Source organism: Salvia splendens, chromosome 20 (genome assembly GCF_004379255.2).
Source record: "Salvia splendens isolate huo1 chromosome 20, SspV2, whole genome shotgun sequence".
NCBI lineage: Eukaryota > Viridiplantae > Streptophyta > Magnoliopsida > Lamiales > Lamiaceae > Salvia > Salvia splendens.
Window position 1 is genome coordinate 17,663,024 of NC_056051.1, and position 70,805 is coordinate 17,733,828.

The following is a 70,805-nucleotide window of genomic DNA, read 5'->3' on the forward strand; positions in this document are numbered from 1 at the left end:
AAACTCGTGACATACACATCTTTATCAATTTTTAAGGGACTAAGGGAATATTTTATAACACCGTACTTGGACGAATGTTGCATGATGGCTGTAATTCAGGTATGAATTGATCTTATAGAAATGATTGAAATCAAAAGGAGTTGTTTGGATGCTACCATATAGATATGATTAAAGTAACATTAAAATTAAAATACTAGATGAATTGCTTGAAAGGTGAAAGGTACGACATTGAAAGTGTTTGGCGCAGATATACAAGAAATTAGGGTGCAGCCATAAAATTCAACTAATCATACTATACATTTGACAAACATGAATATCCCACGGCGGATGGATGTTCGAGGGGCGTACGGGATAAGCTATCGATCTTGTAGTTGTTGAAGTTTGTTAAAATTTTTCATCCCACATCGGTGGGGATAGGATAGTTTGGGGGAGAGTTGCCTATAAAAGGAACTCTCCTGCCCCATTTGTAAACATCCTCAAAATTGTATTGTCTTCTCCGTCTAAATATAACGGGCTCTGCAGAGGGTGCTCGGAGACGTAGGCAATTTGGCCGAACTCCGTTATCAAAGTTTCGGGTGTGTTCTTTCTTTATTATTTATTTTATTCCGCATTTATTTCTGGCTTTATTTTCTGTTGGGATATTGTATTCAATATTATTTGCGGGTTTGGTAGTAGTGTTTTGTACGGTTCTTTTGGGTATTTTTATATTGTGATAAATACACCGACTGATAAATTCTGTTAGGAATCTGGTATTTAAGAGGGACAGTGTCCCCGCCAGTCTTTCCAAAGAATTTATTTGGAGAAGTAGTTTTATCGAGTAGACCCCATTGGGTTAACTCTGAAATAACTGAATCGGTTCATTTCACTATTTGAGAGAAAATTACCCGGTTTTCTCAACAAGTGGTATCAGAGCCAAGGTTCGTCCTTGGTTCTATTTGTTTGTAATATTGAATACTTTATTTTGAGTCTGTAATGGCGGGTAATGATCAAGAAAACAAGGCTAGTTCTTCGTCATCGTGGTCGAGGTTTCCACTGTCAAATATGAAATTGACGGTGGAGATATTTGACGGTACTGGCCATTTTGGTATGTGGCAGGGGGAGGTTCTAGACTCTCTTTTCCAGCAGGGTCTTGACATTGCCATTGAAGAAAAGAAACCAGAAGATATAGATGATAAAGATTGGAGTACCATAAATCGGTTAGCTTGTGGAACAATTCGATCGTGTCTATCCAGGGAGCAGAAGTATGCTGTCAAGAATGAGACTTCTGCACATAGATTGTGGATGACACTGGAGGACAAATTTCTGAAGAAGAGTGGTCAGAATAAGCTCCTTATGAAGAAAAGGTTGTTCCGATTTGAATACCGATCAGGTACCACTATGAATGAACACATTACTTTGTTTAACAAATTAGTAGCAGACCTGCTAAATTTAGATGTGAAATTTGAGGATGAGGATCTGGCATTGATGTTGTTGTCGTCTCTACCTGATGAATTTGAACATCTGAAGACCACATTACTCCACGGTAAAGCGAATGTGTCTTTAGATACTGTTTGTTCTGCTTTGTATAGTCATGAATTGCGAAAGGCAGATAAAATGAAAGGCAAAGCAGTTACAGATGAAGCATTAGTGGCAAGAGGTCGTCAACAAGGCCGATCAAAGGAGAGAAGAGGAAGGTCCAAATCGAAAAAGCGAGTTGCCAAAGATGAGTGTGCTTTCTGTTATGAGAAAGGACATTGGAAGAAAGACTGCCCAAAGTTGAAGAAGAAAGAAAAGGCTTCGCAAGATGCAAATGTTGCTGAATGCAAAAATGATGCGGAGTCAGATTGTTCTTTGACGGTTTCACCTTCAACATCGCATCCAGACGAGTGGATATTGGATTCAGGTTGCACCTATCATATGTGTCCCATCAGGGAGTGGTTCTTTGATTTCGAAGAACTCAATGGCGGACTTGTTTACATGGGGAATGACAGTCCATGTAAGACAGCCGGGATATGCTCAATCAAGATACGGAATCAGGATGGATCCACTAGAATTTTGAAGGATGTGCGGTACGTGCCCCAGTTGAAGAAGAATCTCATCTCATTGGGGGCCTTAGAATCTAAAAGCCTAGTCGTGATGATGCGAGATGGAATTCTTAAAGCAACTTCAGGAGCATTGGTGATGCTGAAAGGTGTGAGGAAGAACAATTTGTATTACTACCAAGGTAGTACAATTGTTGGGACAGTAGCAACTGCAACTTCGAGTAATAAGAAGGATGCAGAGGCGACGAAGCTTTGGCATTTGCGATTGGGACATGCTGGTGAGAGATCATTGCAAATTCTCGCCAAGCAAGGATTATTGAAAGGTACGAAGTCTTGCAAATTAGAGTTTTGCCAGCATTGTGTTCTGGGAAAACAACGAAGAGTGAAATTTGGCACTGCAATCCATAATACGAAGGGAATTCTGGATTACGTACACTCAGATGTGTGGGGACCTGCCAAGACTCCGTCACTTGGAGGTAGACACTATTTTGTCACTTTTGTTGATGATTTTTCCAGGAGAGTTTGGGTGTACACTATGAAGAGCAAAAATGAAGTCCTTGGGATTTTTCTGAAATGAAAAACTCAAGTTGAAAATCAGATGGGGAGGAAGATCAAGGTTCTCCGATCTGACAACGGTGGAGAATACAAGAGTGATCCTTTCCAAGATGCATGCCAAGAGTGTGGCATAGTTCGGCACTTCACAGTGAGAAATACACCACAGCAGAATGGAGTGTCAGAGTGTATGAATCGAACACTAGTGGAGAAAGTTCGTTGTATGCTGTCTAATGCTGGGCTAGATAGAAAATTTTGGGCTGAGGCCATCACATACGCTCAACACATTGTCAATCGTTTGCCATGTTCTGCCATTGATGGCAAGACTCCTTTAGAGGTATGGTCCGGTAAACCTGCAACTGATTATGATTCTTTGCATATTTTTGGTTCTATTGCATATTATCATGTGACTGAATCAAAGTTGGATCCACGTGCAAAGAAGGCTTTGTTTATGGGTTTCAGTGCTGGTGTTAAAGGATATCGGTTATGGTGTTTGGAGTCTAAGAAGACGATTGTAAGTAGGGATGTTACCTTTGATGAATCTTCCATGTTGAATAAGGTAAATCCAAATAGTAGTGATACTTCGCAGCAGGTGGAGTATACACCGAAGCAGGTGGAGTTCGAAGAAGCAGTTGTGATCCCAACTACGAACACCACAAATGACTCTCCTACGGAAGAAGAAGAGTCAGATGATGAAGAGGTTCCACCCCAAGAACCTTTGCAGCAATCAAAGCCAATTGCAGTTAGGCGAACGAGGCGGGAAAATAAGAAACCTGCTCGATTTGCGGATATGGTAGCATATGCGGTTCCAGTTGTTGATGATGTTCCATGTATCTTTTCGAAAGCTATTGAAAGTTCAGAAAGCGATGGTTGGAAAGGTGCTTTGGAAAAAGAGATGCAATCTCTTCATAAGAACAAGACGTGGAAGCTGATGCCATTGCCGAAAGGCAAGAAGGCAATTGGATGTAAATGGGTTTTTGCAAAGAAAGAGGGATTTCCTGACAAAGATGATGTTCGCTACAAAGCAAGATTGGTAGCTAAAGGCTACTCCCCGAAGGAGGGAATTGATTACAATGAGGTATTTTCTCCTGTTGTTAAACATTTCTCCATTAGAATTTTGTTGGCTTTGGTAGCGCAGTTGAATTTGGAGCTAGCTCAACTTGATGTGAAGACCGCGTTTTTACACGGTGATCTGAAGGAGGAAATCTATATGACCCAACCGGAGGGATTCAAGATTGCTGGTAAAGAAAATTGGGTTTGCAAGTTGAACAAATCGTTGTACGGATTGAAGCAGTCTTCAAGACAGTGGTACAAACGGTTTGACAAGTTTATGAAGGATCAGATGTACACAAGAAGCAAATACGACCACTGTGTGTATTTGCGCAGACTTCAAGATGGTTCCTACATCTACCTACTCTTATACGTTGATGATATGCTGATAGCATCAAAGAGCCAAGTTGAAATTGACAGATTGAAGGCTCAGTTGAGTAAAGAGTTCGAGATGAAGGATTTGGGGGAAGCCAAGAAGATTCTCGGCATGGAGATAACAAGAGATAGAGAAGGAGGCAAGCTTTGGCTGACACAGAAGCAGTATTTGACCAAAGTACTACAACGTTTTGGTATAAATGATGATTCCAAACCTGTAAGTACCCCACTTGCTCCTCATTTGAAACTTAGTTCTCAGATATCTCCAAATACGGAAGATGAGCGAGAATATATGGCGAAGGTTCCCTATGCTAACGCAGTTGGAAGCTTGATGTATGCAATGGTGTGTACAAGACCAGACATTTCACAGGCCGTTGGTACTGTGAGCAGATACATGCATGATCCAGGAAAGGGTCATTGGCAAGCTGTGAAATGGATTCTGCGGTATATCAAAGGTACTGTAGATATTGGTTTGTTGTTTAAGCAGGATAAATCACTTGGTCATTTTGCAGTTGGATATTGTGATTCCGACTATGCTGGTGATTTGGATAAGCGAAGATCTACTACGGGCTATTTGTTCACTTTAGCGAGTGCGACAGTTAGTTGGAAGTCTACCTTGCAGTCAACGGTAGATTTGTCTACGACAGAGGCAGAGTACATGGCCATTACTGAAGCTGTGAAGGAGGCAATTTGGCTTCATGGGTTGCTGAAAGAATTAGGTATTGGTCAGAAACAACTTGAAGTATATTCTGACAGCCAGAGTGCTATTCATTTAGCAAAGAATCAGGTCTTTCATGCAAGGACGAAGCACATTGATGTTCGCTATCATTTTGTGCGGGAAATTCTCGAAGAAGAGGAAATTGTCATCAGAAAGGTTCCAACTTTAGAGAATCCTGCAGATATGTTGACCAAGGTGGTGACGAGAGCCAAGTTTGAACATTGTTTGGACTTGGTTAATATTCTGCGATTTGGAGCTGGCGCTTGACTGCGCCAATATGAAAGCACTGTGAGTCGTCTGTTTGGGTGGAGAAGATTTGTGTTCGGTGGGATTTGAAATTTTGCCAAGGTGGAGATTTGTTGAAGTTTGTTAAAATTTTTCATCTCACATCGGTGGGGATAGGATAGTTTGGGGGAGAGTTGCCTATAAAAGGAACTCTTCTGCCCCATTTGTAAACATCCTCAAAATTGTATTCTCTTCTCCGTCTAAATATAACGGGCTCTGCAGAGGGTGCTCGGAGACGTAGGCAATTTGGCCGAACTCCGTTATCAAAGTTTCGGGTGTGTTCTTTCTTTATTATTTATTTTGTTCCGCATTTATTTCTGGCTTTATTTTCTGTTGGGATATTGTATTCAATATTATTTGCGGGTTTGGTAGTAGTGTTTTGTACGGTTCTTTTGGGTATTTTTATATTGTGATAAATACACCGACTGATAAATTCTGTTAGGAATCTGGTATTTAAGAGGGACAGTGTCCCCGCCAGTCTTTCCAAAGAATTTATTTGGAGAAGTAGTTTTATTGAGTAGACCCCATTGGGTTAACTCTGAAATTACTGAATCGGTTCATTTCACTATTTGAGAGAAAATTACCCGGTTTTCTCAACAGTAGTAATAGTTTGCAAATTACTCCAGTCATAGATAAAATAAGTGGACATTAAATTTTCATTCTGATGGATTTACATTCTGATCAAAGATAATAATAATAAAAAAGTTATTAGTAAATAATAATTGAAATGGCATAGATTTAGCTAGATAGTAGTGATATTATTTTTGTGTGGATATAAAGCACATGCATGTGTTTGTTTTAGTATTACAAACTAAAAGTGATTTTCTATCACAGTAATAAACAAGAGATATTGAATAAAAGAAAATTACTAGTAAGTGAAGTTTTGGAGAGTGCATACCAAGTTACCGAGTAAAGGTTTTTGTTGGTAATTGAGTTCTCAGGATATTTCGAGTATATATATAGGTGGCGTTCGGTTGGAAAGATAAAATAATAATGAGATTCAATATAGGATAAGATAAGATAAGTCTTGTCTTGGACTAAATTAGTATTACTAAATTTTATATTGGTGTTTGGTTGAAGAGACTATGTCCAAGATACAATATTAGTTAAAAGTTCTATTAATCAAACTAATATAAAAATTATCATTAATTAAGCTTATTTAATATAAAATTTACAATACAATTTAAATCTATTCATTATATGATACAGTAAATAAATATTAATTCATTTGTTTTTTAAATATAAAATTATTAACTAATTAAAAGTTACATGAAAAAAAAATTACAATGCAACAATCGACACTCCATCACTTCTTTTATTATATTTTTTGCTTGTACACTCAATTAAGACACGTGGATTCCATAAAAAATGACAAGTGTTATATATATGTGACAGCAGATTTAGGAAAAATAAATAAATGAAAATGGGTGGCTTCTTGTCCAACCCAGATTATAAATAAATAAATGAAAATTGGTGTCTTCTTCTCCAACCCAGATCTTCTCTCTCCTTCGAACAAAGCATTGGTTGAGAGAGGAACGACAGGCGGATAATTTAGTCGTAGGGGGTGGGCTCTGATGGATAGTCACAAGATTAAGGAGAAAAGGAGTCTGTCAAGACGGGCTGAGACGGGCCCAGATCAATAGTTGCGGGCCAAGTTTAGGTGGACAGTGGTAACCGAACATCTGATAATTTAAGAAGATAGGATTACATTATGTTTGTCCCGGAAACCGAACGGGGCCATAGTGAGTGGAAGGCCGGAAATTTACCAAGTACAAGTAAATAATTAACCAAACTCCTTGATGCCGACTAACTTGGCTGATTATTCACTAAAACTCCATACCTAGTAAATGAAAGACTATAATATTGGTTTCGAGTTGTTTGTCAAAATCATAAGCATATTTGGATCAACATTTAATTTGAACAACCCTTTTCATAAATGGTTTCGAGTTGTTTGTCAAAATCATAAGCATAATTGGATCAACATTTAATTTGAACAACCCTTTTCATAAATGCCTCGTCGACTACAACATTAGTTTGATATTGTCCTCGTCGACTGTAATATTAGTTTGATATTGTCCGTTTTGGGTTAAACCCGCACAGATTTGTTTTTGGGTCACTCTCAAATGCCTCAAACTAATTGGGGTTGGACATAAATTATATACAATGATGTTGGCCAAGACCACATCGGGAACGCAGTCGACACGAACATGGGTCGTTCGAGCCCTGGCCCCGACTCTATCTTGAGTCCTTCATGGCCCGACCCTAATTGGGGCTCATCCAGGCACAACCCAAAGCCACCTGAGCTCTGATACCACTTCTTAGGATCTGATATTGTCCGCTTTGGGTCAAGTCCGCACGAATTTATTTTTGGGTCACTTCCAACTTCCCCCCCCCCCCATCCGATATGGGATGGGTTTGTACCCAACACATATATCTTCCAAGTATCGGAAATGTATTTTAGCCGCAGTAAAATTTTCTATACTAAAGTCCGAGTTTTTGTGGTGCTCGCAGTGACAACATCGCTGGTGGGCACCAACCATGGATGTGGAGCACCATTGCTTTTGCATGTCCTAATAATCTAAACTACATTAGTAGTGTACATTTTTATTTTTTTTTACGTATTACTCTCTCTGTCCCTAAAGAATATGCACTATGAGTTCGGTACAGATTTTAATGCAAAAATAGTAAAATAAAAGAGATTATTAGTTGAAAGAAAAAAAAAGTAAATAAAGTATTATTAGTTGAAAATGTGTCTCACCTCATTAGAAAAAAAAAAGTTTCAAAATTGGAAAGTCTATATTCTGGTAAGACGAATTAAAAAGAGAGTGCATATTTTTATGGACAGGGGGAATATTTACTTTTTCTTATGTGTATAAAATGATGGGAATCACTATTCTCTATATTTTGAAATTATTTATTTTCGCGTTCTTGTCCAAATTAGAACACAAATACTATCCTTCACCTTCACCTTCACCTTCACCTTCACCTTCACCGCCCTAGCTATGTAGTTTAGCAAGATTAATTACCTATTGTTCTACTCTTCCTGTATTTATTATAACCATTAGCTCAACAATTATAGTAATCAAGAAACTCCAAAACACCAAGTAGGTATGCTTGGACTAATTATCTTCAACATTATACGCCACATCTACATTATCAATCACCGTCAAATTACATTCAACCACCCCAACTTCCTACTCCAATAAAATCCTACCCCTCACATCACTTCCAAAAATAAAATTAAAACATAAAATTGTGAAATGAATTAATAGAAAAGAACATAAAATTGCTTCACATAAACAAAACCAAATGGATACCGTAACAGCAGCGGCAACACTCATCCTCACTATCTCTTTCCTCTCCACAATCCCTTCTCTCTCCGCCGCTCCCTGCAATCCCCAATCATGCCACCCCGCCTTCGGCCCGGAGATCCGCTTCCCTTTCCACCTACTTCACCGCCAATCACCCAGCTGCGGCGGCAGATCGGGCTTCGAGCTCCGCTGCAACCGCCAAAATCAGACGATCCTAACCCTACCTCACTCCGGCGCCTTCGTGGTGGACCACATAGACTACGCCTCTCAAGCGATCTTCATCAACGATCCGAACTCGTGCCTGCCGCGCCGGATCCTCAATTTCTCGGCCGCCGGCTCCCCGTTCCGCGGCGCATACACGAGGAGCTACACCTTTCTCAATTGCTCCTCTGATTTCATGGATTACGATCCCGCTCGGTACACGCAGCTCGATTGCCTGAGCGGGAGGAACCACACCGTTCTCGCGATGAGATCGGATTCAGCGGCCGCGGCGCCGCCGGCGACGTGCAGGAGGATTAAGAGCGTGAGGGTGCCGATTGAGTGGGAGCTGTCGCAGTTCGAGTGGACACCAATGGATTTGAGGGAGGATTTGGAGCTGGTGTGGAATGATCCGCTCTGCCGGAATTGCGAAATTGGGGGCGGGATTTGCGGATTTAGCGAGGGCTCGGTATTTGCCTGCTTCCGCCATTCTGATTCCGGTCAGTGATTTTGGTTTTTTATTTTTTATTTTTTATTTTTGTTTTCGTTTCGTTACTCTTGAGTTTTCTGCAACTGCTAAACAAGAGGTTAACTTCTATCATTGAGTGATTGAGCACCGCGAAATTTACTCCTAGCATTTATTTAGCCACATACCAATGCCAAATTCAAGTCAAAACAATATATTTAGATTTTAGACTAACCTATATAGATTTCACTATTAATGGATCAAAATCTTCTAAAAACATTGCACATTATTAAAAATGTGTAGTGAAGTTTAGAAAATTGTAAACATAAAGTCTCATCGAAGATGACTCGTTTTTATTTTTATTTCAAACCTTACTCTCTATGGAAATAGGCCGAATTCCCTTTTTCGTCCATCTATGAAAAGTGAAAACCTTTCCATCTTCTCATATACTTGGAGTATCATTTATGGGTCCCATCATCCATCACTATTTCAAGTTTCAACTAGTACTTCCTATTTTTCTATTTTACTTTATTAATTACGCATTAAAACCTACTCCTTCTGTTTCATAGTAGTAGAGACATTTTGACATTTTGGTGCGTTCCATAATAGTGGAGTCATTTTCATTTTTAGTAAAAGTCAACACATTTTTCCTCTTTCTTACTTTTTTCTCTTTCTTACTTTTCTCTCTCTATCTTTTCCCCTCTCATAGTTTATTACTCCCTTCGTCCCAACTAAGTTGAGACAAAACTTTTGGGCACGTAGATTAAGAAATTGTGTTGAAAAGTAAGAGGGAGGGAAAAAGTAGTAAAGATAAACAGAGAGTAAGTAGATGGTGGAATAAAGTAAGAGTGATTGAATGTTTTATTTTTTTTTGCTAAAAAAGGATTACTCAACTTAGTTGGGACATCCCAAAGAGAAATACGACTTAACTTAATTGGGACGGAAGGAATATCTTTTTATTTATACGACTCAACTTAGTTGGGACGGAGACCTCTACTACTATAGAGCGGAGGAAATATATTATTCCTAAATAGTCTATTTCTATGAGCTTGAGGAAGTATAATTTTTAAGACCAATATCAAAGAATCTCCATCTCACAAAAGTTAGGCTTGTATTTACTTTTTGATTTAGTAACTTTAGCCTTTTAATGTACGAAAGAACCCAAAAAGAGGGGGAAAAATACTACTATTATTACTTAATCCGTTTCACAGGAATATGCATTTTTTCTTTTTTAGTCCGCCCCACAAGAATATACATTTTTTTAATTGGAAACTCTTTTTTCTCTATTGAGTTGGGACATATTCTCTATTAACAGTATTTTAATTACTTTTTCTTTCAACTAAAATTTTACTTTACTAATTGTGTACTAAAACTCGTGTCTAACTAAAATTGTATATTTTTGTGGGACTTATATAAATTGAACTATTGGAGTTGAAATATTTAATTCGTGAGCATGATATTTTCAAGAACACCTATTTGCGAATTTAATAAGTACTACTTCTAATAACCTGGGAGGTTTTCGGCACCCAAATAAATGCGAGTCTAAGCTATTTTGCTATCTAGTGAGAGTTAAATAATTTTGTTTGACTGAGTCCAAATTTTTGAAGGTGGAATTTAACTGTATGTGATCGCAAATAATCCAATGTAATAAAATCGGATTCGGCCGCGAATTAGTGTGTGGTTCTTATCTAGTCCGGTCCTGATCCAGGTATACAAATTAAAAATCATTACGAAGTTGTGCTGTTCCACACTAATGGACCGATATTATATTTTTAGTTTTTATTTAAATTTGTTTTGCGATTATAGCTGGTGTAATTATTTATTCTGGAATTTTTAATGAGAAGAGTTGGGTAGAGAAGCTTTTCTTTGTTGTCGTGTTAAATTGTGAATATGAATAATTGTGATTAGGATAATGTTTGCAAGTGGTGTGTTATATTACTAACTTTTTAGAAAGCAAATTCTGCTAACTCATCAGTATGATGACATTATAAACACATTATGTCAACAAAGCATACATTTTAATGTCATCGTGTTGACATTTATAATAATACAATGCATTGATGAGTTAGCAGAGTTAACAACTTAAGAAATTTAACAATTGATCACACCTCATGTTTGCAATTTGCATATGCTTTAAAATATAAAAACAAATGTGTAAATTAATTTTATATTTCATATGCTACAAAATTGAAAATTATTAATCTTTTGCATTATTTTTATCAAATACTAATATATATTATTATCATTTACAAAAATTTGTTCTAATATTTGAAATAATTTTATAAAAAAAATTGTAAGTATTGGACATTTGAAATTATTGATATTTATAGATTTGTTGGCATTTAGTTTTAAGATTTTCAATATAAAATATATTTCTTTATTTAATATTCTAGTGTATAATATAATTTAACTATATATATGAGTATTTTAAAGTATTTTTGCCCGATCCTTAGGTATGGTTGGTCCAACAGTTTGAACCGTGAAGTGATAGCTTCATTTATTCGCTTAACGGTTCACTCCCATTTTTAAAACATTAGGGATGAGACTGTTTGGACCATGGCAAAAATTATTATATTAAACACTGTGTGTAATAAAATTGTATGCGTTTCATTTAAATTGTACTCCCTCCGTTCCGCAGTAGTGAAGACGTTTCATTTCTGTAAGTGATTTAAGAAAAATTGTGTTAAGTGAGTTAAGTAAAGGAAGAATAAAGTAGGAAATAAAAAAGGTAGAGAGATGAACATATAATAAAGGAAGATATAGTAAAATAATAGAATAAAGGAAGAGAGAGTAAAATAAGTGAGAAGAAATATGTTGACTTTTACTAAAAAGGATATGACTCAACTATTATGGAACGTACTAAAATGGCAAAATGACTCCACTACTATGGAACCGGGGGAGTACGTGTGTTAGTTCAACACGTGATATTTTATATAATGATATGCAAGAAAACATATTTTTATATTAGAAGATCATGATAAATTATGATAAAGACAATTAATTAAGCAGTGTAAATAACTGTAATCTAAGCAATGCAGAGATATGCCCAATTATGTTTCTCTAATGATTGGCGTGCAGTTAGCATCTCAGTTATAACTATGTTATGTTTGGTATAGGTCTTCCAAGGAGTGCAAAATATGGAATCATAATTGGAGTAGGAATACCAGGATTAGTATGTCTTATAGGGCTCATATGTTACGCTTGCGGCATGATTCGAGCTCTCAACCTCCGAAGTAGCCTCAACTCCAACCTCCCGATGACAATCTCCGACCAAAGCCCTGTGATTAGGTCAGTGAGCGGCCTCGATGGGCCCACCATACAGTCGTACCCGACGACTGTGCTAGGGGAAAGTCGTAGACTTCCCAAAGCAAATGATGTTTGTTGTCCAATTTGTCTCTCTGATTACCAACCAAGAGAGACTTTAAGAAGTATTCCGGAGTGCAATCACTATTTCCACGCAGATTGCTTAGATGAGTGGCTTAAGCTCAATGGCTCTTGCCCTTTGTGCAGAAATTCGCCGGTCAGCTCAGTCGCCACCCCGTGTTTCTCATTGTCTGTCTCGTCTTCTGGTTCGTCCCCATCAACTTCACGTATTTCTTAGAATTTGCCTAGCTTTTCTCACTCCACTCATTTTTGTAATGTTTTGTGTACATAATATATATGAATTCTTTGACAAGAAAAAAATTAAATATAGTATACTCTCATATGAGTTTTTTTTTTGTTAATATTTTGCAAAATGTTTAAGCTAAAAAGACTATGAACTAACATAATACAAGTAACTTAAAATATTAGCAACAATTAAAAAAATAAGGAAACACATGTTCTATCTAATACTACTAGTATAAAAACAAGAAAATAGAAGCAAGCGAGCAATATATATAAATGCATATTTTTTTTTGTAATCCTCATCCACATATCCACCAAATAGTGGTGATATAACTGTGAAATGAAGTTTGTCTTCTTTGTTAAAGTATGTATATCTAGTTTAGGTGTTAGCTAGGAATGGAGCTCTGTAGATAGTTGTCCATAGTGAATGTTGTTGTGAGTTGTTGCTACCATAATTTTAGTGTGGATTCTTTAGTTCCATTGAAGGTCAATTTTTTATTGACTTGAAAATCCTCTTTTTATGTTGCTTTTATTGTTTCTTACAAGAATAAGTCTTGGGCTATCTATGCCATGCTTGGATTCGTATATTTTGGCATCAAAGCCAAGTTCTTGTTGTTGTAAATTTATGATTTTCTGATTTTTATTGATATTTGTCCTTTTGCCTATTTCCTTTTGTTTGGAAATAATTATTGTTGTGAGGTGCGTTGAAATTTTAACTATAGAAACTTAGATATGTTAATTGCATTCCTACAAAATGAGCATACATTCCATTGTTTGATTGGTCAATTGAATGTACGAAGTTATTGAATTTGAAGTTAAATTCAAAAATTTTCTACATTGGGGTTATTTTTCTCTATTCTAGATCCTTTAATCTTGTTGACCTTGGAAAAAACCCAGGGAAAGAGAGAAACCCAACGGATCGATCGTTGACCTCGGCCAGTGACTCCAAATCGTTCCTTCTCAATTTTATGCATTTTTTCAAATCTTTTACTAACAAACACGTCAAAATACCAAAGTATACAATATATGAATATCGGACCATAATTAATATGTTATACATTCGAAACGAGTCTAATTCAGGCCTTAGAAACATATAAATTTTGTGTTTAGTTCCAAATGGGTAGGTTCAGCCCAAACGCCCACCCAGTTAGGTGGGCTCTTGTAATTTCCTAGATTGCATGTTTTACGTCGTATTTTAGTCTTTCATGCTGTGTTTTCCTTTCTAAGAATAAATAGCCATTTATGGCGCATGCATTCTAGCTTAAACTTACTTGAAACTATCAAACGAATGCCAGATGGATCTATAGAGAGATACAAAACACGACTGGTTGCAAAAGGCTACACGCAGATTTACGGAGTTGATTACGATGAGACTTTCTCACCCGTAGCAAAAATGAATACCATTCGAGTGTTACTCTTAGTTGCTACAAACAGGAACTGGCCACTCCACCAATTTGACGTAACAAACGCATTTCTGCATGGGGACCTGAAAAGAGAAGTATACATGGAAGCAACCCCGGGATTCTCTGAGGGATTTGAAAGGGGAGAAGGGTGTCGGTTGAAGAAGACTCTCTATGGACTCAAACAGTCACCAAGGGTTTGGTTTGGGAGATTCAAAGAAGCCATGACCAAGTATGGGTTCCGGCAGAGTAACTCGGATCATACCCTGTTCTTGAAAAAGAGAGACGACAAAATCACACGCCTATCATCTATGTAGATTATATGATCATCACGGGAGACGATACAGAAGAAATAGAGAGGCTAAAAGGGAGCTTATTCCAGGAGTTCGAGATGAAAGACTTGGGGAATCTTAAATATTTCTTGGGGATAGAAGTGTTGCGCTCTGAGGGAGGAATATTCTTGAGACAGAAGAAGTATATCTTGGACATTCTGGCGGAGACAGGGTTGATTGATTGCAAACCCACCGATACACCAATTCTAGTGAACCACAGGCTACAGATCTCTGATGAAGCTGAGTTAGCGGATCAAGGCAAGTACCATCGCCTAGTGGGGAAGCTCATCTACCTTTCTCACACTAGACCAAATATTGCTTATGCAGTGGGAATAGTGAATCAATTCATGCATCGACCACAAAAATATGACTATGAAGTTGCATTGAGGATCGTGTGGTATCTCAAAGGAACTGTCGTACATGGGATAATGTTCAGAAAAAATGAACACCGAGGAATTTAAGGGTTCACCGATGCTGATTGGGCGAGTAATCCAGTCGATCGAAAATCAATAGCCGGATACTTCACGTTTGTTGAATGTAATCTGGTAACATGGAGGAGTAAGAAACAAAAGGTGGTGGCACTATCAAGCGCAGAAGCTGAATTCCGAGGGATAAGAAGTGGATTATTGGAGATCTTATGGCTAAGAAGGCTGATGGATGAAATTGGGCTCACACAAGACATGAGTCAACTAAATTGTGACAACAAGACAGCAATCTGTATATCCGATAACTCGGTACAACATGATAGAACAAAGCATATTGAAGTCGACAGACACTTCATCAAAGAGAAGTTGGAAAGTGGAGTTGTGGAGCAACCATTTGTTCGGTCCGAAGAACAGCTAGCCGATATTCTCACCAAAGCCGTCAACGCAAGAAGCCTCATGAACGTACTTGGCAAGTTGAGTTTTGGAGATCCCACCACTCAACTTGAGGGGGTGTGTTAAGAAAGGAAAAGATACCAAGGAATAATCTCAATTATGCTCCACAATTATACTCCAAGAATAGAATAGGATGATTGATATTTGATTGATATTATACCATAATTACACATGTATCAACCCTATATAAAGGGTTAGTCTCTGCAGTAATAATACATCAACGAATTATCAATTTCATTACTTCTCTCATTATTTCCTCTACTCCTAAATCATGCCTGATACACTATTCAAGGTTGACAATCTAAATAAGAAGATCTGAAGCTTGAATATGAAAGCGAATACACCTTGGATTCCGTATTTTCAAGTCTAAGTTGTCCTATAATTTTCAAAGACAAAGCGAGAGAAGTTTTCAAAATAGAAAAAAAATAAAATTAAAATGTATGGAAGAGAAGAATGTGAAGGTGTGAAGAATGAATGTATTTATAGATAAATTGTCATATTAAAAAATAAAATATTAAGCACACTACATTACACTCTGCGATTAGCCTATGAAGAGTTTGCTCATGCCTTTGAACTATCATTGAGCACGAGAAAGCATGCTCAATATAAGATGATGAAAAAATGATGTGTGTTGCCCGATTAACAAAATTATAGACTTGAGTTGCATAGCACCTTATTAAAACTTAGATATCTTCATATTGGGATAAATATAAAAATAAACTTGTAGGAAAGAAATGAATATGTATTTAAAATTTCACGTGACTCGATTATTGGCTGAATATAATTAAATTCTAATTTCTCATATCACTCGCATCTTCCAGAGAGATACAGAGAATTGTGGAAGCTATTAACGAAACTTAAACTATCCCAATTTGTCTTTTCTTTGGAAGTTAACCAATCCAATCTCCCTTCCTTTTCCACAAAACTAGGATTCAATTTACACCAATCATATCAACCGTGTTAATAATAAACCCCAGCCAATCCTCTTTAGTCTTTTCCACACACCAATTATTGAAATTCAACCTTACCCTTTTCCTTTTCCCTATTTTACACCTGTTACATAATTCAATTTACCTTTGGGGGATATGATGATCTTTACAGAGTTGAGAAATTGGAATGTGAAATTAATTTTGACTGCAAATGAAAATTATTAGTAAGTGAGTAGTAGAGGTAGTATTGTTTAGCAGTATAAGTTTTTTAGGAAAAATATAAGAAATGAAATAATTTCTTTATAACTTATTTTAGGAAAATAATAAGAAGAGGAAAAGAAGAACTTTAAAAATGAATGAGTTTTAATACAACATTAATAAAGTAAGAGAGAAAAAAAAGAAAAAAAAATAGTAAAGTGAAAGGAAAAAAATTAGTTGAATTAATGTTAATGGAATGTGGGATCTATTTTCTAAAACGGAAAGTTTCTATATTTAGGAAAACGAACAAAAAAGAAAAGAATTTATATTTTTTAAAAACGGAAGGAGTAATAGTTAGTTAAAGTGAAAAATAAGTACTCCATCCGTCGTACAATAGATCACATATTTGGGTAACGGCATGAGATTTTATGAAATGTTATTTTGTGTGTTAAATGGAGAGATAAATTAGTACTCCCTCCGTCCGCCATTAGGAGTCTAATTAATGGCGGCACGGGTTTTAAGAAATATTAAGAAAAGTGGGTAGGAAAAAGTTAGTGGAATAGGTGTCTCACTTGTATATATTAGTTTTAAATGAAATGTGAGTGGAATGAGTTAATAGAAGGTGAGACCTTATTACCATTTATGATAAAAGTGAACCGAGACTCCTATTCGCGGACGAACTAAAATGAAAAAACGGGACTCCTATTCGCGGACAGAGAGAGTATATGTATATTAATGTGGAAGAGAATTTTTCCAGAACAGGAAATGTGACATCTTTTTATGTGGCACAAACTTAAAATGAAAGCGTGACATTTATTATAAAATAGAAAAAGTAAAATAATACTACTTTCTTTGTCCTTGCAAGTTGAGCTGTTTTTCTATTATGAACATTTTTAATATAATTGAGTCATTTCTATTTTTTTACTTTATTATCTCTTTATTTTATGTTTTACTTTTTATTATTCACCTACTTTTGCATGCACAAGTTGAACATGAATATCACTTTTACTTATTATCTATTAATAGGGGTAGAAGAATAAAATAGGAGCAGACTAAAAAAAGAATAACATATTTTTAACAGGATATGGAATAGTATTAATATAGGCAAGTTGCAGTTGCCAATGGCGGTGTGTTTTGGACTGTTGTGAAATCTCTGACTTTGATACTCATTCACTTCCTCTCACCCACTTCCACTTCTCCTTCTCCCTCAATTTCGCAATCTCCACCGTTGATTCCAGCCATGGTCGGCGGATCCGAGGAGGATTTCATCCGGAGGCACCACAAGCACGACGTCGCCGACAATCAGTGCTCTTCCTCCTTGGTCAAACACATCAAAGCTCCTCTCCCCCTCGTACGATTCTACGCTGCTCAGATCTGCGATTCATTCCCCTCAGATTTGACGATCGATTTCTGATTTCTGCCGCAGGTTTGGTCGCTCGTGAGGCGCTTCGATCAGCCGCAGCGCTACAAGCCATTCGTCAGCCGGTGTATTGCGCAGGGCGATTTGCGGATCGGAACTGTGAGAGAGGTTAATGTCAAATCGGGGCTGCCTGCTACCACCAGCAAGGAGCGCCTCGAGCTGCTCGACGATGAGGAGCACATTTTCAGTGTGCGGATTGTCGGCGGAGATCACCGCCTCAAGGTATTCGCACTTTCGCTTTTCATTCAATCGCCTACATTTCCCCAATTTTGCATTCATGATCCAAATCGACGCTAATTAGGCTTCAATTTCAATTTTCTAAATCCAGATTATCGCTTATTCAATTCTCAATTGCTGGTGCCAGATTGTAGCTAACATAGCTTGAACAAAATTATGTGACAATCATGAACTTTAGTTTTTTTTTTCAATTTAGAAATACATTTTGTCTGATACATTACTTGAATATGTAATTGGCTGGTGATTTGAGAGGAGTGAACAATTTGGGTGATGGTATGAGCATGGAGTTTTTTTTCCGATTGCAGAACTACTCCTCTGTCATCACCGTCCATCCAGAGACGATTGATGGAAGGCCGGGGACAATGGTGATCGAGTCCTTCGTTGTGGATGTACCGGAAGGGAACACCAAGGACGAAACATGCTACTTCGTCGAGGCTCTGATCAAATGCAACCTAAAGTCGCTGGCTGATGTCTCGGAGCATCTAGCCGTGCAGGTCCGGACAGAGCCCCAATTGGTAGTAGAGTCCGGTGTTCAATGATGGTGATGCTCTATATACATATATCTAAGTGTGAAATTGATAGAGTGGCGTGGGCGTGGCTCCTCCTCGGCTGTCTTTCAGCCATCTCCGATCCCATTTGAAGGGCGAATGTTGCTTTAGTTTCTTACAATCTGTTTCCATGCTCGTCGGCCCAATCTCGTTGCATCCGAGACCATGGTCCGCTTTGGTATATGCTTCAAACCTTTGTTTTGTAAATATTGTAGGGTAGTAAGATGAATTACTTTGATATGTTTGGAGATGGATGAATTTGATGTTACTTTTTGTGTTGTGATTAAGTTGTGATATGTTTTTTTAGAGAATACACCCCTAATTTAGGAAGTATTGGAAATGTATCATGATTAAAAGTTGCAATTTAAACAAACATCAATCAGCCATTGTGATACGTGAATATCTCCAAGAATATCTCCAAATCTCTTTTATTTAGTTTAGTATTGATTTAGCATATCTTTTCATATTTATTAGGATTATTTTCTTGTTCCTTAAGTTAGGGTATCCACTATTATAAATAGTGGACATTGTTATTCTTTTGAATCATTCAATCAAGAAATAAATTACTTCCTCTCAATCTCTCTATTCTCCTTTTTTCTCTCGTCCAACTCTTCCCCCAAACTCTCGTTCTTGCAAAATCGTCCGGTTGAGGAACTTCTTCCTTCACAAGTGGTGCTTTCATTGAGAGCTCTTCCTCCAATTACGTCATGATGTCACGCAACTATGCCGATTATCAGTCCGGACAGCTATTTTACACATATTGGCAACAGCCATATCAATTCTACGCTGCCCAAAAGCCGCCCACTCATAACCAATACGTCGCTGCTCGCTCATGGCAGTAGAACCGTGCCTCCTTCGACCAGCGGGACAGGTACCCCCCGCAGCTAGACCCAGACCCGCCCGACTCCGTGGATTGGTGGCAGCCATACCATCCCTACAACCAGAGCACGCTCGCTGCCCGTCAGCCTCACGCGTATCAGCCGCAAACGCAGACCTTTATCACACCCTTCGGACAACAAATTTCCATCGACATGGACCTAATCGTCCACCAACGAAATCCTGACGCCGGGTATCACCAAGGTCATCCGGAGTACCAGCCCCCGCGCACTCCGTCTCATTGTTCAGATTTTTATGGACAACGTCAGACTCATCCCGAAGGATATCATCCATGGCAGCCGAGTTACCATTTGGCCGGACAGCCACGGCAAATCGACCAATCACTGAGCCACCGCAGAGCGCCACTGCCTGCCGCTGTCCCGCCATAATCCGGCTCCACACATCTGCCTCTACAGGCCAGAAAGTTTACTGATTCGGAGCAGCAACGTGATCTCCACAATATTCCTAGTCTCAAGGTTCGATCGCTCTCCCCTGCCCAAATAGCCGCCGTAAACGATTACAACGAGAAGTTACGTGTGTATAGATTGGACCAAGCCGCCCTGCTCGCCCGTGTGACCGCAATATTGATGACAAAAATCTAGCTGAGGATGTTCCCGAAAATGTTGCTCACAATGGGGGCGCTAATCTAGAGGTTCCAAAGGACGAGTCCCTAGAAGAGATCGTCAAGCCAAACGACGAGCCCCTGGAAGAGATCGTCAAAACGGACAATATGCCACCGAAAGTGATCATCGGGTCATATGATGAGAAGATTGGTGATCTTATTGTTCCAGAGCATCGGGAATTGGAAATACAAGAGGATATAGAGACTTTTGTTGAAGAGAATGTTGTCTGCTATGAGGATATCGATGTCCTAATTACTGGTCTGTTTGATAGACATATTGGAGCAACACAGATAAACTCCAAGAGTTCAAGATCCCATATTATGTTCACAGGCATAATTGAATCATGGTGCCGGTCAAGTTTGCAAAGTTCGATCCGTTATCAACAACGACGGCTCAAGTTTGATCCAGGAGGAGAAGCTTCTGTTAGCGACCATCTTCATGGCTTCGTGGTTCCCACCTTGAGGACAAGGGGGATTTTCAACCGTGGGGGAGTTGATACGTGAATATCTCCAAGAATATCTCCAAATCTCTCTTATTTAGTTTAGTATTGATTTAGCATATCTTTTCATATTTATTAGGATTATTTTCTTGTTCCTTAAGTTAGGGTATCCACTATTATAAATAGTGGACATTTTTATTCTTTTGAATCATTCAATCAAGAAATAAATTACTTCCTCTCAATCTCTCTATTCTCCTTTTTTCTCTCGTCCAACTCTTCCCCCAAACTCTCGTTCTTGCAAAATCGTCCGGTTGAGGAACTTCTTCCTTAATACATTGTTTTATAAAATGTTAGATGTAGCAATTTTTATATTACTAATTTTGTTGAATTGAAAGCTGTTACATTGTGTGCGATCTAGTTGAAGTAAACTTCCCTTAAAAGGAAAAAAAGGAAATTGGATGAGCGGTAACCAAAGCGCCCTCCAGTTTAGGTAATCCACAGACAAGTATAGCTGCCTATCCTTTTTTGAACACAATCTTGACTTCCAGCACACACCACAAAACCAGTTTTTTTAACCATTTTTATCATTTTCATCTGCTTTGGCGCTTATATAGTACCACCTCGTCTTTAAAAAATGGAGACCTTTGAAACAACATGAATTTTAATGCACAATTAGTAAAATAAAATAAAAGAATTGGTAAAGTAAGAGAGGAGAAGAAAAACGAGTAAGTAAGAGTGATGAAGAGAAAAAGTAATGGAAATATAATTAGTCGATTGTGGGGTCCACTTCTTAAAATAGAAAGTTTAGAAAGTTTCTATTGTTAAAAGATGGTCCAAAATGAAAATAATTTCTATGTTTAAGAGACGAAGATACTAACGATTTCAAGTTTTAACGTTTGGTTTTATTAGTCTAATTATAAGCAAATGTGGGTATCATGTGCTAACACATGCAACGAATCTAATGCTATAATTTCACAAAAGTAAAAATTAAATAATAATTATGGAGTATTACTTTACTATCAAATCAAAATTATTACTAATACAAGAATAATTTGTACTATCAATATTCTCCTATAATACTATTATGACTCGAGTCTTTTTAGAATGGTTTGAATTAGCCTAGATTTGTGCAACATGACCTTGGCATGAATAAAACAATGTCATTTTGATCAACAAATTATCATTTAAAATTTTATTCACTTGGATATCATGTGATTGCTACATATCGCATGAGTCTGATCAAGTTAGCTTATTCTAACAATTCTGTCCTTTCTAAACTAATTAATGAACAATATTGATAATTTGATATTTTTAATGTTGTTGGAAATCTCTTAGAGTAGTAACAATTTTTTGTAAACCATTTTCCCTTAATTTTGAATAAACTAAAAAGAGATTATGGGTGAGTATGTTCTGATTCGAATCCGATAAAAAAAATGATGTGGCATGTATATAGTAATATTAGTGAGGTACAAAAAAAAGTTGTTGGAGAGACATTATAGAAATTAGTGGAGCTTTATCTTGTCGTTCCCCTTCAGTTAGTATTATGCTTTTACTAAAGCTGTCATCCCAACTTAGAAAAGCAACTACATTGTAATCCCTCCATTCCATATTTCATGAGTCATTTCTCTATTTTGGTAAGTTTTAAATTAATTAAGTTATTTTTATTTTTAGCAAAAAGTAATTCTTACTCTTAATTTATTCTCTATTACTTTATTCTCTCTTATTTTTTTCACCATTCATTTAGCACACTATTCTTAAACTTCGTGCCGAAAAAAAATATCTCTATTAACAAGGAACGAATGGAGTATAATAATAGTGTTCCCTTCTAGCTCAAGTGATTGATTCCTTTTTTTGTCATTGTTTTGCGAAGATGATAATAAATACCTTCTTTATCCCAATAAATAATCCTTCTGTCCCATTAAATATGCAACATTTGCTTTACGGCACGAGATTTTATGTAGTGTTGTTTTGTGAGTTAATGAAGAGAGAGTAAAAAAAGAAAGAAGAAAAAGTAGAGAGAGTGTTGTTTCATAGAAACGTTTCATTTCTAATGAGACAGAGTGAGTATGAAATTTGGTTTCTGGCACGAGATTCTAAGCAATGTTATTTTGTGAGTTAATAAAGAGAGAGGGTAAGTAAGAAAGATAAAAAGTAGAGATAGTGTTGTTTCCATTTTAAAAAATGTTTCATTTTAATGGAACAAAGAGAGTAGTTAAAGTGAAGAGAAAGTAAAGTAAGAGAGAGAATAATATAGAAGAGAGTCGTATCTACATTAGTTAATGTAAATTTATGCATGGTATATAGGACTATAGGAGAGATTTTGCATCGTTTACGTATATAACACCGCTCGCACAAAAATTATTAGCGTGCATTTGATACTAGTACGAAATTGGGAAGTGAGTTTAGAATATATATGCTATCTCCGTCCATAAAGTTTGTCCCAATTTGAATTGATGAGGATAAAGAATTGTTTGACTTTGTATTAAATGGAAATATGTAATGAAATAAGGGTCACACATTGAGGAGATTGGGGGATGTGTTTAGGGTGTCCACAATAGGGTGGACATACCCAAGCCAAAGCCACAAAAACTTGGTCACCCTAATAGTGGACAAGCTCAGGCCATAAATTAATAATTTTTTTCATTCTTGGTACATTTTAATTTAACTAGAATAAAAATTATCGGACTATAATAATTTTAAAAATGCATAATTTAATAAAAAAATTAAAACCAAATCTTCGTTGTATTATAGATTGTCCGTCGATGATGGATCGGCCGAGGGACCACCGCCACCGCCGCCGCCACTTCCTCGTCAGCTTCACGTTGCACCTCTTCAACCAGTTCACGTTGATACTCATCATCGTCGGTATTCATTTTTTAAAAATAGAATTGAGATAAATTGAAAAGAGTGAAGATTAGAATGAGGCAAAAAAAATAGAGAAAAATGGGTATATAAGAAATAAGAAAATAAAAAATAAAAAAAATCGAAACTTGGGCAGAGCTGCGGCTCTCGGCCGCCACAATAGGGCGCCGCGGCTCGCGCCCAAGAGCCTCGGCCAGGCCGTCTCCGTGGCGTGCCCATGGGTGTCCCCCTCCCGCTGCGGGTCTCCCGTTCTCCAGTTATAGGGAGCCGCGGCCCAGCCAACACCTGCCCAGGAGTCGCGGCTCCCTTATTGTGGATACTCTTAATGTCTACTTTTTGTAAGATTCCAAACGTGACAAACTTTGTGGAACGAACGAAAATGGTAAAATGAGACAAACTTTATGGGACTGACGGAGTAGCATTTAATTTTAAATTTGTTGTTTGATATTACGAAAGTATTTTAGTACAGAATTAAATTTTAGTTTTAAATATTTTGAATTCTACACTTTGAATTGTATAGTGCAAAAGTAAATATTTGCAATTTTAAATAGTACTACTATAATTGGGTACATATCACATGCATACATTGCACATAAAACGCACACACAGCATACCATACACCACACTAACTCAAAAAATAAAAATATAATGCATAGTTATACAATGTATATAAATAAAATTTCAAAAATTATTCAATTAAAAATTAATGTCAAATTTTGATTGTATTTTTACTTACCAAAATGGTAAAATCATTCATCTATGTTTTCCACAACCATCTTCAGTCAGATTAACATCCCAACAAAACAAAGAGCATAATTTAGACCTCAAATGATTTCACCAACACACATTGCATAGAGAAATCTAGCCCTAATAATCGAGAACTTAATCTATTTCGCAATAAATTCTTATAATCCTAAGTTATTCCCTCCATCCCACACTAAAGAGTAAAGATGGTTCACTTTCCATTTTGAGTTGTCTCAACTAAGATACTCGTTACTAGAAACGAAAACATCAGTATCTCTACTTTATTCCATTTCTCGTACTTTACTCTCTTCATTCAACATACAAAATAAAATTGCATAAAATATCATGTCGCCCAAGGAATTAAACTCAATCCCCTATTAAAAAATTATGATTCATAAACTGCATAAAAAATTTTAGATATTAATCACTAATATCATCTCTAACCAGGGACGGAGATAGCGTTGGCCAAGCCACCGCTCACGCGGGGGCTTGGCCGGTGCCGAACTCATTACCCAGCCATGACTACCCCTTTCTGATGCCTTGTCTATTACTATGAAAGACTTAATTTTATTGTGTTTTGAGAAGAGAGAAGATGAATGAGTAAATTGCATCGGCAAAGAAGAAAGAAGAAGAAAAAAAATTGCAGATTGATTTCACAAATAGGAAGAAGATGATACGGCGGCGCGTGTTTGTTAGGTTTATATAAATTGGGTTTTTTAAATGGGTTTTGATTAATTTGATCAAATGACCCCAATTTAAATGATTTGGTTGGTCATTGAGATAGACTAATTAATTTATTTTATTTAAATAAATGTATAACGTAATTAAATTTAATTGGATTCATCTAAATTATATGATATACTTCAAACAAAAGAAGTATATATATTATATGTATATAAAATAACCTCTTTTCATAAATTACATAAATCAAATTAAGTGAGAAACAACAAAATTACAACAATTTAGATTAGTTTTGCTTCTAATACCTCTTTTCATAAATGTACCTCATTCAACTTAATAGTATTTTATTTCCTTACATCATGTTCTCAGATTTCAAACAATATTAATTTTAAATTTGATATCATATTTTTTTTGTTTTATTTAATTTTTAAAAATATAACAGAACAATGGCTCAAATTAAATAAATTGATTACATCTCTCTTTCTTTCTCTATATTTATCTATATTATAAATTACTTCTTCAATATTATTATTATTTTAAATATTTAAATATTATTATAATTTTATTAAATTTCAACACCAGTTAATTTGTATTTCTAGTTCCGTCCTGTCTGTCTGTAACATACATTTAGTACTCTTATAATTATATTATGATAGTAAAGCTTTATGTTATAAAGTAGATTGACGGTCAATAATGGATTGGTGATAATATAAGCGACAAATTTAATGAAGTGGCGTTAACAATTCACATTAATGCGACAAGCCGTGGGCACATGCAAAATTTCGGACACTAGCTAGCTATGTTGTATACTTATCAGTCACATGCACTCTTTATTTCAATACATCCAAATTTTATTGTTTTGGGATTTGGGTATGCCTGCATTTCTTTTGTTTCTCTACCAATTCTTGATTTACGTAGTTTCAAAGTGCTTAGGTTTTAGAGCATTTTAGAGTGAATGAATTTGGAATTGCACAAGTCTTGTGTCGTGACTCGTATGCAACATCATTTTACGAAAAATTAACTTTGCGTTTCGATTTTATTTGTGAGAGACAAATTTACAGCTTTCCAGATCACTAGAGTTTTGCATAATTCGGATGGTTAATTGTTGTTATTACATTTATTTATTCTCCACTCTCGAGTTGGAGTCACAAACAAACACCAGATTCTCTTTGAAAATAATTATTGTTGGAATTTAACTGATACTAAACCAAATAGTTTTATATGGAGTATTTGTTTTATATAAATTGTGAGTTAGAGGAAAGTGAGGTGTATCTACCATTTTTTCTTATTAAAGTTAATCGGGATTCCTAATGGCAGACATACTAAAATGGTATTCCGAGACTTCTAATGACATACGGAGGGAGTACTTCCTTTGTCCCATCTTAGTTGGGATATTTGGTTATCAGTGCAGAAACTAATAAACTAGTGTTTAGATGTAATGTGTAGAAAGAATAAAGTATGAAAGATAATAAAGTAATACTAGAACGAAAGAAATACGCCTACTAATTTGAGAAAATAAAGTTTTTACTATAGAAAATTATTCAAATAACTTGATACATCCAAAATGAAATACAACTCGACTACTATGGAGTATAGAGATAGTATGCGTATAGTTGATTAAAGATTATAGATTACTAAGAGCATTGGCAAGGTATATAGAAAAGATATGTAATTATCATCTATACCTTCTCAAAAAGAAAAATAAACTCTTCCAAAAAGTATCAAATTTCAAAAGAATAAAGGAATATGTAGAAAGGTAAAGTATTTTCTAAAATAAAAAATTGTACAAGATGCATTCCCAAATATAAAGATGTATTTCTTTCAGTCGCATTAAAGATTACTCACTTTTCTTTTTAATTTGTCCCAACAAAGATGACCCATAACTAAAAATGGAAACATTTTTTTTCTCTACTTTATTCCTCTTTCTTATTTTACTTTCTCCGGTTCACACACAAAATAAAATTGCATAAATTCTTGTGCCGCCCAAGAAATGAGTCATCTTCCTTGGGACCGAGGCTTCATATACCCTTGAAAAATGATTTTTCATTAAAAAAAAACAAATATGGTATTATAAGATTTTACCTTTCCATTGATAAAAATGTAAAAGTACCTCTTTAAAATGAAAAAAATGTATAATATCTTTTCATACCTTTTCATACTGGAGTATAATTTTTCTATGAAAAAATATATACTAATAATAGTAAAGATATAGAACAGATAATGTGACTGCCAATAATTATGTTCCATTTTAATTTCTCACTTTATAAAATGAGAGAGAAAAAAGTTCCACAAGTTTATAGGATGAAATATTATGAAGTAGAGTACGTAGTGGTATTTCACAAAATACGAATGTTTCTAATAAAATAAAGTAACCGTTAAAATTGTGTATATGTTTCCGAATTCCAAAAATTCAATCGGCTGTCGCGAAATAATTACGATCACTATTTCCTGCTCAAAATTTCTCTCTCTCAATTCGCGGCAAAGACAAGAGCATCACCTCCATTTTCAGCTCTCCGCTTTGCACATACCACGTACAGTCTCATTCTGCTTAGTCTCTGTGCGCTCTTTGGCTTCGCCTCTTTTTTGTCCTCTTCTGTGTGTTTTCTTCGTCAAATGCAATCCATAACTAATTATTTCTCCATTTCGTAATCGGATAACTTCTAATTTCTCGTTTTTTACTTTTTTTTTAAAAAAATTTTTGGTTAACTGCAGGTTATGCTCTGTGCCTCCATCAATCCTAGAAGATTTGCATTTGGAATTTTTCTTCTCGGACTATTTCCAGATCTCTCTTTACCTTTCTGCGTCGCGTTCCTTTCTTCAACCAAAAATCTCTCACTACTCTCTCCTTGTTGCCTTGTGTTTGTTTGTTTCCTCTCACTAAATCAGCATCCAAAATCTCTACGATTTAGGTCAAATGTATCGTTGTGATTGTTCATTTTGGTATTGTGTTGGAGCGTTATTACTATTGCTAATTAATTTTGGAGAATTCGCGAATGGTGAATGGGCAACTTGCTCCGGGATCGTTCCGATGAGCTACCGGAACGATAAGATATCGATTACGGACTTCGGAGGCGTAGGCGATGGGGTAACGCTGAACACGAAGGCGTTCAGGGAAGCAATTTACAGAATTGAGCATTTGAGAAGGAGAGGTGGCTCTCTGCTTTACATTCCTCCCGGCGAATATTTAACCGGACCTTTCAATCTCACTAGCCGTATGACTCTCTACTTGGCAAGAGGCGCCGTGATCAAAGCCACTACGGTATCTAAACCTCTTCATTATTCTTTGCATTTTATGTTTCTGCTGCTGCTTTTGCTTTGTAATTGTATCAGAGTTTTAGGAAGTTCAGTTTGTCTTGCATAGAATTGTAGTGTGCTTTTTTAATTGGGGCAAAATGGTGATGTTTTTATGTTGAAGCCTAGTAACTTATGCATTTGTTGATTCTACTGCTGAATTGTGCTTCAGCTTGAGGACAAGCGAAGCAATGCCGTTGTAGTTTCTGTTTGTGATAAGCATGATTAAATGCAAAGTTTGTGAAGAGGATTGGAAATGGGGACCATATGGTGTATGTTAGTTGTGATGTATCGTATCAGGATGTGTCTCGGGTTATGTTGAAAGAGACCGATAGCTTTAAAAGCTCGATTTCCGGTAGTAAAGAATCATGGCCTAGGAGGCACTGGGTTTGTCATGTGGACCAAGGTGTAGCTGGCTGACTTTATTGCATGTGAAGCTCTTTCAAATGGAGTTTTGTATTCCAGCTGTGATAGTGGAAAAAACCAGCACTGTTTTTTTGCAGAAAAATTAAGAAATGGACTGTGTAGATGATGACATGGACATATATGTAGCTGCAGCTAACTCTAAATAATTGCTTCTGTGAGACTTAGAACTGGAGTTTATATCCAGAATACCCAGAAACCCACCCGAGTCTGCTATGTATTACTCAATCTATCGTCTTAGAGGCGAATGAGCTTACTGTTTGCTTTAGAAGTGCTTCCAGCACTGTATTTATGTTTCATAAATCATGCAGTAACTCTTCTGCAGCAATTAGTTTACATTTCTGATAGAATAGAAGTTAAACTTCACTGGTTATGAAATAGAATTAATCTTGCTTGTAATCACTTCTCACCAGTCTTTGACATTTCTTGTTGGTTAATGCTTCAGGATGTTGGGCGGTGGCCATTGATAGCACCGTTGCCCTCGTATGGAAGAGGAAGAGAACGGCCTGGGGGAAGGTATATGAGCTTCATCCACGGTAACGGTCTACATGATGTGATCATCACAGGTGAAAGAAACTTGTGGTCCATATATATCTACCTAGATTCTACACGCCTTAGTATGTAAAAAAATCTCAAGTCAACAGAATGTTTGCCTCTTGATAGGGGAAAATGGAACAGTCGATGGCCAAGGCGGCATCTGGTGGGACATGTGGAGGCGAAGAAATCTCAAGTTTACTCGACCAAACCTTATCGAGTTCATGAACTCGAGAGGCATTATCATTTCCAATGTCATTTTCAAGAACTCTCCCTTTTGGAACATACACCCTGTTTACTGCAGGTAATATCTGAATGCTCACAATATGTTTAAAATTTATAAGAATAAAACATGTGTTTGATTTGAACTCCCTCTTGCCAGTCATGTTGTGGTTCGATATGTAACGATTCTTGCCCCTGCTGACTCCCCTAACACTGATGGTATCGATCCAGGTATAAAATCGAAAAGCATTTCGTTCTTCTGGTTTCGAATAGTAGTATCTGATCATTCTTTGTATTTTGATTATTTCGTGATCCAGATTCAAGCTCCAACATATGCATCGAGGACTCCTTCATATCGACCGGGGACGACCTAGTAGCTGTGAAGAGCGGGTGGGATGAATACGGGATAGCATTTGGTCGCCCCAGCCACAGCATCACCATCAGAAGACTAACCGGATCATCACCATTTGCTGGCATCGCAGTTGGAAGTGAAACCTCCGGTGGCGTGGTGGACGTCCTGGCAGACCACATAACTCTATACAACATGGGGATCGGGATACACCTCAAGACCAACGTCGGCAGGGGAGGGGTGGTGAGGAACATAACTGTGTCGAACCTCTACATGGAGAATGCCCGGACAGGGATAAAAATCTCAGGCGACGTAGGAGACCACCCGGACGAGTACTACAACCAGAACGCCCTCCCGGTTCTCAAGAATGTGGTGATCAAGAATGTTAGGGGAGAAAGAGTCCAGCAACCCGGCCTCATCCACGGCCTTAAAAACGCACCGTTCACTGATATTTGCCTCTCCAACATACATCTCGGTGGCGCACGGCCGTGGCAGTGCTCTCATGTGATCGGAGCCGCCGTTCAAGTTAGCCCCTCGCCGTGCGCTCAGCTCTCCTCCCGCCAGCAGTTAGGTGCATGCTCCTCTTCCTTCTGAATTCTCCCTAATTTGTAGCTTATCATTTTAATATGAAGAGAGTTTTCTAATGTGTTATAGCAATTATTTTGTTTTCATGAATTGAACACAATGAATCACACATTAGCAAGCATAAACATAAATGGACGGAAATTTATTTACATACATATATATATATATAACAGAAGTGGTAACATACACATATCAAAATATCTAGGAGCAGGGGATTATTATTGGTGAGCCATAGAAGTTTCTAGAAATAACTGTTCAAAAATTTACGCACGCCCTTGAAGAAAGGGGATTTCTTCGGCTTCTCTTCCTTGATCTTATTTCGGATCATGAAACGTTGCCTCAGTTTCTTCAGCTTCTTCTCGCGATCGAAACAATCGTAATCGTAGCGTTTGAACACGGCTTTCTTCACCCGATCAACCTCCTCTTCGTTGCTGCGGCGGTGGCGGAGGTGGTGGTGCATCCTCATCCACCGCTCAGGGATCCGGTTGCCTCCGCCGTGAACAGCGGGCTGCTTGAAGTCGGTGTTCTCGCCGGAGGCGATGAGCATGTCGTTTCCGAGGGAGATCTGGTGGTTATCCCTCTCGCCGGAGGCGATGAGCATGCCGTTTCCGAGGGAGAGCTGCTGGTTATCCCTCTCGCCGGAGGCGATGAGCATGTCGTTTCCGAGCTGCTGGTTATCCCTCTCGCCGGAGGCGATGATCATGTCCTTTCCGAGGGAGATCTGGCGGTTATCCCTCACGGTAGGCTGCTTGAAGTCGGTGTTCTCGCCGGAGGCGATGATCATGTCGTTTCCGAGCGAGATATGCTGGTTATCCCTCATGGTAGGGTAGAATTTGAAGTGGAGGCGGCAGGGGCGCTTAAGGAAGAGGCGGTTGATCGGGCGGAAGGTGATCCTGGTCATCGGAGCGGAGGAGACGACGGCGAAACTAGGATCGGTCTCCGCGTTGGTTTTGGCGTCTGCGTCGTTGATCGGTTCGCTGGGGAGACGTTGCGCGGGAGCGTCATCGCGGAGGGGGAGAGCGACCTGCGCGGCGGTTACGGTGAGATCCAGCGGGGAACGGGCGAGTGAGACGGTGAATAGGCAGAAGAGAGCGGCGGCGATGATGGCGGTGCGGAATTTCGCCATGGTGTGAATTAGGTCGTAATTTGAGGTATGGAGACGATCTTATATTGGAGGGATCCCGGGTAGTTCGGGCAGGTTGGGAACCCTAGTGGACTAGGGGGGATGAGAGCGGGCAGTGGGGTTGACCTGACACGTGGCAGGAGACTATGCTATCTTGGGCCCACTATTTTTTGCCTCCCTCAAACTTCGGAGTAGTATTTTATTCTGTTGACAAAATAATTAATTTGTTCTCGACTTCTCTCTCTAACTCAAACTTCATATTTTCTTCACTTAATTAATTAACTTCATAATTTCTTCACTGAATTAATTAACTTCATATTTTCTTCTCTACATTTATTTGGGAGAGGGGGTGGAATTAGTGATGTGGCTGCAGAAGCTTTCTCATTTTCCATTGGAGAAACTATTGTTGGAGATCAAATTTTGGTTGGGATATCACATATCTATTGTCATAAATTTATTATACTTCCTCCGAGAACTATATTACAATTATCTTATAGTGGCCAATATAGTATAGTAATAAAAATTTGTAGCTATCTAAATAAAAATATGGAAATTGTAGTTATTATGACTTTAATATGTAAAAGAGTGAACTACAAAAAACACATCTACGTATGGATGTTCGAACGCTGGAGGTACCTATGTTTCAAAAAGTGTAACAGATCCCTCTATGTATGAGTATAATATAATTGGGGTCCTTTTTCACTATTTTTGGTATTCCATGCCCTTCTCGCCCTCATTTTTTTTCAAAATGCTACCCATGGCATTTTAGTCCTTCCATGTATTCATCATTTATTTTAGTATATAAAATTTGGTAAAATTGATGAATTAATATACTTAATAATTCTAGGTATCATATCATCCTACTATAACATAATTTACGGTTTACTTAAAAAAAAAATATTTACAAAAACATATCTAACTAAAATAAAAACATATATCATTTCTATGATAACTATTGATAAGTAATCCGTATTTTAATTTATCAATCTAATTAAATTTAAAATATTTATGAATTAAATGAAAATATAAAATAAACATATTATATAGTAATAAAAATGAGAAAGACTAAAACACCCTTGGAATGGCATTTAGGTAAAAAGTAAGCGAGAAAAGAGCATAAAAGATAGTGAAAAATACTCCATTCATCCATGAAAAATAGAGCACATTTGCCATTTTTGGTTGTCCACGAAAAATCGAGTACATTTAAAGGAAAGTTTTCAACAACTGTTACATTTTTCCATTTTCTCTTACTAATAATATGAAACTCCACATTCCTCTATGGACTCCACATTCCTCTTACTTTTTTCCCTTCTCTTTACTTATTTCCCTTATCTCTTATTTTACCAATTCTACATTAAATGACTAGGACGGAGGGAGTACTAATAAGAGAGAAATACAAATGACTTGGCTGATAGAATTGGTATACTGAAAAGCATATTTCGAGCATGTTGCACGGATAGAATTGCTTGTATACAATAAACTCTATAATCCACTTTTAACCCAAGGCGAGAAGAAGTAATTTTATTGCGTTGGTGTTTGCTTATGCACATATAAGATGTTTCTCAAACATTTAAATGTATAAGAAGCAAGTCTAATTCTTCTGCATAGTAGACTGGTCGTGAACGACGTTCACAGAAGGTGACGCAGTCGGTCCTTTGTACAAGAGAAATAGAATATCACAACCTAGATAGACTTTGGCTACCTATCGTGATAGGTTACAGTGTCAGTCTGCATGTTTCCTTACCTTAGGAAATAAACGACACTGGTGTGGTATAGCACTGAAGGATCTAACAGTTGAGACAAGTCTTTCTTGCTATTTACTGAAAGACAAGGTCTCAGTGATTGTTATTTCGTAATCATTGTTGACATAACATTGAGCATACGATATTGATTATGCACTACTTTGATTTATCAAATGGTGCAGATTTTTCGCAATCTAAGAATCCTGATATCTTGGGTAGTGGTGATCAATGTCTAAAGGTGCTAATATTGTTATTGCAATGAATCGTGTGCTGGGTGAGTCCAGTTTGATAATATCCTCTAGAGGTCTTCAAAAAAGGTTTTATTATTCAGAAACCCGGCCAGTTAGAATTTATTTCAGAATAATAAATAAAGATTTTGAACTAGACAACTCTTGGAAAAAGATATTGATTATTTAAAGTCAAATAGCATACTTAAATTAATTAATGGATATCTATATCTTAAACACGTAAAATAATAAATTACAGAGGTAAAACACGGATTACTCGTAATTTGGGATTGGACGGACAGTCAATATTATTTTACTGTAGTGGCTGATAATAATATTTTGTCAGACTTGTATTAAATTGAGGCTCAATTTAATTAGTACAAGTCCAACCTCCTTGGATCTCTAATCTGACTCATTATAACTCAATATAAAAGGAAATTAGAAAGGAAATTTAGCGTTAATTAATTCCATTAAAATTTCGTGCTCCCCTTTGGGAGCGGACGAAAAAGTTGGTTCTTTATAGAACTGAAATTCTGTCTTCTTTCTCTTCAAGCCCTTTTTTATTCTGACAAGCTTTGTGATTGATGTTATGAATCTTAGTTCTTTTGGGCCAGAATAGGTTTAAAATTTTTTATGGAACTGTGATTTCTACAGATGGAGAGATATGCTGGCCAAGACACTAAATGCCATTGAAGTAGTGACCTTTGACTATCCCTGTAAGTACATGTTTTCATGGATATGCTGAAGTCAGAAAAAGATAGTTATCATTTTTTTTGGGTTATCCAGAGTTTGATTAATCTTAACATGAATAAGCTGGAAAGTTAAGGGAGGCTTTGATATGTTATTTTCTGCTTAAGGTCAAAGTGTTCATTTGTTGGCAGACAATGCTGGAGGGAAGCGAAGGGCTCCGCCAAAGGCTGAAAAATTGGTTGATTTCCACTGTGACGTTGTCAAGAAGGTCATGGCTACATATCCGGGGCATCCACTAGCGTTAGCTGGGAAGTCCATGGGGTCAAGGTAACGTTCATAAATTTCTCTCCTTACAAGAATGTTATGGTTATGTAATGAGTTATGAGCTTATAGGAGCTGACTTATTACTTAAATATACAGGGTCTGTTGTATGGTTGCCGGAGAAAAAGATATTTATGCATCAGCTGTAGTTTGTCTGGGATATCCATTAAAGGTCTGTCATTTTACATGACAATTATCAGTATATTCCGTTATTCTATTTTTCTCGAATAGCTCGTTGTCGTGGATGGTTGCCTGTTCATGGAAAAAATGGTTGAAGTTTATGAATCTAGTTTAGTATCATTTTCGGATTCGGTCATTCTGAAGATTTTATGGAATTCTAATATTTTAGGGCAGGAATGGTGCATTGCGAGACGATACTATACTGCAACTTATAGTCCAAGTTTTGTTTGTGCAGGTAAGTTTTCCTCACATAAGTGCCCTAATCTTATGATATTCCAATAGCATGACAAAGGTCAAATTTATTTAGATTTGTATATTATGCTGGTTACTGCTTAGAGCATCCATAATAGCAAGGACTTCCCCACGGACTAGCACTAAGACTTTCCAAAATCACATTCTGCCACGTCATAAGGACTTCTCACCCCACTCCCACATCACTAGGACTTCCCATTGCACAATAGTAGACTAGCACTAGGACAAGCAGTAGGACATCCCAACAACACAATTTCACATTTTATATACGAAATTTAAATACGGAATTAAAATTTTGACACGAATAGAGAGAAAATGCGAACATTTTATATAAATAAAAAACATACATAATTAAAAAAAATACATAGTTCAAAGAGAAAATAAAAAAACCATCTCCAAGCTTTGACACACGCGGCCCCCCTCTCGCTCCTCGTCGTCCCCTAGGCCAGTCGCTGCGGCGTTGGTGTCCCAAGATGCTCCCCCACCGCTGATGGGTGGGAGCCCAGCATCACGCCTCATCAAGTCGATGACCCCCTGCAACATCTCCTTGTGTTTGGGGTCAACGGTCGCTCTCCACTCCTTGATGGTTTCTATCATGTTCGTATGATGTTGGATATGGGTAATACGGGAGAACTCGGGGGTCGGCTGGAATGCTGCAAGGGCTGCCGATTGGACCTCCTGGGACCCGCTGCTGGCGCCTCGCCTAGACGCCTGCATCGCCGTCTTTTTCCCAATCAGGCGGTGATGGCGGTGGTTAAACGAGGGGGGACTCGGGATATCTTCGGCATCATCGGGGAGATCGGCCAGCCAGCGACGACACCCGGCGCTGCTGCTGTAGTCACCGCTGGAGTTGATCTTCTGCCGCTTCGGCCAGCCAGCGGCGACACCCGCCTGAAACTTTGCCGACTCCATCAGCACCACATAGGAATCCCAGTGGTTAAACGTGACGTGCTTGCCGCGCTCGGGGAACTCCACCATCGCCATCCGCTTCACATCCTCCATGGTCTGGCCGCTGGTAAGCATGCGGTCGTTGTTCTCGTATAGGCCGGAAAATCGGGAGACAACGGTCTTCAATCGGTCCCATGTCTTCCGGCACTCTTCAGCCGTGTGATACCTTCCATCCGCCGGTTTAAACGAACAGTAGGCTTGGGAGATGCGTTTCCACATGGGATCATCGCAGACATTGATCCAGACTTTTGACAAAGCCACACACTCCTCCTCACTCCACACGGTCCGCCGTGTCTCATCGTAGTCATCATCCGCCTCAGCCCCCGCCTCCTCCGCCCCAGCCCTCGACTGTGAGGACTCACCTGCCACCCCCTTGCCCTTTCCGCGGCCCCTGCCTCTACCCTTGCCTTTCTTCAAACCACCCCGACGGCCTGCAGCCGGTGGACTCTCAGTGGGAGGCACCCTAACCAGAGATAGACCCAACTCCTCCAGTGAGAAAGTCTCAGCAGAAGTGTACTGAGACTCCAGTGGAGTATAGGTGTAATGTCCGTTTTTTTTTATTTAAGGGGTGTTTGCTTTTTGTGTATATCTTGTTTAAGATATGGTGTGGTATGTTTTATTTGTTTTATATTATTTATGGGTGTGAATATTTAGTTTTATGGTTATTTGAAAAGCAAATTAATATCTTAATTAATAAATTAAACCCCCCCCTCTCTCTCGGTTTATCTCTCCCTCTCCCTCTCTCTTTTTCGAAAACCCTCTCTCTCTCCCCACTAATTTCTCAACCTCCCCCACTCCCTCTTAACCGATTCATTCCCCTTTTTCCAATCTTTTTCTCTCTTCGGTCTCTCTCAATCTCTCATCTCTCTCTTTCGCGAAGTTGCTCTCTCACCGGTAAGTTCTCTCGCCCTCCTCCCTCTCGGTTTACCTTTCCCCTTTCACTCCCTCTCATCATCGTCTTGGATTTCTCAAGGTGATACCCCCCTTCGTCGTGAATCGGAGTCGTAAGAGGAAGTAAAGCTTTTTCACTACGTTGAACTATCCCGGAAAGGTAACACAAGGCCTCAACTCTCGTTTAATTCGAATTCATGCATGTAGGACGTTTTGGAGGGGTTAGATGCTGAATAAGTTGTGGGATTATGTGTTTGTGTGAAGCATGTTTTTGATGGTAACTGACAGTGGGTTCCGACCACTTTTTGACTGAGCAAACGATCTTCTTTTGGTACGAATTTTTAACCGTATAAACTTGGATGTGTCTTCGGTGTGGTGTGTAAATTTCAGCTTCATTGGATGTCGTATGATTTTATTATGATTTTTGCAAGTAAACTGCGCAGATTCACGAATTGTATGTTTTTGGGAGATGTTTTCATGTGCAATGGTTGGGTTTCTGAGTGTTGTGCTTTTGTGATGTATGTGGGTGTGTTTGGCCAAGAGATGGCTCGGAGGAATCAGTGTTTGGTTCGAGAGTTTTCGTGTGTGTTGGCCGAGAGTTTTAGGGTTCAGCCTAGGGCAGTTTTGTGGAGAGTCTGGAAGGGATGATCCCAGGTGTTTGGGTGTGTTTTGGGATGTAGAATGCGTGGTTGTGTTTGTCGTATAGGGTTTGAGAATCGGGGGTCAGAGGAAAAGGGGTGTAAACTAGGTGCCGAGCAGACGGCCGAGATGGTCGGCCGAGGTGCCGAGCATGCGGCCGAGGTGGTCGGCCGAGGTGCCGAGCCGGACGGACGGCCGAGATGGTCGGCCGAGGTGCCGAGCAGACGGCCGAGATGGTCGGCCGAGGTGCCGAGCCGGACGGCCGAGATGGTCGGCCGAGGTGCCGAGCAGACGGCCGAGATGGTCGGCCGAGGTGCGAGCATGCGGCCGAGATGGTCGGCCGAGGTGCCGAGCCGAACGGCCGAGACGGTCGGCCGAGGTGCCGAGCAGGCGGCCGAGATGGTCGGCCGAGGTGCCGAGACACAGGCGACCGAGACAGCCGGCCGAGGTACCGAGCCAGGCCGAGACGCCGAGCCTTTTTCCCGAACCTGTTCCGAGCCAGGTGAGCCGTTTGTGCAGTGTGGGTGTTCCGGGAGTTTGAGTGTTGTGTTTGTGTCGTGTGCGCGTCTTGGGTACGTGGTATGCGTGTCGGGTGCGTGCGTGGTGTGTTTCGGACGTGTTTTTTTTGTGTGTTTGTTATAACATGTTGTTAAGTGTGTATACGTGTAACGTGCTAGATGGTGAAGTCATCCAAGTAGGAATCATGCATTGTCGTTAAACATCGTCTACCCTGACTCTAATTATGATATTTATTTATCTTTCAAAAGGGTGATCTTTTACGAGGAAAGTGTGGTTGAAGGGAACTATTTTAAAGGCTAAGCAATCGAGGTGGGCTTTTCTACCCTACTATTTTGTGGGTTATTTTTAATACGGACTATGTTCCGGAAATGTTTACGGAGGTGAATTGTTTGTCTTGCCAACTGTTTTGCTTTGAAACCTATCTGAAGTGGTTTACCACATATGTTTAATCGAATTCGGGTCTGTTGGGCTGCGAACCCTCAGGCTAGTGTACACGAGACTGGGAGCCATCTGAGAGCAAGTTGGCCAGTCTAGTGACCTGGGGTGTGGCCACGCCCCTTGTCACCGTTGGATCAGATAGTGTATGATGGTGGGAATAAGGGTGGCAATATCTGAAAATGACTGCGCAGTCGAATTTATGAAATATATTTTGTGTACTTGGGTTATTTTCTTACACTTAAAACCCCAAGGTTACACTGATGTGGCATGACAAACTATGATTTTGGCGTGTGTCCACTGAGTGCAATAAGTACTCAGCCCTGCATGTTGTTTTCTTAATGTGCAGGTTGAGCGGCGATGGGGATGACGGATGTTGAGCAGTGAAAGCCAAATGAGTGTTTTACTTGGTCTTTTGGATGGTGTCGTGTCGTCATACCCGGCATCATCTGTCTTTTGGTCTTTTCCGTTGCTTTGTAATCCGATACATTGTTTTTATTTAACTCTGTTTACATTAACTTTAGTAATGTCTTCTTAGTACAATGTTTGAAGTGAACTTCTTTTTAATAAATGTTTTTGGGTCAAATATTCCTGTTCTCCCCTTTCTTCCCCGCTTCTTTATTCCTCCCCTAGTCGCGGTCCACCGTACTTCCTATCCTTAGGAAATGCGGGCGTGACAGAGTGGTATCAGAGCCTAGGTTTTTCTTTCTGCTCTGGACCTAAGAGTCTCTTCTGTCTTGATTTAGTTTGTATCCCTGTGTCAAAATAAATAATTGTGTAAGTTTTCAAAAGTGTCATTGGCTCAACATCCGACTCATCGCACTCAACCTGAAATGAGGTAATGAAAATTTTGAATTTTTTGGAAAGTATATGTAAGTGGAGGGAATTGTGAATTTGGGTTTCGTTGGAACGTGGATGTAAAGAGTTGAGTTTTTGAGAAAGTGTGGAATGGTTTTGTGTGTGGGTTGTTTTGGAGAAAATGATTTTTGGAAAGTTTAAGTAAATATTGACGCATGTAAAAGGGTGCAAATTGGTGTGAAAAGTTGGAAATTATTTGAATGGTGAATTGTTATTGTGGGTTATGAACTGTTATAGTATGTTATGAACTGTTTTTGTGTGTCGAATGTACTTGAAAGCATGTAGCTGATGTATGATGATTTGATGATGTGATTGTTGATGTGAGCTTTTATGGGAGAATGTGTTGGCCTTTTGAATGTTTGAACTTAGACGTGATAGGATTTCACTAGTGCTTTTTGGACCTATAGTAGACAAGGACTTTTGGCCTTCGAACACCAGCGGGCTTGGATTTAGAACAGCGATACGTCTGCATACACATATCTCTCTCTCTTCTTCGGTTATGCACTCTGTTTTTATACGCGAGGCGATTGTTTCTGTTTTTCTATAGATGGCGCGTATGTTCCGAACCCCGCGACGGAGTGATCGCGATAGACTTAGGGCACAGAGGGTGCTCAGAGATTATAGAGTGTACCGGAAGAAGGATCACGTACCGTTGATCGAGTTCGTGGCACACTTCGATACCCTCTGGAGGGCAGCTCAGGAGTTCGGAGTGACAGAGCATGACGGCATTGAGAAGCTAATAGAATTGCTCCCCGACAGCTGGAAAGAGTGGGCCGAAAGAACGGCGAGGAGGTACACGTGGCAGGAGCCCGCTACAGGAAGGCCGTGTATTGTGCACTGGTAGATTCTCGAGAGGAACAGCCCCCACAGGATGTGCAAGAGAGGATCGTGTACCAGGACAAGTATGTGAGCATGTACGAGGGTGAACAAGGGTTTGAAGATGACTATGAGGAGGAACCCGAGGAGGCTCCGCAAGGGAACCCCGAGGAGGCTCAGCAAGAGAACCCCGAGGAGGACGATGACGAAGACCCGGAGGAAGGGCCTATGGATGAGGATGATAGAGTCGTAGTCGAGAATTAGAATAGTTCGTTGTCTTTTCAGTTTTTGGTTTCAGTACGATCTGCTTTTGAGAACAACGTTTGACCTCCTTTCTTTTAATGAGAATTTGGATTTTGATATATATATCCTACGTGTTGCATCTTATACTACATGAAGATTTTATAAGAAAATTTTGAGAAAGTGGTAATTTTGGATGAGAATTGTAGTAACACTTTTTGGATATTGAATCAGAATGCCGCCAAGACGTGCACGCCAACCACGACAAGGACCCAACGTGGAGGCACCACCTCCACCACCACCGCCACCACCACCTCCACCCCCGCCTCAGCAAGAAAGATTTATAGTTACGTTCTCCAGGCAGAATCCTCCTAAATTCGATGGACAAGGAGATCCATCAAAAGCGGAAGAGTGGATACGCGGCCTCGAGCGTATCTTCAGGGTCATGGAGTGCACAGATAGGGAGCGCATTGCTGGCGCTACCTTTCAATTATCAGGTGCTGCCGATTACTGGTGGGAGACTCGGCAGAGAACTATGGATCCTGCACGCCTGGAAGCGCTAACATGGGAGGAGTTTAAAGTAGAGATCGATAACAAGTATGTTCCAAAGACGTACAGACGGGCCAAGGTGGTAGAGTTCCACACACTAAGCCAAGGCCGAATGACTGTAACCGAGTATGACCGAGCCCTCGCGCAGATGGCACGATATGCGCCCGAGTTGATGGACACCGATGAGAAATGGGCGGTGAAGTTCCGGGCCGGGCTCAGAGATGAAATAAAGGCCGCATTGGCCTGTCGAGGAGAACTCTCCTACTCGGAGATCTTGACTTGTGCACTGGACGTGGAAGATGCACTCCCTAAGCCAAGAGTTGTGGCAACAACAAACGCGACACCCCTACAAGCTCAGTCAGGCCACCAAGAGAAGAGGAGGTGGGATGGTGACCAGGCTCAGTATGGTGGTAAGAGGCCACAACACATGAGGAACCCACCCTACAATGGCGGGAGACAGAATACTTTCCAACCGAGGGCAAACTTTCCGCCGAGGAACCCTCAATGTGGAAGGTGCTTCAAGTACCACGCCGGGGAGTGTCGAGACCCTAGGTGCTTCAACTGTGGTGGAAGTGGCCATTACTTCCGAAGCTGCCCAAATAAGAACATGGGAACGGGAACGAGACAGAACCAGCTAGGTTTCCGTCCACAATCCCAGGCACTACCTGCACCTCCACCGCAACAACGCCGCCAAGGATTACCATCGCAAGCAAGGGCCTACGCCTTGAAGGGGAAGCAGCCGGCAAACGGGAAAGAAACCTTTGGGCAAGGAAACTTGGCAGGTATGGGCACACTTCTCAATATGCCTATAGTTGTCTTGTTTGATACGGGTGCGTCGCATTCCTTTATATCAACGTCTTGTGTGGATACTTTGGAATTACCTACTGTTAAGACCGAACCCACTATGAGTGTGACCTCACCGGTAGGCGGGACTATAGATATATCCCGATCTTGTGCATGTGTGAACTTTGGAATAGGTGAACTCAGTTTAGTGGCTCATAATTTGCAAATAATGACGATGGGTAGCGTAGACATAATCTTGGGTATGGATTGGTTAGCGGAGAACCACGTTACCCTTCATTGTAGAGAAAGGGAAATCTCGTTTGAAACCCCCGGAAAGGAGCCGACGAAGTTTCACGGAATCCCATTGAGCCGACGCAAGTCCATTGTCTCTGCGCTGCAAGCCACTACAATGATGAGGAAGGGATGTCCAGCGTACCTTGTTTATTTGAATGGGGAGGAGAAGAAAGACAGGAAGATAGAAGATGTGGAGATAGTGAGTGAATACCCCGATGTTTTCCCCGATGCATTGCCGGGACCCCCACCCGACAGGCAGGTAGAATTCACGATCGATCTGGAGCCCGGATCGGCACCAATATCCAAAGCACCCTATAGGATGGCACCAAAAGAGTTGGAGGAGCTTAAGGTGCAACTGCAAGAGCTGCTGGAATTGGGATTCATTAGACCTAGCGTGTCGCCATGGGGAGCACCAGTTTTGTTTGTAAAGAAGAAGGATGGAACGATGAGGATGTGCATCGACTATCGAGAGCTAAACAAACTGACGCTGAAGAACAAGTATCCACTACCAAGGATAGACGACTTGTTTGACCAACTTCGAGGGGCAGGAGTCTTCTCTAAGATGGACTTGAGGTCTGGGTACCATCAGCTGAGGGTTCGGCGAGAAGATGTACCCAAGACGGCTTTTCGAACAAGATATGGTCATTATGAGTTCGTCGTGATGCCTTTTGGACTGACGAACGCCCCGACAGTGTTCATGGACCTTATGAACCGCGTGTTCCATCCATTTCTGGATCGGTTTGTCCTAGTTTTCATCGATGATGTGCTTGTTTACTCAAAGAACGAGGAGGAGCACAAAGAGCACTTGAGAACCGTCCTAGCAACTCTAAGGGACGAGAAACTATATGCCAAGTTCAGTAAATGCGAGTTTTGGCTCAAGGAAGTAAATTTTCTTGGACATGTAGTAACCTCAGATGGAATTCGTGTGGACCCGGCCAAGGTGGAAGCGGTGCAGGAGTGGAAGTCACCTTCTACACAAAACGAAATCCGAAGCTTTTTAGGACTGGCGGGCTATTATCGAAGATTCATCGAGGGATTCTCGAAGATAGCAAGGCCAATGACGCAACAACTGAAAAAGGGAGTCAAGATGATTTGGACACCAGAATGTGAGGCGAGCTTTCAGTTGTTGAAGGAGAAATTGACCACCGCACCAATCCTAGCCGTGCCAGAGCCAGAGACTGACTATGCGGTGTATACGGATGCGTCGAAGGTGGGACTTGGATGTGTGCTTATGCAGAAAGGGAAAGTGATTGCATATGCATCGAGACAATTGAAGCCCCATGAGCTGAATTATCCGACGCATGATTTGGAACTGGCAGCCGTGGTACATGCTTTGAAGATCTGGAGACACCATCTCTATGGAGTCCGTTGTGAGATATACACGGACCATAAGAGCCTAAAGTACTTCTTTGAGCAAAAGGAGTTGAACATGCGCCAACGTAGGTGGCTCGAGTTGGTAAAGGACTACGATTGTGGTATAAATTACCATCCGGGAAAAGCAAACGTAGTGGCCGATGCTCTTAGTAGGAAGTCTCAATCTCAGCTGGCCACCTTTCTTACTATCGAGGAGAGTTTAATCCAAGAGTTCAGTAAGATGCGGTTGGAAGTAGTGAGAATACCCGAGACTGTGGAAGGAATAGTAGCCACGTTGGTAATGGAACCCGACTTAAGAGCCAGAATTGTAGAAGCTCAACGGCGAGATACGTTACTAGAAAAGATTCGCTCAGAAGTGAGGACGGGTGAACCCGGAAGTTTCCGTGAGGCAGCGGATAACGGTCTCACCTACAAGGGAAGGTTGTGTGTGCCTAAGGATGAAGGCCTGAGGATGGAAATCATGAGAGAAGCACATGAAACCCCATACGCTGCTCATCCAGGGAGCACCAAAATGTATCAAGACTTGAAAAGACAGTTTTGGTGGAACGGTATGAAAAAGCATGTTGCGGCATTTGTGGAGAGATGCCTGGCATGTCAACAAGTAAAGGCACTACACCAACGGCCCTATGGGAAATTGCAACCCCTCGAGATTCCGGAATGGAAGTGGGAACATATTGCAATGGACTTTGTGGTAGGACTGCCAAAATCCCAGCGAGGGAACACGGTGATTTGGGTGATTATAGATCGCCTCACCAAATCTGCCCATTTTGTGCCGGTTCGTGCCACTTATGGATCCGATCAGTTGGCTAAGGTATATGTACGGGAAATTATACGCTTGCATGGAGTTCCAGCGACAATCACATCTGATCGTGATGCTAAATTCACTTCTAGATTTTGGACAAGCCTGCAGCGCGAGTTGGGGACTAAGTTGAGTTTCAGTACAGCTTTCCACCCACAAACCGACGGGCAGTCGGAGAGAACAATACAAGCCTTAGAGGATATGCTACGAGCCGTGGTGCTTGATCGAGGCTGGGGTTGGGAAGAAGTGTTGCCATTGGTAGAGTTCGCGTACAATAATAGTTACCAGGCGACTATCAAGATGGCTCCATATGAGGCATTGTATGGGAAGAAGTGTAGGTCGCCACTTTATTGGGATGAAGTGGGTGAGAGAAGAATTCTCGGACCAGACTCTGTAGAAGAGATGATAGAGATTGTCCGACAAATCCGTGGGAGGATCAAGGAGGCACAGGATCGACAGAAATCTTATGCAGATGTTCGAAGGACCGATTTACAGTTCGAGGTCGGGGAAAAGGTCTTTCTGAAAGTTTCCCCTTCTAAGGGAATAACCCGTTTTGGAGTGAAAGGAAAGCTGAGACCTCGATTTATCGGCCCATACGAGATTTTGGATAGAGTCGGCGTGGTGGCATACAGATTGGCCTTACCACCAAGCTTTGGGAATGTGCACAACGTCTTCCATGTGTCACAATTGAGGAAGTACGTGTTTGACCCCACACACATGGTTCACCAGGAAGAGATGATGGTCCTAAATCCCGATCTAAGCTATGAGGAGAAGCCCGAGGCCATTTTGGACCGAAGAGTGCAAGAATTGAGGAATAAGTCAATTGCTTCGGTGAAAGTACGGTGGAGGAATCATGGAGTCGAAGAAGCAACATGGGAATTAGAAGATAATATGAGAGAGAAGTTTCCGGAGCTGTTTGAATGATCTTGGACGAAATTTCGGGACGAAATTTTTTTTAAGGTGGGAGGAATGTAATGTCCGTTTTTTTTATTTAAGGGGTGTTTGCTTTTTGTGTATATCTTGTTTAAGATATGGTGTGGTATGTTTTATTTGTTTTATATTATTTATGGGTGTGAATATTTAGTTTTATGGTTATTTGAAAAGCAAATTAATATCTTAATTAATAAATTAAACCCCCCCTCTCTCTCGGTTTTTCTCTCCCTCTCCCTCTCTCTTTTTCGAAAACCCTCTCTCTCTCCCCACTAATTTCTCAACCTCCCCCACTCCCTCTTAACCGATTCATTCCCCTTTTTCCAATCTTTTTCTCTCTTCGGTCTCTCTCAATCTCTCATCTCTCTCTTTCGCGAAGTTGCTCTCTCACCGGTAAGTTCTCTCGCCCTCCTCCCTCTCGGTTTACCTTTCCCCTTTCACTCCCTCTCATCATCGTCTTGGATTCCTCAAGGTGATACCCCCCTTCGTCGTGAATCGGAGTCGTAAGAGGAAGTAAAGCTTTTTCACTACGTTGAACTATCCGGGAAAGGTAACACAAGGCCTCAACTCTCGTTTAATTCGAATTCATGCATGTAGGACGTTTTGGAGGGGTTAGATGCTGAATAAGTTGTGGGATTATGTGTTTGTGTGAAGCATGTTTTTGATGGTAACTGACAGTGGGTTCCGACCCCTTTTTGACTGAGCAAACGATCTTCTTTTGGTACGAATTTTTAACCGTATAAACTTGGATGTGTCTTCGGTGTGGTGTGTAAATTTCAGCTTCATTGGATGTCGTATGATTTTATTATGATTTTTGCAAGTAAACTGCGCAGATTCACGAATTGTATGTTTTTGGGAGATGTTTTCATGTGCAATGGTTGGGTTCTGAGTGTTGTGCTTTTGTGATGTATGTGGGTGTGTTTGGCCAAGAGATGGCTCGGAGGAATCAGTGTTTGGTTCGAGAGTTTTCGTGTGTGTTGGCCGAGAGTTTTAGGGTTCAGCCTAGGGCAGTTTTGTGGAGAGTCTGGAAGGGATGATCCCAGGTGTTTGGGTGTGTTTTGGGATGTAGAATGCGTGGTGTGTTTGTCGTATAGGGTTTGAGAATCGGGGGTCAGAGGAAAAGGGGTGTAAACTAGGTGCCGAGCAGACGGCCGAGATGGTCGGCCGAGGTGCCGAGCATGCGGCCGAGGTGGTCGGCCGAGGTGCCGAGCCGGACGGACGGCCGAGATGGTCGGCCGAGGTGCCGAGCAGACGGCCGAGATGGTCGGCCGAGGTGCCGAGTAGGACGGCCGAGATGGTCGGCCGAGGTGCCGAGCCGGACGGCCGAGATGGTCGGCCGAGGTGCCGAGCAGACGGCCGAGATGGTCGGCCGAGGTGCCGAGCATGCGGCCGAGATGGTCGGCCGAGGTGCCGAGCCGGACGGCCGAGACGGTCGGCCGAGGTGCCGAGCAGGCGGCCGAGATGGTCGGCCGAGGTGCCGAGACACAGGCGGCCGAGACAGCCGGCCGAGGTACCGAGCCAGGCCGAGACGCCGAGCCTTTTTCCCGAACCTGTTCCGAGCCAGGTGAGCCGTTTGTGCAGTGTGGGTGTTCCGGGAGTTTGAGTGTTGTGTTTGTGTCGTGTGCGCGTCTTGGGTACGTGGTATGCGTGTCGGGTGCGTGCGTGGTGTGTTTCGGACGTGTTTTTTTTGTGTGTTTGTTATAACATGTTGTTAAGTGTGTATACGTGTAACGTGCTAGATGTTGAAGTCATCCAAGTAGGAATCATGCATTGTCGTTAAACATCGTCTACCCTGACTCTAATTATGATATTTATTTATCTTTCAAAAGGGTGATCTTTTACGAGGAAAGTGTGGTTGAAGGGAACTATTTTAAAGGCTAAGCAATCGAGGTGGGCTTTTCTACCCTACTATTTTGTGGGTTATCTTTAATACGGACTATGTTCCGGAAATGTTTACGGAGGTGAATTGTTTGTCTTGCCAACTGTTTTGCTTTGAAACCTATCTGAAGTGGTTTACCACATATGTTTAATCGAATTCGGGTCTGTTGGGCTGCGAACCCTCAGGCTAGTGTACACGAGACTGGGAGCCATCTGAGAGCAAGTTGGCCGGTCTAGTGACCTGGGGTGTGGCCACGCCCCTTGTCACCGTTGGATCAGATAGTGTATGATGGTGGGAATAAGGGTGGCAATATCTGAAAATGACTGCGCAGTCGAATTTATGAAATATATTTTGTGTACTTGGGTTATTTTCTTACACTTAAAACCCCAAGGTTACACTGATGTGGCATGACAAACTATGATTTTGGCGTGTGTCCACTGAGTGCAATAAGTACTCAGCCCTGCATGTTGTTTTCTTAATGTGCAGGTTGAGCGGCGATGGGGATGACGGATGTTGAGCAGTGAAAGCCAAATGAGTGTTTTACTTGGTCTTTTGGATGGTGTCGTGTCGTCATACCCGGCATCATCTGTCTTTTGGTCTTTTCCGCTGCTTTGTAATCCGATACATTGTTTTTATTTAACTCTGTTTACATTAACTTTAGTAATGTCTTCTTAGTACAATGTTTGAAGTGAACTTCTTTTTAATAAATGTTTTTGGGTCAAATATTCCTGTTCTCCCCTTTCTTCCCCGCTTCTTTATTCCTCCCCTAGTCGCGGTCCACCGTACTTCCTATCCTTAGGAAATGCGGGCGTGACAATAGGTCTGGGATGTCCTGTAAAGAAATCAATAGTGAGGCGATAGCCATTGTCCCCAGGAGACCCAGCAGTGGCCGGCTGCCCCTGCATCATCCCGCTCATCTGGGCCGTGCCGGCATTCATGCCCTCGATTTGGGGCTTCATTCCTGCCATCTGGGGCCAAGCGTACATGTTATGGTACTGTGGCGGCATCACCCCCGACATCTGGACGCCCGTTTCACTTCCAACCGGGAACGAGGGTGTTTGTGTTTCGCTAGTGGCTGGGGAGTCGCTGTCGTGGTGCTCCATTTATCTTGAATAGAAATGAGAGTAGAGAGATAGAAATTCGTTAATACAAGTGGTGAAAATGAAAATGAACCGAAACGAGCCATATATAGAGTTTTTTTTTAAAATAAAATAAAAAATTGCTCTCGTCCGTGCGGTCGTCCGTCGGGCGCCCACAATAGTGGACGAGGCGACCGACACCGCGACGGACGAGCGCAAAAACTGATGGACGAGGGGTCGTCCGTCTGGCTCATCCGTGAGCGGGACGCCGGTCTTAATAGTGGACGAGCGGCTCACCGGTCGCTCGTCCGCCGGCTCCTCCACTATTGTGGATGCTCTTAATCTGTTCAACATCAATAAATTTGGTAATTATCTTATTGTGTTTGTTATTTCTGACATAAAGGGTAGTAGAGATGGGCTGTGTGTCCACTGGAAAAGTTGGAAGGTGTAAGTAGGGTTGGAACGGTACGGTATACCGCGCCGAAATGGCCATACCGCATACCGTACTGAAAAGTGCGGTATGGCCAAAATGCATACCTTTACCGTACCGTTTTTTTCGGTATACCGGTATCCGGTATACCGAAAAGTCGGTATACCAAAATTTCGATACCGATACCTTACCGACATTTCGGTATACCGTACCGTGATTTCGGTATACCGCAATATGCGGTATACAGAAATCACGGTACGGTATACCGAATACCGCATAAAAATACAAACTGCTATTGCTGCAACTTTGCAGAAATCACAATATTTTGCCTCAATATTTTGCTGCAACTTCAGCGTTATAAAGAATGAATAGAAATGCAGAAATCACAATATTTTGCGTCAATAATGTGTCAATAAAATGCAGCAACTTTGCACATTTATATGCAGAAGAAGAATAAAACAAGTAGGATCAACAAAAGGTTCAATTGGATTGCTGCCTGTATAAAGCTGAAAATTTTATCTTATATTTTTGTAATATATCCCAACTAACTATACATCAAAGCAAATAATAAAGCATTTTCTTGTGTGCATACAATCATATACTTCAAAGTAAATATTAGTTGCAAGACAGGTCACAGCACTTACAGTTAACAACTGTCTATATAGCAGCAAGAAGAGTGTCTATATAGCAGCAAGAAGCATATTACTACTTCACAGGAATAAGAACCCTACAGTTGATGAATCTTACACAGCCATGAAACAAGAACCCTACACAACTTTCACAAAAACGCACACCACCAAGGCACCAGTACCAAATGCAAGCACAATAAAGAAGGGTGAAGTAAATGAACATCCCAGAAAGGAACTCTAAATTCACACAAATAATAAAAAACAATCCACACTAAATTCACATAGATAATCAAACACAATCCACACAAATAATCAAACACAATCCACTCTAAATCCACACAAATAATCAAACACAATCCACAAATAATCAAACACAATCCACACAGTTCCCAGAAAGAAACTCTAAATTCATTACTCCTTAGTAATAAAGCCCTCCTTCCTGCCCTCAAACCTCGGCCTCATCAACTTCTTCTCCCTCTCCACCTTCATCTTCTCCATCTTCAACACCATAGTGATAAAAGAAGGGGAAACATTAGCCGTGGTATTGGTTAGATACAGATTAATATACACCAATGAAGAAATAAACATACCTTGACAAACCATAAGTGTAAATGATTAGCTCAAGTAGGAGGTATTGCTTTAAAAGCATGTTTGCTCATGTGTGGATCTACAAAAGAATCACAAAAGAATAATTAACATCTAGAAGGATATAAATATAATAATTTATACTAAAGAGTAAAGCAACATACTCTTTTCAATTTCTTCAATTTCTCTATAAAATTCAAGGTCATCATCAGTAGGATCTTTATATAAGCTGAAATTTTCAGCTCTAAGCCAATCATTAGTGCACACCAATGCCTCCACCATTTTTGGACTCAAACACGTTCTAAAAGGATCCACAACCCTTTTACCGAAGCTAAAAGCGGACTCACTTGCGACCGTTGAGCTTGGATGCAAAGATATCCTTCGCAATTAGTGAAAGGATTGGATACCTAGATGCATTTAATTTCCACCATTCCAGAAGATCAAAATTAGGATTAGACCTCTTCTCCATCTCATCAGCTAGGTACTTATCCACTTCATTTGATATTTGATTCAGTTGGTCTTGTTCAATTTCCTCCTGCACCCCATCGTACAATTCATCAAAAAGATGCAAATCACCTTTGTTACTGCTGTCTCCAACATCCTCGCATTCTAGAAGTGGCGTCTGATTCAACACGGTATCATTTACTCCCTTGTACTTTGCCCACAAACTTACCAAGTCATCTTTAAATCGATCACACAAGTGTTGAACATGTTGAACTTGATCAACATTTCTTAAGCTCCCGACTTTCAGTTTTTTTACATTAACTTTAAGCATTTGCAGTTTGTTCCTCGGATCCAACACATTAGCAATAAAAATCAGTGGATTCACTGTACTCCAATCCCCCCAATATTTGTCAAATTTCAGTTTCATTGCCTTTGCAACCTTTGAGAGAGTCAAATCCGAATCAGTACACTTTTTCTCAATCTCAATTTGTAAAGCAAACATCGAAATGGGACGTAGGAGTTTTTGAAGCACTTAACTGTAAAGTCAGATCATAGAAATTTTTGAGAAAGTGTACAAAAGCTTTTGCATTATCCCAATCTTCTGCACTTGGAAGCATCTTTGCCCTACCCTTTTCATCATTCTCACGAAAGTATTTTATGAAAGGAACACATTCTTCAGCCATTCTCTCAAACACAATTCTATACTTTAATGCAATATCAAGCAGTTTGTAGGTAGAATTCCACCTAGTTTTCACATCCATGGGCACTGTTGATGTACTAGAAAACTTAGTTAGCATAGCAAACTCCCTAAATTTGTTCAATCTTCTAGGTGAAGAATGAAGAAATAAAACTGCATTCCTTATAGGATTAATTGAAGATTTGAGCTCTTTCAAACCATCTTTAACAATCAAGTTAAGTATATGGCAAGCACATCTTAAATGCATATACTTCCCATCGAACATCAAAGTTTTATCAATTCTCATTCTCCTTTTCAAGTATTCAATCGCAGTATCATTAGAAGATGCATTATCAACTACGATTGAAAACAATTTTTCTATTCCCCAATCCCTCAAACAAATCTCAATCAACTTTCCAATTTCCTCCCCTAAATGGCTTGTGATTTTAGTGAAGTTGATTATTCTCTTATGCAAATTCCAATCATTATCCAAAAAATGTGCTGTGACAACCATATAATGTTACCTACTTTGGATGATAAAATGATACTTTTGCATCATAAAATGATAGTTTGAGGGATAAAATGATAGTTTCAAATGATAAAATGATACTTTTGTTTCATAATGATAGTTTTAGATTTTTGGATGATAAAATGATACTTTTGCATCATAAAATGATAGTTTGAGGGAATAAAATGATAGTTTCAAATGATAAATGATACTTTTGTTTCATAATGATAGTTTTAGATTTTTGAATGATAAAATGATACTTTTGCATCATAAAATGATAGTCGGAGGGGACAAAATGATAGTTTCAAATGATAAAATGATACTTTTGCATGATAAATTGATTATTTGAGTTCTTTGGTTGGATAAAATGATACTTTTGCATCATAAAATGATAGTTTGAGGGGATAAAATGATAGTTTCAAATGATAAAATGATACTTTTGTTTCATAATGATAGTTTTAGATTTTTGGATGATAAAATGATACTTTTGCATCATAAAATGATAGTTTGAGGGAATAAAATGATAGTTTCAAATGATAAAATGATACTTTTGTTTCATAATGATAGTTTTAGATTTTTGAATGATAAAATGATACTTATGCATCATAAAATGATAGTCTGAGGGGACAAAATGATAGTTTCAAATGATAAAATGATACTTTTGCATGATAAATTGATTATTTGAGTTCTTTGGTTGGATAAAATGATACTTTTGCATCATAAAATGATAGTTTGAGGGGATAAAATGATAGTTTCAAATGATAAAATGATACTTTTGTTTCATAATGATAGTTTTAGATTTTTGGATGATAAAATGATACTTTTGCATCATAAAATGATAGTTTGAGGGGATAAAATGATAGTTTCAAATGATAAAATGATACTTTTGTTTCATAATGATAGTTTTAGATTTTTGGATGATAAAATGATACTTTTGCATTATAAAATGATAGTTTGAGGGAATAAAATGATAGTTTCAAATGATAAAATGATACGTTTGTTTCATAATGATAGTTTTAGATTTTTGGATGATAAAATGATACTTTTGCATCATAAAATGATAGTTTGAGGGGACAAAATGATAGTTTCAAATGATAAAATGATACTTTTGCATGATAAATTGATTGTTTGAGTTCTTCGGTTGAATAAAATGATATTTTTGCATCATAAAATGATAGTTTGAGGGGATAAAGTGATAGTTTCAAATGATAAAATGATACTTTTGTTTCATAATGATAGTTTTAGATTTTTGGATGATAAAATGATACTTTTGCATCATAAAATGATAGTTTGAGGGGATAAAATGATAGTTTCAAATGATAAAATGATACTTTTGTTTCATAATGATAGTTTTAGATTTTTGGATGATAAAATGATACTCTTGCATCATAAATAGATAGTTTGAGGGGATAAAATGATAGTTTCAAATGATAAAATGATACTTTTATTTCATAATGATAGTTTTAGATTTTTGGATGATAAAATGATACTTTTGCATCATAAAATGATAGTTTGACTATGCGAGTTTTAATGTAAATTATCATTTTAATGTAAAAAATAGTTGGAACGTCCAAATGAAATGATACTCCATATTTATTCTTTTTAATAAAAATGAAATTTTAAATTTCAAGTACTTTATTTATTTTTCTTTATTCTACCTCATTAGAAGATGCATTATCATTCTACCTCCTTTTCAAGTATTCAATCGCAGTATCATTAGAAGATGCATTATCAACTACGATTGAAAACAATTTTTCTATTCCCCAATCCCTCAAACAAATCTCAATCAACTTTCCAATTTCCTCCCCTAAATGGCTTGTGATTTTAGTGAAGTTGATTATTCTCTTATGCAAATTCCAATCATTATCCAAAAAATGTGCTGTGACAACCATATAATGTTACCTACTTTGGATGATAAAATGATACTTTCGCATCATAAAACGATAGTTTGAGGGATAAAATGATAGTTTCAAATGATAAAATGATACTTTTGTTTCATAATGATAGTTTTAGATTTTTGGATGATAAAATGATACTTTTGCATCATAAAATGATAGTTTGAGGGAATAAAATGATAGTTTCAAATGATAAAATGATACTTTTGTTTCATAATGATAGTTTTAGATTTTTGAATGATAAAATGATACTTTTGCATCATAAAATGATAGTCTGAGGGGACAAAATGATAGTTTCAAATGATAAAATGATACTTTTGCATGATAAATTGATTATTTGAGTTCTTTGGTTGGATAAAATGATACTTTTGCATCATAAAATGATAGTTTGAGGGGATAAAATGATAGTTTCAAATGATAAAATGATACTTTTGTTTCATAATGATAGTTTTAGATTTTTGGATGATAAAATGATACTTTTGCATCATAAAATGATAGTTTGAGGGGATAAAATGATAGTTTCAAATGATAAAATGATACTTTTGTTTCATAATGATAGTTTTAGATTTTTGGATGATAAAATGATACTTTTGCATCATAAAATGATAGTTTGAGGGAATAAAATGATAGTTTCAAATGATAAAATGATACGTTTGTTTCATAATGATAGTTTTAGATTTTTGGATGATAAAATGATACTTTTGCATCATAAAATGATAGTTTGAGGGGACAAAATGATAGTTTCAAATGATAAAATGATACTTTTGCATGATAAATTGATTGTTTGAGTTCTTTGGTTGAATAAAATGATACTTTTGTTTCATAATGATAGTTTTAGATTTTGGATGATAAAATGATACTCTTGCATCATAAATTGATAGTTTGAGGGGATAAAATGATAGTTTCAAATGATAAAATGATAGTTTGAGGGGATAAATGATAGTTTCAAATGATAAAATGATACTTTTGTTTCATAATGATAGTTTTAGATTTTTGGATGATAAAATGATACTCTTGCATCATAAATTGATAGTTTGAGGGGATAAAATGATAGTTTCAAATGATAAAATGATACTTTTATTTCATAATGATAGTTTTAGATTTTTGGATGATAAAATGATACTTTTGCATCATAAAATGATAGTTTGACTATGCGAGTTTTAATGTAAATTATCATTTTAATGTAAAAAATAGTTGTAACGTCCAAATGAAATGATACTCCATATTTATTCTTTTTAATAAAAATGAAATTTTAAATTTCAAGTACTTTATTTATTTTTCTTTATTCTACCTCATTAGAAGATGCATTATCATTCTACCTCCTTTTCAAGTATTCAATCGCAGTATCATTAGAAGATGCATTATCAACTACGATTGAAAACAATTTTTCTATTCCCCAATCCCTCAAACAAATCTCAATCAACTTTCCAATTTCCTCCCCTAAATGGCTTGTGATTTTAGTGAATTGATTATTCTCTTATGCAAATTCCAATCATTATCCAAAAAATGTGCTGTGACAACCATATAATGTTACCTACTTTGGATGATAAAATGATACTTTTGCATCATAAAATGATAGTTTGAGGGATAAAATGATAGTTTCAAATGATAAAATGATACTTTTGTTTCATAATGATAGTTTTAGATTTTTGGATGATAAAATGATACTTTTGCATCATAAAATGATAGTTTGAGGGAATAAAATGATAGTTTCAAATGATAAAATGATACTTTTGTTTCATAATGATAGTTTTAGATTTTTGAATGATAAAATGATACTTTTGCATCATAAAATGATAGTCTGAGGGGACAAAATGATAGTTTCAAATGATAAAATGATACTTTTGCATGATAAACTGATTATTTGAGTTCTTTGGTTGGATAAAATGATACTTTTGCATCATAAAATGATAGTTTGAGGGGATAAAATGATAGTTTCAAATGATAAAATGATACTTTTGTTTCATAATGATAGTTTTAGATTTTTGGATGATAAAATGATACTTTTGCATCATAAAATGATAGTTTGAGGGGATAAAATGATAGTTTCAAATGATAAAATGATACTTTTGTTTCATAATGATAGTTTTACATTTTTGGATGATAAAATGATACTTTTGCATCATAAAATGATAGTTTGAGGGAATAAAATGATAGTTTCAAATGATAAAATGATACGTTTGTTTCATAATGATAGTTTTAGATTTTTGGATGATAAAATGATACTTTTGCATCATAAAATGATAGTTTGAGGGGACAAAATGATAGTTTCAAATGATAAAATGATACTTTTGCATGATAAATTGATTGTTTGAGTTCTTTGGTTGAATAAAATGATACTTTTGCATCATAAAATGATAGTTTGAGGGGATAAAATGATAGTTTCAAATGATAAAATGATACTTTTGTTTCATAATGATAGTTTTAGATTTTTGGATGATAAAATGATACTTTTGCATCATAAAATGATAGTTTGAGGGATAAAATGATAGTTTCAAATGATAAAATGATACTTTTGTTTCATAATGATAGTTTTAGATCTTTGGATGATAAAATGATACTCTTGCATCATAAATTGATAGTTTGAGGGGATAAAATGATAGTTTCAAATGATAAAATGATACTTTTATTTCATAATGATAGTTTTAGATTTTTGGATGATAAAATGATACTTTTGCATCATAAAATGATAGTTTGACTATGCGAGTTTTAATGTAAATTATCATTTTAATGTAAAAAATAGTTGGAACGTCCAAATGAAATGATACTTCATATTTATTCTTTTTAATAAAAATGAAATTTTAAATTTCAAGTACTTTATTTATTTTTCTTTATTCTACCTCATTAGAAGATGCATTATCATTCTACCTCCTTTTCAAGTATTCAATCGCAGTATCATTAGAAGATGCATTATCAACTACGATTGAAAACAATTTTTCTATTCCCCAATCCCTCAAACAAATCTCAATCAACTTTCCAATTTCCTCCCCTAAATGGCTTGTGATTTTAGTGAAGTTGATTATTCTCTTATGCAAATTCCAATCATTATCCAAAAAATGTGCTGTGACAACCATATAATGTTACCTACTTTGGATGATAAAATGATACTTTTGCATCATAAAATGATAGTTTGAGGGATAAAATGATAGTTTCAAATGATAAAATGATACTTTTGTTTCATAATGATAGTTTTAGATTTTTGGATGATAAAATGATACTTTTGCATCATAAAATGATAGTTTGAGGGAATAAAATGATAGTTTCAAATGATAAAATGATACTTTTGTTTCATAATGATAGTTTTAGATTTTTGAATGATAAAATGATACTTTTGCATCATAAAATGATAGTCTGAGGGGACAAAATGATAGTTTCAAATGATAAAATGATACTTTTGCATGATAAATTGATTATTTGAGTTCTTTGGTTGGATAAAATGATACTTTTGCATCATAAAATGATAGTTTGAGGGGATAAAATGATAGTTTCAAATGATAAAATGATACTTTTGTTTCATAATGATAGTTTTAGATTTTTGGATGATAAAATGATACTTTTGCATCATAAAATGATAGTTTGAGGGGATAAAATGATAGTTTCAAATGATAAAATGATACTTTTGTTTCATAATGATAGTTTTAGATTTTTGGATGATAAAATGATACTTTTGCATCATAAAATGATAGTTTGAGGGAATAAAATGATAGTTTCAAATGATAAAATGATACGTTTGTTTCATAATGATAGTTTTAGATTTTTGGATGATAAAATGATACTTTTGCATCATAAAATGATAGTTTGAGGGGACAAAATGATAGTTTCAAATGATAAAATGATACTTTTGCATGATAAATTGATTGTTTGAGTTCTTTGGTTGAATAAAATGATACTTTTGCATCATAAAATGATAGTTTGAGGGGATAAAATGATAGTTTCAAATGATAAAATGATACTTTTGTTTCATAATGATAGTTTTAGATTTTTGGATGATAAAATGATACTTTTGCATCATAAAATGATAGTTTGAGGGGATAAAATGATAGTTTCAAATGATAAAATGATACTTTTGTTTCATAATGATAGTTTTAGATTTTTGGATGATAAAATGATACTCTTGCATCATAAATTGATAGTTTGAGGGGATAAAATGATAGTTTCAAATGATAAAATGATACTTTTATTTCATAATGATAGTTTTAGATTTTTGGATGATAAAATGATACTTTTGCATCATAAAATGATAGTTTGACTATGCGAGTTTTAATGTAAATTATCATTTTAATGTAAAAAATAGTTGGAACGTCCAAATGAAATGATACTCCATATTTATTCTTTTTAATTAAAATGAAATTTTAAATTTCAAGTACTTTATTTATTTTTCTTTATTCTACCTCATCAGTTCCTTAAAAATAAAGATTTTATGGACTATGCGAGTTTTAATATAAATTTAATTAAGTATGAAAAAAAGAATAATAAATGAAGAAGTGTTTATGAATAGTGAGACTCAACTTAAACTTATAAGTAGTGTAATGTGTGGTGATTTTTTTAAAATTGATCAATTTTGTGAGACAGTCTAAAATAATAAAATGAGACTATTTTTGAAAGATGGATGGAGTACATTATACCTCATCTCATATTTTATTAAAATATAAGGCCATAAACTATTATTTTTCATTGAATTGGATGGAGTATATTATATCTCATACTTTATCAATTCTTTTATTTTATTTTATTAATTGTGAATTAAAACTTGTGTCATTTCAAATGTTTCTATTTTTTTAAAAAAAGTGATAGTATCAAAATAAAATGCACCACATCATGTGAACGTACGAAATACAGTAATATAGTGACGTGTTAAACGTCTAAATACGCCGTATTAGTGGTTAGTAGGTCAACAACTACACAAACTAATTAATGAAAAATAGCTTATGGCCTTAATTTTGAATTGAATTACATATATGATCTTCATAATACCGCCGAATGTTAAATTAATTTTGCAAATATTGTAAACTTATTCAAAATTTCTTCAATAAAATAATTACTACTATTCGATAATCTATATAGCACGCGTATGACTAAAGAATGAGTAATCACCCACTTCAGCAGATTAACTCTTAATCCTAATTTTTTGATTAAAGAAAAATCCAAATAAAAATTAAAAACCCAGATATATATCTGCGGTATATACCATATTTGCGGTATACCGCATCATACCGAACCATACCGCAATTGCGGTATATACCGCAAATTTACGGTATATACCGCAATTGCGGTATGGTGCGGTATGATGCGGTATACCGCGGTATATGCAAACTGCATACCTTTACCGTACCTAAAACTGTCGGTACGGTATGATACCGTAGCGAAAAGTACGGTATACCGAAAATTCGATATTTTCGGTATTTTTTCTGTACGGTAAGTGCGGTATTTCGGTATTTCGGTATATTTTCTCAGCCCTAGGTGTAAGAAGGAAAATGAATTGTGCGAGTGCAATGCACGTGATCGAAGGGGGTGATCACTCATTCAAAGTTTCCAAAAAGCATCTTCAGATTACAGGATGCAATCAAGAAGAAACAGAAGAGCAAGCCGCCGAGGCTATTGCTGCATTTGTATCAAAACATCTGAAAGTGAAAGTGATGTTTTGGTGCTGAAATGTTAGTAACTTTTGGTCCTAATTAGGTTTTCATAAACTTCCATATTTTGTATTAATTATCTAAGTACATATAATGTGATGTTAGTCTTCTGCAGCCATTTCTGGGATTTCGGACCAATCTGTATCTATACTATAATTAAAATATGTAATTAGTAAATTAAAGAGTGAATATAGTATTCCCTCTATCCTCATTAAATGTCTTATTTTTCCATTTCCGTCCGTCCATTTATAAATTCTCATTTCACTTTTACTACATTTAGTAAGCGGGCCTTGCATTCCACTTACTCATTCCACTAACATTTTATTATAAATCCAATATACAAGGTCCTATATTCTACTAACTTTTTCTATCCAAACAATTTCTTAAAATCCATGTCGGTCAGATATGAGACATTTAATCATGGACGTAGGGAGAATTTTTTAAGAAAGCTTGTAGTACTATTTTTAGTTAGCCTAGGCTAAAATTTCATTTATACCACTATGACCCACCATTATAACTTATAAAACACTAGTAATAATGTGAGTCTTAATATTCATTAACACTCTTTAACTATCATTCTCATCCTTTCTCTTATTTTATCAATTATGCATAATTCTCATGTCATTTTAAATGTACTCCCCCGTATCTCCATAGTTGAGTCATTTTTCCATTTTGGAAAGTTCCTTCATAGTTGAGTCATTTTTCTATATAATAATTTTTTTCTCTCCCTTACTTTACTCTCTCTTACTTTATTCAATTTCTACTTTATTCTCTCTACTTTTCTTCCTCTCTTACTTTTTTTATCTATTTATTTAACATATTCAACATCTCTTTCTTAAACTCCGTGACGAAAAGTTTTATCTCACCTATAAAGAAACATAGGGAGTATATATTTTTATGGAATGGATAGAGTATACAAATGACTAAAGACTTTCCAAATGTTAATACTTATTTTAATAAAAAAAATAATGCAAATGTGAGCACACGCCTTAACCTCTCGGCCAAAGTGACGGTTGATTATAGTCCTTCATGATAACTTAATGACATTAAATTGCACATCTAACACATTGCCTTAGATTTGTGACAAATGTTTTTATTTTTTTGTTAGTGGAATAATATCAGAAAATTACAAGTTAAGAAAAATATAAAAAATATTAAAAGTTTGTAAATTTATCTGATCTTTTGTCATTTTGGCTACAGTCCACACACCGCACTGATTTCTTTTTGGGATATTAGTCTCTAAAACCATGAATTTTACCTAAAATTCAGTATTTTCCATGAACTTTGAAATTGATCTATAATATCACAAACTTTGCATTTTGTTTGGTATTTCCCAAACTCACTCAAATAAGCTGTTTTCATTAAAATCTTATTTTATGTAGGCAACCGTGATAGTACGTTTTATGATATTTTAAACCGTTTTTTAAGTTCATAACATGTAAGATAAAAAGTCCCGTTGAAAACCATGTTGATTTAATTGTTTCAAGTATAAAAAAGCCTCGTAAGTTAGTCGAATAATAATAGACATGTCGTGGGAAATACCAAACAAAATTCTCCGTCCCAGTTCAAATGATTGATTTCTTTTTTGTTGTTATTTTGTGAAGATGAAAATACATAGTTAAAGTGAAGAGAAAGTAAAGTAACAGAGAAAATAATATAGAAGAGAGTCGTATCTAAATTATTTTCTTACTTTACCTCTCCACTTTAACTATTTATTATCATTTTCTTCAAACACGTGTCGAAAAGCAATCAATCACTTGAGATGTGGGACGAAGAGAATACCAATTTTAAAGTTCATAAGAAATACTAAAATTTAGGCAAAGTTTATAGTTTTAAGGACCAATTTTTCCTTCTTTTTTTGGGTCCTACAATTCAAATTAACTAGAAATTACATGGCCAAATAATCCTACCTAATTTTATTTTATCACCACAATAATTTCATGTATTATTATAATTCGGATTTCATTTTGAAACGCTCATTTTAAAACGTTCAATATAAATGAACCATTTTCTCTTTTAACAAGAATCCGTTCTTTTTTAAATTTCTCTTGCATTATTTTATCTCCAGTAAAAATTTAGATTTTAAAACATTGGAACATAAATACTCCCTCCGTCCCATTTTTGTCCGTCTCATAAAAATATGTGTATTTCATTTTTAAAAAATTATATCATTTAAATAATATATGTCCCACTATCCACTAAACTTTAACTACCATTGGTCCTCTTTCTCCCTCTTACTTTAGCATACCCTCTCTCAATTTTGTCTTAATTCTCGTGATAAATCCAATACCCATATTTTTATGGGACGGAGGGAGTATATAGAGTTGGCCTCTTATGAAATTAAAATAGACAAAAATTGAACCAACAAATAAGTGAGATACCACCATTGCAATACGAATTCAACCAAAAATAAAGTCAGATTTCCTAATGAAAACAAAAGCATCAAGGTCTGTCTACATGTTCAACATGAACCAAGTTGAACATCATTCCTAGGTTCTCAGTGTCTTCCTAATTATCCTTGTTTTCATCCTTGTTTTCTGCTGCCAATTTTTGGTTATATGCTTCCAATTCTTTCTTGTAAGCCTCCATTGCTTGCGCAGCTTTCTCATTCCAAACCATCTTCTCTTCCTCACTTATTTCCTACACAAATCAACCATCAAAGTTATTGCAACCTTATTAAAAAACTCAATCAACCCCCTTTTTTCAACTGCAGCAACAATCTATAATACCTTCCACTTGAGCGAAATGAGCGCAGTGATCGTGGAGTGGTTGATCCCTGGACGCTCTTCCGCTAAACATTTCCTCGTCTCCTTGCTGAAGAGAAGGAAAGACGAGGCAGGCCTCTTTGGTTTGTTAGGATCAACGATCTTCTCTTCATTCTTCTTCTTCTGCCGACTCTCTTTCTCTTTCTGTATAGGCGGATTGCACGAATATATATACAATAGTCCCATAACATTCAAACCGAATAATCAGAGAGGCCTCAAATATACAAATACCTTGATTAGAGTTTCAGTTCTCTCTTTCTTTTTTAACAGTTGCATAGCTTCTTGTTTCTGCAGTTTCATGAACTCTTCCCCATCTTTCTTGACGTTAGCAGCTTCTTCTTCCTTCTTCTGCTTGTACGCTTCCATCTCTTGCCCATATTGTTCCTTCCTTTTCAATGCTATCTGCAAAATTTACCGAGCAACAAACTCAATTCAGAAACCTGATTCATCCTACAAATTAAATAACACAAATATCAACCCGAAAAACTGACCTCTTCATAGGGGGCCTTTTGTATGTCAGTCATGTTCTTCCACTCCTCACCTGTGATCTTCGCAACCTTCAATACCAAAATCGAAATTCCAAATCAGCTCCAATCTCAATTAAGAACCTATTTCATCATTAGTCCAAACTATGTTCTTATATATTTACCTCCAACACATTCTTGTTTTCTGCAAGCAGAGCAGCTCTACGCTCATTGGAGAAGATGAAGTAGGCCGACATCGGGTGCTTCGGCTTCAAAGGGTCCTTCTCCTTCCTGTAACAACACAACACAAACATAAGAGAATGAACTTCTACTCTACTTATGCAAAACCTATTGATAATTCAAGTGGTTTTTTACTTTGTTTTCTTGTTGTTCTCTTTCTCTGCCTCCTGCTTGAACAGAAGGTACTGTTCGAGCAACTCTATCGCAGTCTTGTGCTTCTGCTCGTCTTCAAGAAGCTTCATTGCCTCAAGCTCACGCTTCTCGTTTCCTGCAACCTTCAAATAGGCTTCCTTCTCAGCTTGGTACCTCTCTTCATAAGGCTTCTTCTCTTCCGCAGTGACGGATTTCCATTTTGCACCCAACAGATTCGACATGGCCTTGAAATCAGCATTTGGATTAGCCTCCTTCACCTATTAACATCATAAGATGAGTTTAATCACTATGTCGATTAAAATTAAGAGACATGAAATGACAATAATGAATGAATTATACCTCGCTCCACTGGTCTTTGCACCACAGCACGTAAGGAGGAGATGGCTTCTTCTTCCCACCCTTCTTCTTCTCCTTCTTATCTTGCTCCATGTCTTTGATTCCGATCCCTAAAGGGAATGTCTGTAAAAACCCCCAATTTATTTAGAGAGACGGCGAAATGCAATTGAGCAACGGAGCAATTGTAAAAGCAATTGAATTAGGGCTAACAATATATAGAGAGAGGGGATGAAATGAAACTGTGCAATTGAGCAATTGTAGAAGCAATTGAATTAGGGCTAACAATATACACATATAGAGAGAGAGAGATGATATGAAATGTAATTGTGCAATTGTAAAAAAGCAATTGAATTAGGGCTAACCACAGTAGGCTTGAACTCCTTGATCTTCTGCAATTTCTTGAGTTCGGTTTTGAGTTTCTCCTGCTCGCGATCTCGAGTCTCGAGCTGTTCCTCTTTGGCCTTCAACATCTCCTCGGTCTGCTCCTTCTCGATCTTCAATTTCTCGAGCTGCTCCTGCATTTCCTGGAGCTGCTTCTCGAAATAAGAAGCATCGGAGGCCTGCTGCTTCCCCTTCGCGGCACCTCTCTTCTTTTTCTTCAGCGACAGACTCCCGTGGTTCTCCTTTCCGGCGGAGTTTTCCGGCGGCGGAGAGGCGACGGGAGAGGGCTCAGGAACCGCCCCGGCGGCGATGTTAGCCTCATTTGACGAGACAGCTTTAGGCTTCAACGCCTTCTTTGCTCTTCCCTTCTTGGTGGGCGCTGGCTCGGCGAATGTAGGGTTTTCAGCTACGGCAGCCATTGGAAATGTTTGAAAACTGAAAGAGAGTGTGAGAGTAGTGAAGAAGGAATGAAGAAATGGGAGCGGTTTTATTGAAGTGGACGTCTAACGGTCGGGGATTTCAAATTTTGAATTTTCCATATTCATTTTACCGTTGTAATTAATTGTATAACTTAGAATCTAATTACAAAATTAATGTTTTATTATTCTCATGGAAAATTCAGATTGAAATCCATGAATCAATTAGGGCTACGAGCTATTTATAACAAAATTTATGGAGAATCAAATCCGACAATATTATCCAAAATCCACCTCCGTGGGAAAATTCTTGCATAATTATTTCAATGCTGTGCTTTTGGAACCTCAATTTTTTTCTTATACATTTTTTTTTCTTTTAGTAAAAAACGTATCACATAATGAATTTCGTTTAATAATCAATTCAAACTAGTGTATAATTTCTTGTAACTATAGACTCTAGAGATATCAAGATTCATGAGAAAATGCATGCCGATGATCTGGTAATATATAGGGAGAATATCAAGATCCATAAGTAGTAGAGAATACAATAAATATCAAATTATTATAAATTTAATAGGAAGCTATACATTCTGGTAATATATTTAGAAAGTATTCATCCTCCAACTTCATATTCCAGAATCAATATTTCATCCTCCATTTCATGGACGTGTTTTTGTAGTACCACCGTGGTGTTCCATAACAATATTTCTACTCCCTCCTTCTCCCAAATATTGTCGCATTTGACTTTAAAAAATGTAATGGAATGTGAGTTGAAAGAGTTGGTAGGATGTGGGTCCTATTTTTAAAGTATTAGTTTTATAATAAAATGTGAGTGGGAATAAGTCAGTGGATTGTGAGGTCCATTACCAAAAATGGTATGTATAAAGTTAAATGTGACAAATTTTGTAGGACGGACGAAAATGGAAAAATGTGATAAAATTTCAGAGAAGGGGAGAGTATTTGATACGTATTTTGCACTTAGGGCATCAGCAGTGGGGCGCCCTATGGCGCGCCACGTCATCAGTTTTATCCTCATTCCCCCCACCTGCAGTGGGGCGCCCTAAGGCGCGCCACATCATCATTTTATTGTTTTGTTTAATTAATTTAAATGTTTTCAATTAACAAGTAACGAGTAAATAAAAAACGTCTAAATAACAAATGGCGACGCATTAATAAAAAAAAGTTACACCATTCAACTTACAAAAAAAAAACAACTAAGTCGGTGCAATTCCCAACTTCCGACGCAGCTCATCGATTAACGCCCGGAGATATTCGGCTTCGTCGGGGTCGGTACACTTCTTGAGGGCCTTGTGCGTCTGCAATAACGTCCTCGCCATCGACGTTGTTGCCAACGACTCAAACGCGGTGGCCGTCTGGGTTGGGAGCGTTTCCGGGAACGGAGATGGGTTTGCAGCGATCGAGGATGAGGTCGCGGCCGCCTTCCCCTTGGCCTTCGCAGCCTTGACGCCGGGAGGACGCCGGGAGGACACCGGTGTGCCGGAACTCCCTTCATCCACGTACGTCCGGTTGAGGTCAACCGGGTGATTGCCGCTGCCGCTGCTCGTGTAATCACCAGCTTCGGTGGTCTTCGTCCTCTTCGGCGCACCAGTGTGTAGAATTCCACCTTGGAACTTCTGCTTGTCCCTCAGGAGCGCCCAGATGGCCTCGTGCTTGAAGTCGTCGTACATCGACCGGTACGACAACAGCGCTTTAGCTCCACGTCGCTCAAGCTCTCGCCGCTCCCCTGTGCCCGCGTGAACTTCTCGAACTCCGCCGCGTACAAATTCACTTGCTTCTTCACTTGATCCCAGTGCTTGCGGAGTTGCTCACGTTTGCGCTTGCACGCGGTCGGCGGCTTGGCCTCATTGTAGAGGCCGGCGATGCGCCTCTCCGCTAACATAGGACTATTGGGACTTGAATCCATTTCGTAGTAATTATGTAAATGTAATAAGTTTCGAAAGTTAAATCGTGAAATGAAATTACAAATGAACTCTATTTATAAAAAAACGAAACCGCGTGTCATCGTCCGCGTAGCCCACAGTGGGCCGGACGATGGCGCGGACGATGGCCTATCGTCCGCGGCCATCGTCCGCGTAGGCCGCAATGGGGCGGACGATGGACATCGTCCGCGCTATACTCCGCGCCCTTAGTATAGGGCGCGACGATCGTCCGCGGCCTATGTCACGCACCCGTAATGGGGCGGACGATGGCGGGCGCGGACGATGCGCGCCCGGGCGTGCCATCGTCCGCCCCATTGCGGATGGCCTTAATGCTCTCATTATTTTCTCGTTTTAAATGCAATTATAGTTCATGCTTATATTTTGTGTCTTTAAGTTTATCTTTCAAGTCTCCACAAGTTCCTTATGTTTAGCTTTGTACGCTTGTTGGAGTTGAGGCATTCTTTTAGTTCAAATCTGCATGCCAGAATGTTTGATTCAAGTTGAAGTTGATGTTTTCGTTATTCTTTTAGAACAATTGACATTTTATCTTAGGGCATCCATAATGGGGCGCCCTAAGGCGCGCCCTATGCATTTTCTTTTATTTAAATATTTAAAAATTGGGAAAAAACTTCATTTCATTTATAAAAATTAATACATTACAATACGAATTAAAAATTAATACATTTATAAAAATAATACATTACAATACGAATTAAAAATTAATACATTTATAAAAATTAATACATTTATAAAAAACCTTCATTTCAGTCACACAACATAATCATCTTAATAACTCGAAGAAGCAAATTCTCGTTTCAGCGAATTCAACTTTTTAATCATAATTTATCATTTTTTATCACATTAACATCTTAATAGATGTATAAAACAATTTAGTTTTCAAGATATCTCAACTATTGTTTGTAGTCCAACGGTTAGGATTATTGCCTTCCAAGCAATAGATCCGGGTTTGACCCCCGGAAATGCATTTTTTTAAGTAAAATGCGTGCCATCGTCCGCGTCGCCCACAATGGCGCGGACGATAGTGCGTCCGATGGCCATCGTCCGCGCTTCTTCTGCGGACGATGCATCGGGCGTGGGCCCGCGCTTCTTCTGCGGACGATGCATCGAGCGTGGATGTAGGGCGCGGTCGATGGCGGGCACCCACAATGAGGCGGACGATGGCATCGGGCGTCCCACTGTGGATGCCCTTAGTTAGTTATTTCAGCACCGAGTTGAGTAGTGGAGATACCAACTCGTCTTAGCATGATGTCAATAGTTCAAGTTGTCCAACTTAGTCTAGTTAATAATCTCTCTATTTTTCTGTCTTAGTAGCTAAATCCCAAACCTAGCTACCTAGCTCAGGGGCCTTTTAGTCCAGAAACCCCAAGACTTATATGTTGATAACAATTTAAACACTTCCATATGTGGGATTCAACCCTGTTTATCTTGTACACTTCTTAGGTGCAGCATGATGATTTTTGCTTCGTGCTCCAATTAGGTAGTTGACAAGTCAACTCATTATCTTACTGGCTGCCTGACAATAAGTTTGTGCTTCAACATGGAATTCCATGTGGTAAGTGTTGATTGTGGCTTGCCACTCAGCTTGGGCGGGGAAAGATGATCGAATCATGAGTTCAAGATAAAAGCACCAAGTGATACGTGTTTTTGTGAAGGATGGTGAATGACGAGATTTTTGAAGAGAGAATGATAAGAGCATCCACAATGGATGCCTTAGTGGGCGCCACATCAGCATTTCTTAGTCCACCCCTTCTTTCTGCAATGGTTTCGCCCTAATGTCCGTCCTATCAATTATCCATTTTTCATTTCAATTTTAATATTTTTTTTATGTTTACACATTATAAATAGCAAAATTAGACATTAAATTAAAGAACTAGCAAAAAACATACGTTACTTAATTTTTTAAAAAAATTACAACGAAAATACTTAAAAGAGGAACAATTTCAACGACCACTACATGCCCAAACTTCTTCAACCATGTCGTTCATGAGTTGAAAATGAGCTTGTCAGTTGCTCATGTTCTCCTAAGCATAATCTCTCACTAACTCCATAGGGTAAACCTCGAATGACCGGTGGGGTTGCATGACCTGCGCTCGATTCAACTTCATCGTCGGACTAATCGCCAGCTCTTGCACCTTCATCGTGAATAATCGTGTTGTGCAAGATGATGCACGCGTACATGACATTGGCGATATGATGCATGTACCAGGAATGAGCCGGGCCTTTAACTATTGCCCAACGTGCTTGAAGCACACCGAATCCTCGCTCCACGTCCTTCCGTGCAGACTCTTGCCGCTATGCAAAAAGGCTCTGTTCGCATCCGTTGGGCAGGAGATCGCCTTCAAGAAAACTTGTCATCTCGGGTATATGCCATCAGCTAAGTAGTACCCCATATGATGTTGTCGTTCGTTGGCAGTGAACTCGATAACCGGACCGTTGCCATTGTAATGCTCGGTGAAGAGACTCGATGTGTTCAGCACGTTGATATCGTTGTTTGACCCCGCCATGCCAAAGTGAGCATGCTAGATCCAAAGATGGTGGTCAACGATGGCTTCAAGGATCATCGTCGGGTGGGTACCCCCTTATACCCACTGGTGAATTGGTCTCTCCACGCTGCTGGACAATCCTTCCACTCCCAATGCATACAATCAATGCTCCCTAACATTCCAGGAAAGTCGTGCAACCTATCGTGCATCCTTATCGGGAGCTGGCAATCTTCGGCATTCGGCTTGCGCAGATACGCGGCGCCGAAGGTGTCAACCACACCCTCACAAAAATTTGTCACACTCCCGGCCAGTTGTATCCCTGACGTGAAGATACTCGTCGAACATGTCCACCGTGATGTAGTAGGCCAACTGACGAAGCGCAACCGTGCACTTCTTAAGCGGGGATAGACCTATTTTGTTGGCCGCATCTTGCCGTTGCTGGAAGTACTCGTCGCGCGCCTCCATCGCGCTAACAATGCGGAGAAACAATTTTCGCCGCATCCTAAACCGTCGGTCCCACCATGGCTCATCGGTAAAGTAGTCTTCGAACAGACGTTGATGAGCTACTCCATGCTCTCGGTGGATGGATTTTCTGCGACGGATGGGCCTCGGGACCTGCTCTTCGGCTTGCTCTTGCTCCTGGATTGCACGAATACCTCCGAGAATCTGGTTCCCGAAAGCAAACATTGCGCGTTCCATAGTCCGATTTATATCTTCTCCAGGAAACATTTTGGAAAAGTGAGTGAAAGAGAAATGTTTGATTTGAGAGATGTTGTGTGAGGGTTGAGAGAAGATGCGTGAGAGTTGTGTGAGAAATGAGTGAAAATAAGGTATAGAGATTTTTTAAAAAAATTAAAATTAAAACGCGTCACTCGTCCTCGGGCGAGATCGGGCGTCGCGTTGCAATTGGCGCCCGATGCATCGGGCGCTTGCAATGGATGAGATCGATGCATCGGGCGCTTGCAATGGATGCCCGATCTCGCCCGAGGACGATAACTCCCGATCGTCCGCCCGATGGAGCAACCATTGTGGATGCTCTAAAATAATTTTATTTATTTATGCAGTGATTCTTATAGGCGTTCCACTCATATTTACATAGCTACAAAGATATATATATTCTTTTATATTAAAAATATAATTAAAATATATTTATATTCTAAATTCATATATTAAAATGAAATAAAGTGGAACGGATATCGGTCTCACATATCCCATGACCTTTATAATGCATTATTTGATCATATAGAAATCTGGATGTGGACATAATAAATAATACCGGAAAACAGCAAATGTTCAATCATTCTTAAATATTGTTCGAACAAAATCAAATCAGCCATGTTCTCATCACCATATTATTTGCGATTCGACCTTAGCATTATTCCTCCATAAAAACACAATAACCACAATTAGTAAGTGGGACACCATGTTCTCATCACTATATTAAATTATTGCAAAAGATTTTGCTTCTGGTTCATAAATCATAACCCATTTTGGAAATCAATGATATTAGTCATAATTAAATAAGTAAGATAGTACTAGTATTTATTTAGTGCAGTAGTCTTGACAGTGACATACCATCGTATACTTAATAACAAAAATACAATTACTTACAAAACAAGCAACATATATACATACTACTTGTTCACATTTTATAAGAATCTTTCAATTTTTGTTTTCTTAGTTTAGAAATGTGCATTCATATAAGCACTATATTTACTACTCCTTCCATGAGATTAGGTGAGACATCTTCTTCCACGAGACTAAGTGAGACATGTCCTTCTATGAGACGTCCCAAACTAAATTAGACATAACTTTGATCAGGTACGGATCAAATATGCAATGAAAAGGGGCAAATGCCCCACCTCAACTTTCCACATACATGTAAATATATATAGCAAATTATTTTAATATATTTGTTAAGCACTACCTAAAAAGATAAAAGGCTACTAATATATAAGATGGAAATTTGTATGTTTATATTTTTGTCCCCTTGACTATAATATCCTGGATCCGTCCATAACCTTGATTAGGAATAGTTTACATTGTTCTCTTTCACTTTACTTTATTCTAACTGTTACTTTTTTTCTTTATTCTCTGTTTATATCCTATTTTATTATCTATCACAATTTATTATGTCCATAATTCAATCCATTACACATCATTTCATAAATTCTTATGCCAAAATAGAAATATCTCACTTGGCTTAGGACAAATGAAGTAAGTATTCTATAAGTAAGAAAACCATCTGGTGTAAGAAGGATTCGGACTCAGGTCCAACACGCGCACGAGCTTTAAGTTATTATGTATTCTAAGTGACACATTTTTCTTATAAATGAGATGCGAAATTGAAGCCAGAAGACGTTTTACCCATTTTTAAAACTTAAAAAAAAAACTCCCCTTTTGGGATGCTAATTCTTATCATCGTCTATTTCAAGAAAAAAATGCTTCAAAATCTCATGAATCCACCACCATTGATCATTGCAAGAATCATCAAATCTCTCAACCATTTAACACCATTTCCATCAACACATCATTCCAACAATCAATAGGACCAGGCAGACACCAATGCAGGCAGTCGTTTATCACCTTCGCCTTCTCGTCTTCTGCGAACGGCTGATAAAATCTGTAGGGTCCCGGGTGTCCATCGGGCCTCAACAATGACATTAGGTGCACGTCGAAAAGCCTGAGATTCACCCCCTTCTCTGATGCCTTAGCCAATATCTTCTCCACTTCCTCTAGCTCCACGTCGCGTAGAAGCCTGTCTGGCTTGTTCAACTCAAACTCCCCTTCCTTCACCGGTGCTCTTCTCTTACACGTCCCACCACTGAACCACTCGCCCCCCTCAAAGTGGTCCGGAGAGGAGGTCCTGTAAAACGTCACACCTTCATGATTCGATCCTACAATGTAGTCGAAAACAGTCCTCATTGCTCTGCGGTATGCAAAGTTGAAACGTAACTTGGTGAGGTCGCTATTGGTGCAGTTGTAGCAGCCCAACACGGTGTTGTTCTCGTAGTAGATTGCTGTTTTTGTGAACCATTTGCCAACGGATAGCATTACATAATCGTGGCTCTTGTACTGCTCGGTC

General features: G+C 38.4%; 7 protein-coding genes across 8 annotated transcripts in view; 4 read left to right on the forward strand and 3 right to left on the reverse strand.

Moving 5' to 3' along the window:
• Nucleotides 1-8,173: 8,173 nt before the first annotated feature.
• On the forward strand, nucleotides 8,174-12,701 carry LOC121780881 (putative RING-H2 finger protein ATL21A). Its single transcript, XM_042178524.1, has 2 exons — nucleotides 8,174-9,010; nucleotides 12,093-12,701. The coding sequence occupies exons 1-2, from the start codon at nucleotides 8,311-8,313 to the stop codon at nucleotides 12,575-12,577; spliced, it is 1,185 nt and encodes a 394-aa protein (XP_042034458.1). The 5' UTR covers nucleotides 8,174-8,310; the 3' UTR covers nucleotides 12,578-12,701.
• Nucleotides 12,702-17,426: 4,725 nt separating this feature from the next.
• Nucleotides 17,427-18,811, forward strand: LOC121780694 (abscisic acid receptor PYL8-like). Its single transcript, XM_042178324.1, has 3 exons — nucleotides 17,427-17,670; nucleotides 17,746-17,961; nucleotides 18,282-18,811. Exons 1-3 carry the CDS (start codon nucleotides 17,560-17,562, stop codon nucleotides 18,513-18,515), a joined length of 561 nt encoding a protein of 186 aa, XP_042034258.1. The 5' UTR covers nucleotides 17,427-17,559; the 3' UTR covers nucleotides 18,516-18,811.
• An 8,258-nt stretch (nucleotides 18,812-27,069) lies between these two features.
• LOC121782823 (probable polygalacturonase) lies at nucleotides 27,070-30,243 on the forward strand. 2 transcript variants are annotated; one of them, XM_042180784.1, is made up of 6 exons: nucleotides 27,070-27,306; nucleotides 27,462-28,008; nucleotides 28,909-29,029; nucleotides 29,127-29,301; nucleotides 29,380-29,450; nucleotides 29,537-30,243. In XM_042180784.1, the coding sequence occupies exons 2-6, from the start codon at nucleotides 27,664-27,666 to the stop codon at nucleotides 30,160-30,162; spliced, it is 1,338 nt and encodes a 445-aa protein (XP_042036718.1). In that variant the 5' UTR covers nucleotides 27,070-27,306; nucleotides 27,462-27,663; the 3' UTR covers nucleotides 30,163-30,243. The 2 variants fall into 2 exon arrangements, with proteins under 2 accessions (XP_042036718.1, XP_042036717.1); XM_042180783.1 differs by having other exon boundaries at nucleotides 27,070-27,280.
• Nucleotides 30,244-33,903: 3,660 nt separating this feature from the next.
• LOC121781865 lies at nucleotides 33,904-38,525 on the forward strand. Its single transcript, XM_042179567.1, has 5 exons — nucleotides 33,904-33,961; nucleotides 34,127-34,262; nucleotides 34,356-34,428; nucleotides 34,606-34,671; nucleotides 38,470-38,525. Exons 1-5 carry the CDS (start codon nucleotides 33,910-33,912, stop codon nucleotides 38,488-38,490), a joined length of 348 nt encoding a protein of 115 aa, XP_042035501.1. The 5' UTR covers nucleotides 33,904-33,909; the 3' UTR covers nucleotides 38,491-38,525.
• A 22,352-nt stretch (nucleotides 38,526-60,877) lies between these two features.
• On the reverse strand, nucleotides 60,878-63,323 carry LOC121780641 (high mobility group B protein 6-like). The gene is made up of 8 exons (XM_042178259.1): nucleotides 62,842-63,323; nucleotides 62,483-62,602; nucleotides 62,126-62,400; nucleotides 61,936-62,041; nucleotides 61,778-61,843; nucleotides 61,518-61,688; nucleotides 61,251-61,430; nucleotides 60,878-61,161 (listed from the first exon to the last, which is right to left on the reverse strand). Exons 1-8 carry the CDS (start codon nucleotides 63,277-63,279, stop codon nucleotides 61,030-61,032), a joined length of 1,488 nt encoding a protein of 495 aa, XP_042034193.1. The 5' UTR covers nucleotides 63,280-63,323; the 3' UTR covers nucleotides 60,878-61,029.
• Nucleotides 63,324-68,002: 4,679 nt separating this feature from the next.
• LOC121781579 lies at nucleotides 68,003-68,419 on the reverse strand. The gene has a single exon (XM_042179302.1). The coding sequence runs from the start codon at nucleotides 68,417-68,419 to the stop codon at nucleotides 68,003-68,005; it is 417 nt and encodes a 138-aa protein (XP_042035236.1).
• A 1,662-nt stretch (nucleotides 68,420-70,081) lies between these two features.
• The window catches only part of LOC121782962 (protein trichome birefringence-like 23), a 1,901-nt gene continuing 1,177 nt past the window's right edge, over nucleotides 70,082-70,805 (reverse strand). Inside the window, exon 3 of the mRNA XM_042180977.1 lies at nucleotides 70,082-70,805. This exon is cut by the window's right edge and continues 188 nt beyond it. Coding sequence (XP_042036911.1) covers nucleotides 70,220-70,805 — 586 coding nt within the window. The 3' untranslated portion in view covers nucleotides 70,082-70,219.

Excerpts from the sequence above, each read along its gene's own strand:
- LOC121782823 (XM_042180784.1), top strand. The coding sequence starts at position 27,664 with ATGTATCGTTGTGATTGTTCATTTTGGTATTGTGTTGGAGCGTTATTA. Across the intron at positions 28,009-28,908 it reads CCGTGATCAAAGCCACTACG|GATGTTGGGCGGTGGCCATT; the intron begins GTATCTAAACCT and ends TTAATGCTTCAG. Across the intron at positions 29,451-29,536 it reads CACTGATGGTATCGATCCAG|ATTCAAGCTCCAACATATGC; the intron begins GTATAAAATCGA and ends TTCGTGATCCAG.
- LOC121780641 (XM_042178259.1), bottom strand. The coding sequence starts at position 63,279 with ATGGCTGCCGTAGCTGAAAACCCTACATTCGCCGAGCCAGCGCCCACC. Across the intron at positions 62,401-62,482 it reads GCAAAGACCAGTGGAGCGAG|GTGAAGGAGGCTAATCCAAA; the intron begins GTATAATTCATT and ends TGATGTTAATAG. Across the intron at positions 61,844-61,935 it reads AAAACAAGAATGTGTTGGAG|GTTGCGAAGATCACAGGTGA; the intron begins GTAAATATATAA and ends TTGGTATTGAAG.
- LOC121780694 (XM_042178324.1), top strand. The coding sequence starts at position 17,560 with ATGGTCGGCGGATCCGAGGAGGATTTCATCCGGAGGCACCACAAGCAC. Across the intron at positions 17,671-17,745 it reads TCAAAGCTCCTCTCCCCCTC|GTTTGGTCGCTCGTGAGGCG; the intron begins GTACGATTCTAC and ends TTTCTGCCGCAG. Across the intron at positions 17,962-18,281 it reads GCGGAGATCACCGCCTCAAG|AACTACTCCTCTGTCATCAC; the intron begins GTATTCGCACTT and ends TTCCGATTGCAG.
- LOC121780881 (XM_042178524.1), top strand. The coding sequence starts at position 8,311 with ATGGATACCGTAACAGCAGCGGCAACACTCATCCTCACTATCTCTTTC. Across the intron at positions 9,011-12,092 it reads CTTCCGCCATTCTGATTCCG|GTCTTCCAAGGAGTGCAAAA; the intron begins GTCAGTGATTTT and ends TGTTTGGTATAG.
- LOC121781579 (XM_042179302.1), bottom strand. The coding sequence starts at position 68,419 with ATGGAACGCGCAATGTTTGCTTTCGGGAACCAGATTCTCGGAGGTATT.
- LOC121781865 (XM_042179567.1), top strand. The coding sequence starts at position 33,910 with ATGCTGGCCAAGACACTAAATGCCATTGAAGTAGTGACCTTTGACTAT. Across the intron at positions 34,263-34,355 it reads GGGAAGTCCATGGGGTCAAG|GGTCTGTTGTATGGTTGCCG; the intron begins GTAACGTTCATA and ends TTAAATATACAG. Across the intron at positions 34,672-38,469 it reads TCCAAGTTTTGTTTGTGCAG|GTTGAGCGGCGATGGGGATG; the intron begins GTAAGTTTTCCT and ends CTTAATGTGCAG.